The 72,089-nt window shown below is 36.2% G+C and overlaps 2 protein-coding genes across 4 annotated transcripts in view; both read right to left on the minus strand.

The window, feature by feature from the left end:
• Window positions 1-16,907: 16,907 nt before the first annotated feature.
• Window positions 16,908-46,230, minus strand: SULT1B1 (sulfotransferase family 1B member 1). Of its 2 annotated transcripts, XM_059396652.1 has the most exons (8): window positions 45,932-46,230; window positions 39,074-39,260; window positions 38,670-38,798; window positions 28,370-28,467; window positions 26,146-26,272; window positions 25,226-25,320; window positions 21,500-21,680; window positions 16,908-17,140 (listed from the first exon to the last, which is right to left on the minus strand). In XM_059396652.1, exons 2-8 carry the CDS (start codon window positions 39,219-39,221, stop codon window positions 17,028-17,030), a joined length of 891 nt encoding a protein of 296 aa, XP_059252635.1. In that variant the 5' UTR covers window positions 39,222-39,260; window positions 45,932-46,230; the 3' UTR covers window positions 16,908-17,027. The 2 variants fall into 2 exon arrangements, with proteins under 2 accessions (XP_059252635.1, XP_059252641.1); XM_059396658.1 differs by lacking the exon at window positions 45,932-46,230 and having other exon boundaries at window positions 39,074-39,356.
• Window positions 46,231-66,621: 20,391 nt separating this feature from the next.
• LOC132006862 (sulfotransferase 1 family member D1) overlaps window positions 66,622-72,089 on the minus strand; it is a 34,661-nt gene continuing 29,193 nt past the window's right edge. For both annotated transcript variants that reach the window (XM_059384942.1, XM_059384935.1), the window contains 2 exons: window positions 68,755-68,935; window positions 66,622-66,993 (listed from right to left, as the gene is read on the minus strand). In XM_059384942.1, coding sequence (XP_059240925.1) covers window positions 66,881-66,993; window positions 68,755-68,935 — 294 coding nt within the window. In that variant the 3' untranslated portion in view covers window positions 66,622-66,880. The remainder of the gene's footprint in view (window positions 66,994-68,754; window positions 68,936-72,089) is intronic.

Here is a 72,089-nt window from a genome sequence, read left to right on the forward strand (position 1 = left end):
CCCCATCTTAAGGCTTTGCTAAGGGCAAAGGACAATCCTAGCCTGACCAAACCCCTACCTCCATCCAGGATCCTGTAAGTCTACTTTAACAATTCTTTTGGAAACTTTATCTCTAAAACTCCGAGATGGTATCGACAATCATTCCCAAGCATATGGCCCACTGATACACATATAAAGGGTCTCACAAGAAGGTTTTATTACTGGTAATGAATAACCTTTTCCCCAGACAATAGCTAGCCCCTCAAGGTTCTAGAAACCTTGCTTCCAAAATTCCTTAGAGGCTTACACCATCCCTAAACCCCTCCCCAACTTACCAGTATATAATAGACCACTCCTCACATCCCCAGGGCAGCAGCTCCTCCTGCCCATGGGTCCTGTCCCCCTGCTTTAATAAACCACCATTTTGCACCAAGGATGTCTCAAGAATTCTTTCTTGGTCATTGGCTCTGAACTTCATCCCACCAAACCTCACCTATGTTCTAGAACTTCATCAAAGCTACAATGAGGCTGCCATGCTGTGAGGAAGCCCAAGCTACAAGGGATGAACATGTAGCTCCCTGGTTTCCCTTACAAGTTGAGTTTAGTCTTCAACACAACCTAGGCTCCCAACCTGAGATTAAAAATGCCCTATGGAAATTTCAGCACCCAGTTACTTGAGATCTGAGTCTTCCCAGTTGAATGCCCTAACATCACAGAGCAGAAAGAAGCCATACTCTCTTTATTTTTGTCTGCATCCCTGATCGACAGCAACTTTGAAGATAATATAGTTCTGTTTTCCACCAGTACATTTTTAATAGTTTGTTACATAAGAATAGGTAATAAATAACAATTGCCTCAGTGTATGTATGTGTTCTGAATATGTATGAATATGTCAACTATTGCAATAAATAATTCAGCTATTTATAACTAGATTATAGAGGCAAATATATATTTAGTGAGATGGAAAGGACAGGAAGGCACTAGCACTAATATTGTGGGACAAAAATATTTGAAAAGGAAAGAAAAAAGAAGAAACTTTCTTCCATTTAGAATTTTTACAAACAGCCCTTATTCATCTGTATCATGACTTTGTTAATCATTTCACATGACATTTGATTATCAAGTCAGAAGGAGACAATATGCATTAATTCAGTTTGAAAATCATTAAACCTCTGTAGTGTTTCATTATATTTTCACTTCAGAAACTCATCATATCGGCATTCAGAATCCCAGGTTCTTTTGTCTCTAAAAGTAAGTCACAAAACATAAAATTTGACATGTGTTTATTTTAGAGGTTTCACTTACTCTTCAGAGGAAGGGGGAGTATTAAAAGTTGGCTGCTATACCATTGTTTTTTGGCAATAACATCACAAAATATCTCATTACTACTTATGTCAGGACGTTCTCACTATCAGGAAAATTTCTTGGGAGAAATGCTTTCAACCAAACACACCTTGGTAGTTGAATGGGGCAGTTTCAACCCAGCTACAAAACAAGATTTTTGCCTAAGACAATTCAGAGATGCCTCCCAGTTCCAAGCATGCCTGTGTTTGTCATCTTTCTTTACTTTTTCTTTTTTGTTTTTTATTTTTTCTTTCTTTTTCTTCTTCTAATTTTTTTTTGAATGTGTTCTTAGGTACATTTATACCAAATTAATCATATTTAATTTTGTTTTCTTAGAGAAAAATCTAGATGAGACATTTCTAGACAAGCAAAAAGCCAAAATGATTTTTGGGGATTAGTCAAGTCACATAAATGTGTAAAGCAACGAGAGGGAGTATTGGGGCTTGTGCTGAACTGGAGACTATATGCTCCAACTACAGATATTAAAATTCCTCAAAAAGTAAAGATCAAAGAAACAAAACCCCAGCACTAATAACAACACCAAGAATGCTGCTGGCTGAACAAAATACTTCGAAAGTAAAATTCCAGACATGAAATTTAAGTTTTCCACTTCATTGCAGACAATAATTAGTCCCATTTTAAAAAGTGAATTATTATATTAAGGATGCAAAATGAGACAAAAAGTTTTTTTATACCTAAAAATTAAACATTTTATATATAATTCTTCAATGTAATTAGAGGAACACCAATTTGTTTAAGTAATTACATATCTCCTATAAACTAGGTGTGCTGCTTCCCATTATATTAAAAGTTGATAACCATTTTGATTCAAGTGAAAATCACACAATGAAACATAAATATAGATTATGCTTATAAATATAGATTATGCTATGCCACAATAACATAGGGGTAAAGAAAGTGTTAAACACACATTATGAGAACACTATTTCTTCTCTATTCATTTCATCTGCTTTGCAAGAACTATAGTTGCCCTTACATTCCTCCAGGATTTTTCTGGTCCCAGGCTCCTGTTGTAGTTTCTGATTTCCTCTCTTTCTTCCCCACTCATGGAGGCATATCTCCTCTGATTGTCATTGTAATCATTGACAGTGCCTATCTAAAGACCATGATTCCTGACATGATCAGTATTTGGGTAAAACGTTTTTTAGTTGTATCTGACTTTGTAGTGTAAAACTCTGAATGACAGGGATACGGGGAAATCCAAAGGATAGTTCCCAGGCAGCACAAAGAATTACTCCACCCCTCGTACTCTGGCCCACCATCTATGAGCCAAAGCTTGGGCTTAGACTTTCTTTTGCTATTGAGTAAGCATATTTAAATCTTTAATACCACTACAAACCTAACTATGCAACTTGCAGGTAAGTCTAAACTCACAATCTGCATAACCATATATTAGGGGTTCATTATAGCAGAAAGACTTTTGGGGGGTATTTGCCAATGTCATCTTTTCTCAAAACCTCTACCAATAAAACCCAGAAGACAAAGCTCCCAACTTAGAAGTTATAAGCCAACCCATTTATGACTCTTATCGACAAAAATTTGGAAATATATTCATCTCAAAGTTTAACAAAACAACAAGACAATTGTCTTATATTCTAGAATCAACAAAACATATGAATAGTACCATAATCACTTTTCCAATTTATATTTGTAAAAATCTTTGAAGTTTAAATAAATATATTCCTCAATCCTTTAGTGAATGCTTAGGTTGTGACTTTACTGTGCTAGGAACTGGGGGGAAAAATAGAAATAGATAAGAGATAGTCATTTATAGACAATTAAAACAAAGTACTTATGTATCAATGCATAATCCAGAGTGGTAAGAAATACAAGAGGTTAAAAAATGTGCTCTGTGTTTCAACAAGAAAGGACAACATAATAAATACATGATACATACATGTATATAGAAACTTTCATACTTTAGACTGTGATTTTCCTTTACATTTCCTTCTATCTATCCAGAAATGTGTATGTGTAAAATATGTGACATGAAAAAGATGAGGTTGTTAAATCAATGAGGGAAGGGTGATCTGATCAATTAAGTGGTATTGAGAAAACTATTTAGCTAGCTCATTTGCTCTGAAAAGCCACATGGATTTGAAATGTGGCTAAAAGTTCCACATAGGGAAAAAAGCAGTAAAGAATGAGAGGATCAATTGTTTAATAGTTGTACCTGGCATAATTGTACCATGACATACCTGGAGGAGCAGAACAGAATATCTTGGTGGCCAAAATAGCTGTCAGAAGGTAGAAGAGTACACCTGAACAGAACCTGCCCAGTTATTTCCCCCCAATTTACTATAGATATATGCTTAACCCCAGTTTTAGAATTAGTAAGGTAGCAAAGAGAGACTTTGAGTTAACTATTAGAATTCCTTCCGGGGGGGGGGGGGGGGGAAGAAAAAAAACACAAAGAAGGGGAATCACTCCCTACTAAAACTCTTTCAGTATTTGTTCTCTTTTTTCCTTTGGCTTAATCATTCTTTGAATATTTGTTCTCTTTTTTTCTTTGCTTAATCATTAAACTATGATCTACTAGGGTTAAGGGCATTCCTCTTAAATGAGATTAGCAATTTAAATCACGATTATCCCTGGTGCCTCCTGTGCAAAGTCACTCTTCCAATACCAGTCTATCCTTTGGAACTGCTGATGGGAAGTTAGATTTTACCTTTAGAAACCTATGAAATTACCCAAACAGCACATTTAGTAAGTCAACTGAAAATCCTTTCTGTAATTTACCCTATATTCTATTTCTCAACTGAATCAGTCTAGCCCAGTCTAGTCCAACCAATTACCATCAGGTGATCAGAGATTCTGCAATAAAATTAAATAATACAATTAGGGTAAAATGCAAAAAAAAAAAAATGCTAATAGTATAAAGGTAACCCTAATTTGACTATGTTCTCATTCTTTTGTCAAATTTCTAAGGGAAGTTGAAGGCTAAACATTAAATCTCATTGCAACTCCAAGCCCAAAGAAACTAACTAATTTTTTTTTTTTTGCCTTTTGAAAGAAGTCCATAATCCAAAGTCCAAATTTCTCTCAATTTGTAATTCTCAAGAGTCACAGCGAGATGGATTCTTAGTAATTTTGTAGATCCTGGGGTTCTTTCAGTAGTTGTAACCTAAATTTTGTTGTTAGAATGACCTAGTTTCTTCAAGATCTCAGAAAATCTAAGGAAAGTTTCTGATGTGGACTTCATTTAGAAGTTCAAAGAGTTAGTAGCACACAAAATAATATCCGCACCCCATCACTGCCTATACTACATTTAGAAAAAAAATGATTCTCTAAAGCAACTATTCCAGGCAAATGTAGGCTTCTGAACACTAATATTTAGTATTCACCAAGACCATAAAAGAAACTCGTTGGTGGGGCGCCTGGGTGGCTCAGTGGGTTAAGCCGCTGCCTTCGGCTCAGGTCATGATCTCAGAGTCCTGGGATCGAGTCCCACATCGGGCTCTCTGCTCAGCGCAGAGCCTGCTTCCCTCTCTCTCTCTCTGCCTGCCTCTCCATCTACTTGTGATTTCTCTCTGTCAAATAAATAAATAAAATCTTAAAAAAAAAAAAAAAAAGAAACTCGTTGGTATTCAAGGAAAAGAGAAATTATTCCTTGTTTTAACCTTTCCAGGGTGTCAATTACTTTGACAGTTACCCGGATACCATGTGAATTTTTCAGGATTCTCCAGAGAAACAAGAAACAATATACGTATGTATGTATGTGTTTATATTCATACATATACACATTGTTGGGTCCCCCAATAATGGGACCATGGTCAAAGGAGGGAGACTGATACGAAGCAAAGGTCAAGCAAAGCTTTATTTCATGCCAAGCATCAAGAATCAAACAACCATCAAACAGACCAGTCGGGGCCACTCCTTACAGAGATGGTGACCCCTCCCTGCCTCACAGACTAACTTTTATAGAGCAAAGACCATGTGGTTGAGCCTGACCACACACAGGTGGCCAATGAGATTGTAACACACAGAGAAAGCTGCACAGTCATGCTAGGTCACACATAAGTGGCCAACTGAATTACAATTTACCCTATAGTAGACATTTGAACTAGCCTATCACCTTGGTCAGAATTGGCACCCAAAAGGCAGGGCCGACACTCTTTGGTAGCTAGGAAGACAGTATGCTTGCTCTACTGATTAGATGTCTCCACCTGACCCAACTCATCCCTGCATTCAGGCTGTTATCTCCACCTGACCTGACCCATCCTTTATTTGGGATTTGTTACCTGGGACTGGTTTCCCAGACTTGTTTTTAAGTAAGTTCCGCTGGGACGGGGAGGGGGGGGCAGGGTCAATTTAAGTTTTACAGCATAAACAACAAAATGGCTATTCAACCAAGGTGGGGCTGCTCTGGCTAAATGGGCCCCTACAACATATACACACATATATCCCTATATATCCATATATGTGGATAAGAGTATGGGTGACTGGATATGTGGGATGTAAAGAGATTTATTTTAAGCTTATATATTTATTTTCTAGTAATCTCTGTACCTAATGTGCAGCTTGAACCCATGACCCTGATATCAAAAGTCACATGACCTTCTGACTGAGCCATCCAGGCACCCCTAAAGAAATTTATTTTAAGAAATTTATTCACATGATTTTGGGGAATGGCTAGTCCAAAATCCAAAGGTTGGCAGACGAGGCAAGAGTTCATGTTACAGCCTGAGTCTGAAATCTGTAGGTGGCAGGTCTAATCCTAGGGCAAGGTATCTGTGTAGTTTTGAGGCTGATTTTTTTTTTTTTTTTTTTTTTTTTTTTAGAGAGTTCCCTGGATGGCTCAGTAGGTTAAACTTCTGACTCTTGATTTTGGCTCAGGTCATGAACTCAGGGTAGTAAGATGGAGCCCTGCATAGGGCTCCATGGTGAGCATGGAACCTGCTTAAGATTCTCTCTCTCCCTCTGACCCTCCCATTCTCCCCTCTCTCGCTCTCAAAAGAAAAAAAAAAAATCATTTGAGGGAAACCTAGCTTTTGTTCTTAATGTTTTTAACTGATTGGAAAGGCCCACCCACATTGTAAAGATAATCTCCATTATGAAGTCAACTGATTAGAAACATTAATCACATCACAAAATACCTTCACAGCACCATTTATACTAGTGTTTGACCAAACTTCTGGCCAAGTTGACACATAAGATTAACCATCACACCATGCCCTGCAAATCTAAATTAAGCTGTGAACAAATTCCCAGAAAGATGTTGATTTTTCACACAAGATTAGAGAGTGATGAGTACATCAGAGAATCCCGCTAAGCCTCTCCTTGTTAAATAAGTCAATAGCCAACTTGAAATCATGTCATGGGAGAAGAGTAGACTTTTGAGTTTGTGTTCAGCACCAGATGGGTCCAAAGTTAGCTTTTCTACTGCTCCTCTGTGGCTCTAGCACAGAATAAATTTGAGTTAGTGGTTCTACCATTGTCTAGATCCTGCTAAAACCTTATTTTTAGAATATCTTCTTTCTAGAACCTGATTTCTAGAACAAGTAATTCAATTCCTTTGCAGTTAAGAAGCAGCCAATACCGTTCTGCCAGCCAATGATTAAAAAGCCTCAAGGGATCTTTTCTCTATGTGACATGCTTATCTCAGCTGTTCCCGTCGTCGGTCGAGGAAAAGCAGGGCCTGCTGACGGACCTCAGGGCCATGCTTTGTTAAGGCCCTATCTTTGATGCTTTTGTGTACCTGTGCCTATAACTGAGTCTTTGACTTTACTAAGACAAAGCAAAAAGTTCTGCTGGCAACTGCAAACTCTGTCTCGCAGACCTCCATGCCACTCATTTGCTGCCTTTGGCTTGGGTCCTCTTCCGGCTCTTACCAAGACTGTTCTCACTGACTATACCACGATTGCCCAAGACCTGTTTAAAAAGAACCACTCACTTAAGGTTAAACCATATGTAAGCTGAAATTATCCCTAAGGCCACTGTACAGATCTTTAAGGCCATTTGTACTGATTGATAAAAAGCTTCTAACCAAAGATGCAGGGGTCAAAACTGGCCCAATACAACCCTTACTAAAGCACCAAGTCACAAATCTCTCCCTTTATATCAGAGATTAAGGAAAAGAAGCAAATGTCCTTTTCATTCCAAAAGCCTCTCCTCGTGTATGCTTTATCTAAAAATTTTTTATCTCATTTCTCAATGTTCTCAGTCCAAACTCAAGTGGGTTCTTTACAGACCAGCTAAGACTACTCTTCTTGGCCCAGCTTCTGTACAATATTAAGAAATAAAACAAATGATTAAATACAAAGCTAAACTATTGTCATTATTATTGACAGAGGCCAAGCTGGAAAATATGATGTTAGGTCTTAGTCAAAGAGAATTACTAAACCACAGAGTTAGAATTTATCTCTTAAGAAAGAGTACAGGCTCACTCCCAGGAGAAGAGAGTAGCAATGAGAAAACATGCCAGTCATTCTCTCAAACCTCCCAGTTAGATAAGATATTTCACCTCTCCAGGAACAGAGTGAATAAAGGAGAAAATAGCAACTCAAAATTAAAACAATCAAGCTCCCTTCACTTTGAGGAAATCTCAGAAGTGTCCTCACTATCGCTGGGCAATGCTCATCTGTTCACTCACCTGCCCCAGCAACTAATTTTTTTATCATTTTGAGATTTTGGCCATCCCTAAGGATGGCATGGCCCAGACTGAGATGGTGTTCCCTGGTGCTTAGCTGGAAACCATGAGAAGCACTATTGTCCTGGGAATCACACAGTTGGGAGGAGTTTGGCAGTTCAACTATTTCTTGGTTCCTAGTACTGTTAAATCCTTGGAAGGATACTTTTTGAACCTAAAATCTAATTCTGACTACATAGTTAGAGAAAAGTATCTAAAGAAAAGGCTACGGTTAATGCACTCTATTGAAATAAAATAAAGGGTCAAATAGGTCTTTAGAGACCATCTAGCAAAAGAGTTCCCATAGACCTGAGACATAAAGTGTAAGTACTATATGACATTCCTCAAATTATTTTTTTGTTGTTATTCTTGTGAGTCCATTAGATTAATTATCAATTAAAAGGCACATAGACAAAATGAGTCTAAGATTTGAGAGACTGAAAGTAATAGTAACAAAAATAATAAAGTGAGAGAATGTTGAACACAGTCTGTGGCCAGTTATTGGAGACAGATGACAAGGTATAAAATAGATGGTGACAATTTTAAAAATCTTTTTTTAGATTTCTTTGAAGAATTATTTACTTTAAAAATTATATTTCTACATCTTCAGACTTTCCTCTAATTCTGAGCCCTGAGACTAATTATGAAGTATTATTATAAAAGAAAGAAATAGTAAGTAAGAAAAGAGAATCATTAATTTATTGTAGGTGAGGTAGATAGAGGTTTGTTCAGTACATAAGTTGTTTTCCTCTTCTGTATGCATTCTCCAAGTTTTCTTTTAATTAAGAAAATAATTCAGGCCTCAGATGCTCTCAATATATTCTCTGTTAGATCAGCTAAGGAAATAATTATTTCCACATATCTTTGGCAGATGAAAACATATTCATAAATTGTCATGTGCATGATCATGTGAATCAGTGTTTACATATTTTAGTTATTTTCTTACATAGTATTTCAGAGCTGAAAATTTATGCACCTGAACTTCTATAGACCTTAATTTTTAGCCATGGTTGGCTTACATTCTGTCTGAATAAAATTATTTTTATAAATAACAAAATAGATAAGCCCAGGAATTGGTAGGTATACTTAGAACTCTTTTTGTAGTATGTCTTAAAGCTATACATATAATATCTAGTAACTGAAACCTTAGGTTGAGCTCAAGGAAAATGCACCAAAAGTATGTATACAAGAACGTTCATAGCAGTAGCATGCATAAAGAACAAACTGGAAATTCTTTCAATGCTCTTCAAGAGCAAATAAATATTTGTATATTCCCACCAAAAATTATGTATAGTAATGAAAACATAACAAAACTAATAGTATAAGCAACATCGATAAATCACACAATTTTAAGCGTTGAGGGGAAAAGTTAGAAAACAAAAAATTCATCTGTATAATTCTAATAACATAAATTTCAAAAAAAGCAAACCTAACTTATGGTATTGGAAGTCAAGGTTGTGGTTTTCATTGTGGGGAATATTGACCACAAAGAGGCACAATGGAGGGGAAGGCTCTGGTGTGCTGATACTGTTCTGTTTCTTGAGATAAGGATCTGGTTACCCAGATGTGTTTATTTGGTCATATTTCTTGGAATACGTGAGTTTTGCACACTCTTCTGAGTGTATATTATGCTTCACAAAATGTAATACTGTGTTGACAATAAAAAATTCTCATATTGCCATAGAATATCTGTAGCACTGAACATTATGCCTTCACCAATAGGTTGCATTTTACTTTATTGACTTTGTTATGCATTCCTGCCTTTTACTGGTTTACTTTCCTTGTGTTTCGGTTTTGTTGTAGAAACCCAGTGTGCTTCAAGCACATATACCGATCTATTTAGAAATTTAGCTTTTATCCAATGGAAGGAATAATACACAGGAAATAAACAAAAATGTTAATGAAATGGAATTTGCACCAGTTTTTTAAACTAGTGTATAGGTCACACATTGTGCAAACTGTGCTGGAAAAATTACTAATTTCTTTTATTTTAAAATTAGTATGTATTTGGCTAAAGGCCTGTGTTAGAGCTGTATAATTCACTAAACTTCAAAAAAAATTCACTAAACTTGTTCCTTTCAAATTATATTAAATCACCAGTTTTAAGTTTTATTTACTTAATTTTTTTACATTTCCAAATATAAATCCAGTCAGTACCAGAGTGTCTTGATAGCTGTTACATCCATCTCTCTATCTTCTATCTTTCTATCATCTGTCATCTATCTATATCGATGTATTTCTATGTATCATCCATCTATCATTATCGATCTCTACCCTCTCTCTGTATGTATGACCCATCTATTGTCTATCTATCCCTCTATCACCTAATCTACTATCTATCTGTATCATCTATTATCTGTTTATCTATCTATCATTTATCTTCCTGTCTGCTTATCTATCATCTATCCATCTGGTAGCTACTTGGAAAACAATAGCTTGTCTTCATCACTTGGAAAATGCAATAGGTAATATAGCCACTGAATTACCTTTGGTATTTAAATAAAATGCATAGTCTGAGCTCACTGTCTAGGTTATCTAAGAACCTCTAAGGAGAACCACAAGAATTTTTACTTTCTTTATAAATGTTTTCAATATACTCAAGAACTTTGATACTCCTGTTCATAGGACTAGAGAAAGAGAGGAGATATAAGGGATACCAGTTACAAGGAAATATTTTGTCCTTTTCCTCCCCTATTCAAATTTGCATTACAAGTTTCTCAACAAGATTTATGACAGCATGTTCTCTTCCTCCCTGAATAGGAGAGAACAGGACAGAGTACAGTCAGTCCTCATCTTGTGAATAGGCTGCATTACAAAAACTATGTTCTTAGTCATGTATTTGGACACTATGCATTGTACCAGAAACATTCCTTTCTAATTAGTCAGTTTTTACATCAACACTCAAAACATACATTAATTTAGATGAGCTTGAACTGTGCCATCTTTTTAAAAATGATAAAGAAATACCAATTATACCATAGCTTATAAGGGGAAGACATTCTTACAAATCTAATCTTTCACAGGTTTGCAGGCAGTGTCTCTGCAATAGTAGGTCTCTGAAAGGGGATAGAGCTTGGAATGCTTACATTGTCAGCTTGGGCATCTTTACATGAATATGTTTATGATAGTATTTTGAGAGTCAATCTACATCTAATGTCCAAAAGAGCTTATTTATATATAATGCTATGTATTTTCAGAATTTCTTAAGATGACATTTTGGAGTAAAACAGACTTAGATTGAATCCTAAATTTAAGTTTCAGTTTTCTCACTTTATCTTCTTCCAGTTTTATTAAGCAATAATTGATATATATCCCTGCATAAATTTAAGGCATACAGCATGCTAGTTTGATTTACATATCATGTAAATGAGTCCAGTGGGTCCAGCTAAGATCCATATTCTCATATATATATATATACATTAGAAAGAAAAGAAGAAAGGAAAATAAAAAGAAGAAAGGGAAAAAAATTCTCCTCGGATGAAAATTCTTAGGATATACTTTCCTAACAATTTTCCTGTTTATAATAAGCAGTGTTAGCTGTAGTTATCATGGTGCACATTACATCTCTAGTACTTAGTCATCTTATAACTATAAGTTTGTACCTATAAGCACCTTCCTATAATTCCCTCTCCCACCATTCTCTGCCTAAGGTAACCTCGAATTTCATTTCTTTTGCTATGAGTTTGTTTGTTTGTTTCCCTTGGATTCCTCATATAAGTGAGATCATAGAGTATTTGCCTTCCTCTGTCTGACTTATTTCACTGAGCATAACGCCTTCAAATTCTATCCATGTTTTTGCAAAAGGTAAAATTTCCTTATATTTTATGGCTATACAGTGTGTGTGTGTGTGTGTGTGTGTGTGTATAATAATCACATTTTCGTTATTCAGTCATCTGTTGATGGACACCTAGGTTTTTCCATATCTTTCCTATTATAAATATTGTAAAAAAAATGTTTACTTTATATACATAAGCAATGGACCCTTAGGTTGTCCCATATTTGGGGTATTGTAAATAATGTTGCTTAGAATGTGGGGTACAGGTATCTTATCAAGTAAGTGTTTTTGTTACCTTTGGATATATTACCAGAAGTGGAATTGTTGGATCATATATAATACTTCTATTTTTAATTTTTTGAGGATTTCCTTTACTGTTTTCCATAGTGGCTGTACCAATTTACAGTCGCATGAAGAGTGCACAGAGTTTCTCTTTTCTCCACATCTACAACAGCATTTGTTATCTCTTATCTTTTTGATGATGGCTATGCTAACAGACATGAAGTGATATCTCATTCTTATATTAATTTTCATTAAATTAAGTTCCATTTCTTTAAGGACTAATGATGTTGAGTAAATTTGCTTGGCCTTTTGTATATCTTCTTTGGAGAAATGTCTATTCATGTGCTTTGCCCTTCTGTTATTTGGATTATTTTTTCGTTTCTTTGTTGTTGTTGTTTTTATTCTGCTGTTGAGTTGTATGAGTTTTTTTATGTATTTTGGATATTAATCCTTTACCAGACATATGGTTAACAAATATTTTTTCTTATTCTGTAGGTTGTCTGTTCACTTTATTGATGGTTTCTTTTGTTGTGCAGAAGCTTTTTGGTTTTATGTATTCCCACTTATTTATTTTTATTTTATTGCTTGTGTCTTGGGTGTCATCTCCAAAAATTCATTACCAAAACCCATGGCAAGGAGAATTGTTTCTATGTTCTCTTCTAGGAGTTTCATGATCTCAGGTCTTACATTTAAGATTTAATTCCCTTCAAGTTAATTTCATGAGTGTTGTAAAATATAGGTCTGGTTTCATTCTTTTACATATGAATATCTATCCCAGCACCACTTGTTGAAAAGACATCTTTTCTCCAGTGAACGTACTTGGCTCCTTTGTCAAGTATCAGTTGACTATATATTCTTGGGTTTATTTCTGGGCTTGCAATTCTGTTCCTTTGGTCTATTTGTCTGTTTCTATGCCAGTATCATACTGTTTTGATGACTATAGCTTTATAGTATAGCCTGAAATTTAAAAGAGTGATATCCCCTGCTTTATTCTTCTTTCTCAGGGTTGCTTTGGCTGTTTGGGATTTTTTTGTCATTCCATGTAAATCTTTGAGTATTTTTTTTCTACTTCTGTAAAAAATACCATTGGAATCATGACAGAGATAGAGATTGCATTGAATCTATAGATGACTTTTGGTAGTATTTACATTTTAACAATATTAATTCTTAAAATCTAGGAACATGGGATGCTTTTCATTTATTTGTGTTCTCTTTGATTTTTTTATCAGTATATTATGGTTTTCAGCATAGAGATCTTTCATACTTCTTAGAAATTAAGACAAAGTATTGTAGTTCTTTGGAAGAAAATTCTTTCAACATCAGATGGACTTCAGTCCTTTGCTTGGAACAAATAACAAGGAAGGAAGATCTAAAGAGTTGCCATATAATAGTTAACATTTTTGATTCTTTTAATGATTTTTGATGTTTCATTTTTGTCACATAAATCAGACCAATTGGGATATATATACACACACAGAGAGAACATACATACATTACATATGTGTGTTATACACACGTGTGTGTATATACATACATGCACATACACATATATGTATATATTAAGAGATTTATTGCAAAGAGTTGGTTTGTATGATTGTAGGACCTAGTTAAGCAAGTCTTCAATCTGTAAGGCAGACTTTCAGACCTTAAGACAGGAGCTGATACTGTATTCCTTAAATGGAATTTCTGAATTTCTTCTTCCTCAGGATATCTCAGTTCCTACTGATTGGATCGAGCCCACACTGATTATCAATGATAAGTTCCTATATAAAGTCAACTAATCATAGATATTAACCATGTCTACAAAATGGCTGTACAACACCTATACCCAAGTTTAGTGAAATAGCTGGTAGCATAGCCTAGACAACTTGACATATAAAACTGATGATCACATATACCAACCTCAGTGAATTAATATATCAATATAGTGTTGTGTTAAGAAGGAGTCTGAGGCTATAATTTAATCTAGCATGGAAAAGTGCCTTGATCTTTAAGGCAATATGTATATGCTATGTTTATTTAATTCACGTCATTTGATGTGTATTGAAATAGCTTATGAATTTGCAAAAAAGAGGTTTACAAATGAACTTTATTAGATGAATTCAAATGACTCTAAATGTCATCATTCAGAACATGGAGTCAAGCATTGTGGAAGCACCATAGGTAAAAGCCTGTCCTTTTCTTCAATGAACAAAGCTAAATTTGTTGATAGGTAGGTCGCTCCAAAGAAATAATGGTGCTTTAGGATAATACCACTTTAGTTAGTAACTTTCGGATAAACTATCCAGGGGACAAATACCAAAGATTGGGATGGAAGAAGTTTCTTTGTGAAAGGTGGTAAGAGAACTCTTGGCTGAAGTGAAATCGGATTTGGGCTTTTACTCTAAAGTAGTGGAAATATGGAATTCTGGGTGTTTGTGGGAATGAGTTGGAAGGAAAAAGTCCTGATGTGAACAGAAGCGCTGGTACAGGAAACACAAAGAGCATTCAGGTGCTGATTAAAACAGTTTGGTTATGGAAGCAGGAGGCAAGTATAGCCATAGAGTTTTAGAATATGGAGGAAACATGAACCAATTACATTGTTTTACAGATGAGAAACTAGAATCTGATTTGCTTGGTTTTACAAAGTTTAAGCATTTCATGAAAGGAAAATCCACGTTTAAAATGCCTTTCCCTTGGGAGTTTTGTGGCTCTTTTCCTTTTATCAATAATGGCACCTACTCTGAACAAGTGCTAGTACTTGTTTCGAATGCCCTGATGTGAAACAACTTTTAAAGACACATTTTGATTTCTTGGAAAATAGTTTTTGAATTAGTGAGGTGCCATGGATATGGGAGTAATTTCATCATAGACCTTTGCTATTACTATCTTTACAGTATTGCTTTGGCAAGAGAAAAATAGAATGAGATTATTGTAATTTGTTTGTTTGAAAATTATATAGATGATTGTTGAATAGGAAAAATAATGATAAAAACATTATTTTAGGAAAATTAACTTGATGGCAGTTTTTAAAAATGATTTTAAAGGGTATCACGTACTTTTAAAACTGGAATTCTAGTAGGAGTGCTACTATGTGGTGTGAAACATGAGTTGATGAGAGCAAACAGTACGTTGGCATTTGGATCAGATGCAACAACCTATAAGAAACATAAAGGAAAATCTAAATTCTACTTGTTTCTCTACTCTATGTACAATGCCTAGAAAAATACCTGGGGCATAGTTAAAACTTACTCAATTTTTTTGAATAAAGTCCAGTTACAGAAACTGTTTCCACAATGGAAAATTAGGAAAAATAAGAATTATCCTATCATACTAGGGAAGGCAGTTAGTGCGGCCAGTCTATCACCCAGATTAAAGAGTAGTTCAGACAGACACTTTTTTATTTTTCAAAAGTAAACCATATAATCAGAAGTTTGTGTCACATTAACTTAATAATCAAAATAAATAAGGCAAATATATCCATGATTGGCTTTACTTCCTTGTTGTCAAGAGTATTCTAGAAAACTGAAACTAGTTCACAATACTCTTAGGTATTCAAGATTAACTATCACTAAACATATTTCTGAGGAACTTAAAAATAAATTTCATACTCTGAAATAATTTATAATACATATTATAATAAACCTATCAAAAAACTCTCTCCAAAATCATATATATATATACATTTTCTTTATGTATATTTCTGTATCTCACTCCCAGAGGTTTGCAGTTGGCATTAGATGAATCTCCTGCTGGAGCTAGGGAAGAGAGAAGATACATGCTTGAGGCACTATTCCATCTGCAAATTCACCTGTGAAGGCAAAATACCGTCACCTGATTTTATCCTACCTCTCTCGGTAATGGCTCAGGCAGTCTATCATGTGTCAGAACTCTTCTCCAGAACAAGTTAGGCCCAGGGGGCTCAAGCCAAGCTTGGATCTGGGAGCTTGGGCGTGGCATACAAGTTGGCACATGTTGATAGTACCTGCAGGCAAAAGACCTTGCTGCACATGGAGGTATCGACAACTGCATCTAAAGCAGAGCTGGAGCTGGGAAACAAATGTTCCCTGGAAGAATTTATCAAAGAGCCTGAGTTGATAGCCATATGTGTGGGATGGTACACAGAAGGGATATAGGGTCTAAAGGGCAAAGTGGAGAGTCAGCCCAGACACTCCCCCTGAGATACCAGTTTGGGAAACTCCACCAAAAAAATTCACAAAATGAGGTAACTGAAGTTCCCAGATGGGGACAATCCCAGGGCAATAGTCAATTCTCAGCATTTTGGAAAAGGCTGTTGAGATTAGGGAGGATACTTCAAAGGAAGCAAGTTGCAGCCTCAGTCCAGGCTCTCAGAGCAGAGCGGCAGCTCCCATGGGAGAAACTTAGGGAGACCAATGTACATAGACCTTTCATCTGTGGAGACCCAGAAGTTAGATGCTCAGCAATTGAGATTTTGGATGCTAAGAAATTAGGTACAGGAACAACATTTCCAAAACCTGAACCCCAGTATCAAGGACACGAGCTGTGTTATCCAAATAGTGCCACTGTGATAAGACAAGTGATGACTCAGGGAACAACTTGAGACCCGGAAGACAACAGTGGAACAGAGAGTCCTGGGTCAAGTTTTCACCAAAGGGAATTGGTGCAGAGCTAGACAATGTAGTGTCAGTGTGCAAATAACATTCCTTGGACCATGTTATAGGGAGGGGAACTTCATTTTAAGCCATAACTCACAAAGGCTGAGTAGGATAAGTCCCCTCACTGTTGTCCATGATAGTCTAGGAAAAGGCAGGAATATCCTACAAAAACATAACAACTGGCCCTAAATTTCGGGACTTTGGAAACTCAGAGTCAGGAGCAAAACTGAGCCCTGATTGATCACACACACACACACACAAATCCGTTTTAAAAGCACATTTTCTCCTTTATAAATTGATTTGATTGCCCAAGTCACATCATAACTGCCCCCTTTAAACAAATTACAGCTCCATTCTTATCCAGATTGGTCACGTAGGCTCTTTAAATCTCTGTGCGGAACTGAAGCTCAGTTCCAGACATTTCCTTCTTGTAAATGACATCAAATTTCTCATTTTGGGCCACTGTGAAGTAATTCTTCCAGTCACCTGTAGTCCCTAAAAATAAATAAGAAAACATGTGAAGGAATAATGTATTTCCATTATGAAGGAAACAGCATGCATACCAAAAGAAAGGGTACAAAGAGTTAAAGAAAGACTTTCCTTGTATTTGAATAATTTAAAATGCCATTTCTCCTTCACCGGTCATTCCTGCCATCTAGAAACGTGATTTAGAGCTAAATAGAGCTAAATAGAATCTGACTTTTTTTAGAAATGTAATTGACATACAGTATTATATTTGCTTTTATGATACAGCATAGTAGTTTGACACTTATATCCATTAAGAAATGATCACCATAAGTGGAGATGTCATCTGTTATTATAATATTATTGACTATATTCCTTATGTTGTGCTCTATACCCTTGTGACTTATCTATTTTATAACTAGGAGTTTGTTCCTCTTAATCCCCTTCACTTATTTCACCTATTCCTCCATCCCTCTCCCTTCTGGCAATCATCAGTTTGTTCTTTGTATTTAAGAGTCTGTTTCTGTTTCGTGTTATTTTTTTAGATTCCACATATAAGCGAAATGTATGATATTTGTCTTTCTCTGTCTGACTTCTTTCACTTAGCATAATAACCTCCAAGTCCATCCATATTGCTGCAAATGGCAAGATTTTGTTTTACTTATATATTTTTTATGGCAAGTAGTATGCCCTTGTATGAATATACCACATTCATCTATTGATGGTCACTTGGGTTGCTTCCATATTGTGCCCATTGTAAATAATGTTACAGTGAACACAGCGGGGCATGTATCTTTTTGAATTAGAGTTTACACTTCATTACCTAGTAGTGGATTGCTGGATTATACACTACTTCATTTTTAATTTTCGGGGGAACGTCCATGTTTTCCACAGTGACTGTACCAATTTACACGGCACCAGCAGCACACAACTGTTTCCTTTTCTCCGCATCCTTGCCAACATTTGTTATTTCCTATCCTTTTGATACTAGCCATTCTGACAGCTGTGAAATGTCTCATTATGTATCATTATGATTTTGACCGACTTAAAGATACATTCTGAAAAGGGTTAATTATCCTGTCTAAATTTATGGACCATACAATAGTTTCCTGAAAGAGGTTGTTTTAGTGTTTCTGCTTGTCATGGGTCATAGGGTTACTACTGAACATTCAATCAAAGGTCAGGGCAGATTTCATTTCATGAATTAGTTTGGGAAACTATACAAAGAACTGGTCATCAACACAAACAATCCATGAACTAGAAAGTTGATAAGTACCATTTCCTATGAATTTATTAACAAAGATGGTATGACACTTAAAGGATACCATTTTCCCTGAGTTCACTAGTCTTATACTGTATTAGCATTTTGGATGAGAAGAATAGCATTTAAAGTTAAATGTTTGATCTTTCTGAGCCATCTTTACAACAGCAAAAGTTTTGGGAACAAATTTGCATTTTGTTTCTTATCCTTGGATGGTTACAAATATTTATCTGAAAAATAAATTCTTATACCATAAATGTGCTTGGGGATAAACATTGGCTTTGTTATTTTATGAAATATTAAATATATCCTGTTAAATTAAAGCTACATTAACCCATGGTGGCTGGGTGAAGATTTCAAATCCTTTCAATGAAAAACATTCCTATAAACAATGTTTGTTATGGTTACTATACTTTGTTCTCTGTTCACTGGATGGTAAGAGCTCTATGAAATGTGAAAGTAGTGTATATTTGGAATAGCCCATCTGTAAAAATGTCATTAAAAACAAAAAGCCAAAAATAAAAAATAAGGAGTCATATATCAAGTATTCTGATTATTTTCTATTTTGAGTATTAATTATGTAATACAAACAAACACATTTGCTTCACTAAGAGGGAAGGATAAAAAAATTTTGATGAAGTAAATGCTGGCAAAAGTCAAGATTTTTATGTTTTGTTGCAATTTGGGACATAAGTGTAACCACTGGACATCATCTGATCTCTCCCTACTTTTACTATTGTTTGATTAAATTGTGACATTGATTTAACCAACATGGCATCCCCCAAGACTGAGTATACCCAGTACTTTGTTCATAGTCACCCTGGACCCTGTTTAGAATCCATTTACATGCATGCCTCTTGCATTACATTATGAGCTTCTTAAAGCAAATGCATGTGTCATTCATCTTTGCATGTTCTAGAGAATATGTGCTACATACAGGTGTTCATGAAGAGTGTTTCCTAAACATGAATGAATGAATAAATGGGCATTTTTTAAATGTTTGTTGAGGGCATGAATGAATAAATGAGTAAACATATCTTGAACTATTTAGACTAAAAAGATGTGGTACTTTTTTTTAACTTTTTTTTTCTTTTCTTTAGATTATTTATTTATTTATTTGGCAGACAGATCACAAGTAGGCAGAGAGGCAGGCAGAGAGAGAAGAAAGGAAACAGGCTCCCTGCTGAGCAGAGGGCCCGACGTGGGGCTCAATCCCAGGACCCTGGGATCTTGACCTGAGCTGAAGGCAGAGGCTTTAACCCACTGAGCCACCCAGGCACCCCAGATGTGGTACTTTTTAATGTGTAATTTACAGTCAGAAAAAAATATATATTTTGAATGCTTATACATCATTTATCATAATCCTCCCCTAAAACCTATGTCACAGATCTTATTACTTTCTCCATATTTCCCATAATGTAACTAGACCTTTGGCAGATTGATTAAATGTATTCAAAGTCATAGATTCAGGGAATGGCAAAGCCTGCTTAAACCCCAGATCAATCTGACCACAAAGGGTTTTTTTTTGTCTTTTTTTTTTTTTTTAATCACTTCCAGAGAGGATGTAAAGACCATCTCTATTATGAGACTAGCATGCAGTCTTTTCTACTTGAAGTTAGAGAAACTACAGAATTGAGATACTAAACTTACTTAATCTACCTTTAACCCTAATAAGGTATCACGGGGTGGTATCAGTTTTTATGTGACTGGAAATAAAACGCTCCTGGAAGTTACGTTCAGATAATCTGACAAAGTGAGAAATTTGCCTTGTATAGTTATGAGGTTTGGGTTTTTTCCCTGATTTTTCTCCATCAACAAAATGTGTTTATGTGAGCATCAGACTTTGTTTAGACACCATTTACAATGAAAAATTTACTTTGCCTTCTTATACCAGAGGTTAGTTTTGAAAAGTTAAATGTAATGTTTTTGAAAAAAAAAAAATTTGAAAACACCAGGACTATTTGCTATTTTGATAAGTAATTCAGAAAAATGTTTTAGAAAAAATTTAACCATATAACTCTTTGAAAATCAAGGGTTTTCAGCCATATATTCATATGTACAGTACATTTCTAGAGTTATGTTTATTTCCTAGCATGCCAGTTGAAATTCTACCCCTTCATTTCTACTTCAGTAAAGAATTTTGACAACAGAAGATGACATTATTAGGTGGATAGCATCTCAAATTTAAGTTAATAATTTGTTAAATGTATTATTTCTATCATTAATAAAATATTTTTGACACAAATAATATACAATTAGCCATAATACGCAGGATTCGCTTCAGTGGAATCAATAGCAAATGCCATATTCCTCTACTGTAGTCTTTTTATGTTTAATTTGGATTCCATATTTCTTATAATTCAGACAGTAATTTTAGGGAGCAAAATCTTCCGAGAGGGTAAAGAAAAGTCCTTTCTCTTTGTGAATCCTTAACAAAGTATCCACTGTTTTCTTTTCTTTTTCTTTTTTTTTTTTTTTTTAAGATTTTATTTATTTATTTGACAGAAAGAGAGGCCACAAGTAGGCAGAGAGGCAGGCAGAGACAGAGAGGGGAAGCAGGCTCCCTGCTGAGCAGAGAGCCTGATTCAGGCTTCGATCCCAGGACCCTGGCATCATGACCTGAGCTGAAGACAGAGGCTTAACCCACTGAGCCACCCAGGTGCCCATAACCACGTTTTCTAAGTGATATGGAGACTTTAAAGTAGATGGAGCTGTATTAAGTGACATTAATTTATTACTAAGAAGAGGGAGGCCTATGCCTATTTAGGCAAAGATTTAAGATACAGAAATAACAATTTTGGAATGACTCATCAGAATTGACAAAACTACTCCCATTTAGTAGCAGAGTAAATAGAAGAAGAAATATACATCAAATACCCAAGGTATTCTGGTATTTATAGATACCAGGTTTATAGTGGTATAAACATGGGTTTAGAGTTTATTATTTCCTTTAGTAATTTCTAATCTAGTTCAGTAACATTTATGGTAGGTCTTTTAGTGTCCTTACATTACAGATGAAGAAATTGGTGACAAAACTGGCTAAGTAACTTGTTCGAGATCATTACACCTCCTTTCAGAGTAATTCACAAGAAAGTGAAAAGGGTAATTAAACTCAGCAAAATATTTACCTTTACGCATAAAAGAGGACTTGCTATGATCCATCACTGTACTTGGTAGATGTGTATAATTCACCAGCGGGTTATCCTTCATCATTTCAAATGAGGTATGATGGACGATCTTATCTAAGATCTCATCATTCAAATTCTTCTCCAGAAATCTAGCAATCTTCTTAACTTCCCGCTTCGGATTCTATTAGTGGTTAAAGAGACATACCCAAGAAAATGGCAAGCAAAAACATCATTAACATAATGTGAAAACTATAATATTTATAATCTGTTTTCTTAAATGTTGGTACTGAATAGTCAATCCGTATTTTGTTGGATTATTTTTTTAATTAATCATAAAAATGAAAAAATCAATAATTTATCTTTGGCAAAAAGAGATGAAATATTTTATTTCTCCTAAATTTCATATTTTTAACTTATATTAAAAGTACAATACAAATAAAGCTTGGACTAAATATTAATATTTGGAGGAAAAAATAACACCTATTTTAAGCTCAGGTTGTAATCAGATTTGAACAGTAAATATTTAGGGACCAAGTATGTCTTTATTCATCCTGTCTTTATTAATTTTTTTCTAATCAAAATTCTTTTCTTGTTTTTAATAACATTTCAAAACAAAAATAATAAATTTCTGAACAACTTCAAGTATGTTTGCCATAGATTACTTATCTTAGACCTTGCCAGAACATAAATTATTAAAAATAAGCTCCAGGAGAACCTGGGCCGTGCAGTCACTTGAACATCCAACTCTTGGTTTCAACTCAGTCATGACCTCAGGATCGTGAGATTGAGCTCCAAGTCAGGCTCCACACTCAGTGAGGAGTCTGCTTCTGGCTCTCTCCCTCTCTCTCTCCCTGTCCCCTGACCATACTCATTCTCTCTCTCTCCCAAATAAATAAATAAATAAATAAATAAATAAGATCTTAAAACAAAACAAAACTCCAATGAAGATACATTAAGTTATTCATTAATTATTGGGGATAGAAAGAGCAAATTCCAAGAATCAATCATTTTCCAGATTCTAATGATATAAACTTAATATTTGCAACTTTTAGGAAGCTAAACTAAATTTTATATGGAAAATATAGAAATATTTTGAGAAGGTGAAATCTACACTAAGGTGAAAAACATGAGTCAGAATTTACCATGATGTGTAGTCTGCTGAGATATTGGAGAGTGAATTTCCAGTAGGAAAAATAGTCAAAATACTTGGCAGTATAGGTCTCATAGTATTTTGAAGGGAGGGAATAAAAAGCAAAGTGGTTGAAGTTAGGTTTGAGTTATTCATAGGAATAAGAGAGACTATAAAGTTGGAAAGATAAATTGAGGTAAAAATGAGAAAATCCTTGTATGTCCCACTTAAGGACTTGGACTTTATATCTTATACAAGGAAGCCACAACATTTAGTGATATGTCACTAACTTGCAGATGTGTGCTCACGTATACACATGTGTATGTTTTGGCAGGGAGTTCCTTACAAGGGAAATTCTGGCCATACTGTGGTAAATACTCAAGGGATATTCCCACTTTTTAGGTGTTTTTCATAAAACCACCTCAGTTTCACAGCTGCATATTGCCTGAAAATTGGAAATTAACTGCCTTGCGCCCAGTATAAATGGGCAATAGTAAAGTTTTGAGGGTAGATTCTTTATGGGTTGCAACCAAGTGTGATGGAAGGTGGGAGCCTAGGCAGAGCAGAAAAATTCAGAGGACTCTTTTTGTTAAGATGTGAGAATACCCTGGGGTTTTCTTAGAGATACTTGGATCAAAGGAAATTTTACATGGGGTGTGGTTTTTGATATGCGAAGGAAGACTGATGTCTCTAAGATGTTATTATTGTTTATTCATTTATCTATTTATTGAAGCAATCAGTTATTCATACAAGTGATTCTAAGAGCCCCTATGTGTGTGTAAGGTGTTAATTCTGTGCTGTGAATGTAGTTACAAGAATGATACATATTGTACCTTTCATCATGAATCTAAAAGTTTAAAATGTATCCTCATTTGTAACTCCAAGCTTTTTAAAATAGAGGAACTTGGTTTCCACATAAAATATGTGTGTGTGTGTGTGTGTGTGTGTGTGTGTGTGTGTGTTTGCCTAATTTGGGTAAAATTGCCTCAGACTAGGCCTGGAGCCTTGCAGCAGTATTTGAACTGATTCTAGCTCACACAGTAGACTAAACGAATGCTTATGAGTTCCCACACTATAAGGGAGATAGTAAAGGGTAAAGGAGAGGGATTTGAGTTATAATAGGTCGGGCATGTGAAACAATGGGATGTACACAATATGGTGAAACCATATACACTATATGGAAGTCAATGAGAACAATGTATTTTCAAACTTTGAAAATTAATGGACATGTATGTAAGTGATGAGTCACTAAATTCTACACCTGAAACCAGTATAACACTGCATGCCAACTAACTGGAATTTAAATAAAAATTTACAGAAAAAAAAGAAAATTAATAGGCAAATGACATCATTAACCAAAGAGAGAATAAAAAAAGAAAAGGATTAAATGTTGGAGAGAGAGACATGATGAGTTTAGTTTTAAATGTGTTCAATTTAAGAGTCATTTTAATAAAAGCATGGGTCTCAATTAGGGTAGAAGTTAAAATGGAGTTTAGGGGAGTCATTAGCACATGTAGAGTTTTGGCAATAGTAGGCATGGCTACCATCACCAAAATATAGCAAACAGCTTACAAAGAAAGCTGACTAAGTGACAGATGGAGATCTACAGGAAAGCTAGAAGAATGTGATAACCTACCAAATAAATGTAGGAAAGAGTTTCAGCAAGGGAAGGTGCTCACAATAAACACAATGGTTAAAAAGTATAAGAAGGTAAAAATGTCATGGATTTCACCATTAGAAATCACTAACCAGTCTGGAAAACAGCATGGAGGTTCCTCAAAAAGAGGAAAATAGAACTACCCTATGACCCAGTAATTACCCTACTGGGTATTTACCCTAAAGATACAAACGTAGTGATCCGGAGGGGCACGTGCACCCGAATGTTTATAGCAGCAGTGTCTACAATAGCCAAACTATTGAAAGAACCTAGATGTCTATCAAAAGATGAATGGATAAAGAAGATGTGGTATATATACACACACACACACACACACACACACACACACACACACACACACAATGGAATACTATGCAGCCATCAAAAGAAATGAAATCTTGCCATTTGCGACGATGTGGATGGAACTAGAGGGTATCATGCTTAGTGAAATAAGTCAATATGATCTCCCTGATATGAGGAAGTGGAGATGCAACATGGGGGCTTAAGTGGGTAGGAGAAGAATAAATGAAACAAGATGGGATTGGGAGGGAGACAAACCATAAGTGACTCTTAATCTCACAAAACAAACTGAGAGTTGCTGGGGGGAGGGGGATTGGGAGAGGGGGCTGGGGTTATGGACATTGGGGAGGGTATGTGCTTTGGTGAGTGCTGTGAAGTGTGTAAACCTGGCGATTCACAGACCTGTACTCCTGAGGATAAAAATACACTATATGTTTATAAAAAATTAAAAAAAAATAAAGATTAAAAAAAAGAAGTAACTCATAATATTAGCAAGATTTGGGTAAGCAGGCATGGAGAAGAGGACAATAATCACATCATTTTTTTTCTTTATTCCATAGATTAAGCTGAAAATATATATTAACGCTTTAACCTAGATGTAATGGGGGAAATTATCCAGAATGAATTTCTACCATTTTACCTCTTTCATATCTTCATAGTACAAGAAAAGTATTGGGTGTTCTTCCTTTTTCTTCCACCAGCTCTTAACATGATTAAACCAGGAACCATAAGCCACTAAAACCAGAGAAAGTCTATTACTGTTAAGCATTCATCAAATTGAAGGTTTGTTTCTAAACAATAAGTCAATTATACAAACATTTTGTGGAATTTTAATCAAGGGAACAGAATATATAAGGCCAAATAAAAATATATAATTAGCCATTTATGGATATACAGTCAGATTAAAAAACATAAAGTAAAAAGGAAGCATTTGAAATGAAAATACATTGGCCTCCATATGGGTTTTACTTAGCCTCCATAGTAGGAAACCATTCTACTAAATACTCATATTAACAATCTAAATACTATAAACAGGTATATAAAAGATCTAACTAAAGATTTGGGTAAATTAAAGAATTTCCATTGTAACTGGAATTGAGAATGGATTTCTAGCAACTGAAAAAACATTTAAGAATATTTTCACCAGGGGCACCTGGGTGGCTCAGTGGGTTAAGCTGCTGCCTTCGGCTCAGGTCATGATCTCAGGGTCTCTGGATCGAGTCCCGCATCGGGCTCTCTGCTCAGCAGGGAGCCTGCTTCCCTCTCTCTCTCTCTGCCTGCCTCTCCATCTACTTGTGATTTATCTCTGTCAAATAAATAAATAAAATCTTAAAAAAAAAAAGAATATTTTCATCAATCCAATGTTAAATACTGAATTTATATGTTGATGTCATATTAAAATATTAGATACAGTTGATCTAACTTTTTAATGCTATTTAAATGTACTTTTTACTGGCCTCGAAGAGCAAATGTTTTGATAAGAAAAGTCATACCAGAAATAGTTATTAGTGGTATTAAAAAGGAAAAGTGCTTATTAATTTCAAGCCCAGGCCTACCCACCATTTCCAGTCATGAATCTCTCTAGATACTCTTCCCAGGGACCAGGGACAGGTTCCAAATTATTCATTAAGTCGAAATGGTAATATGAGACTGCAACATCCTTGGCATTTCGAGCCAGATAAATCATCTGCAGGGAAAAAAGAAGAAAATCACATGGATTTGAAATCCATGAACTTAAAAACAGGAAAAATCAGGGAAAAATAACAAAACAACAAGCTGTTTCTTTTTTAAAAAATGAACATACTCCATAAACATCTAGAAAAACTAAAAAAAAAGAAGACACATAACCAATATAAAAACAAACAAACAAAAAACAGGAGGTTTCACAACAAATCTTATAGCCGTTAAAATTATGAGTATGGGGGCACCTGGGTGGCTCAGTGGATTAAAGCCTCTACCTTCGCCTCAGGTCATGATCCCAGGGTCCTGAGATTGAGCCCCACATAGGGCTCTCTGCTCGGCAGGGAACCTGCTTCCTCCTCTCTCTCCGCCTGCCTCTCTGCCTACTTGTGATCTCTGTCTATCAAATAAATAAATAAAATCTTCAAAAAAATTATAATGAGTATGAAAAGATGCTCGATATCACATGTCATCAGGGAAGTGAAAATTAAAGCAACAATGAGACACCACTCTGTACTTATCAGAATGACCAATATCCAGAAAACTGATGCCAAATCCTGGTGAGGTGTTGAGCAGCAGGAGCTCTCATTCAGTGCTGATGGGATTGTAAAAATGGTACTGATATTTTGGAAGACTCTTTGGCAATTCTTACACCACTATAGATCGTTTTACCTACAATCCAGCAATCACACTGCTTGGTGTTTATCCAAAGTTAAAAAATAAGGTCCACACAAAAAACTGCTAGTGAATATATAGAGCAGCTTTATTCATAATTTCCAAAGTGTGGAAGGAAACAAGATGTGCTTCAGTAGGTGAATGAATAAACTGGGATACATCCAGACAATGGAATATAAAATGATGAGCTATCAAGCCATGAAAAGACATAGAAGAACCTCAAATGCATACTATTATGTGAAAGAATGCAATTTGAAAAACTTACATACCATATGATTATGCCATCTGCCTTTTGGAAAAGGTCATACAGTTAGATTTCTATTCATAAGAATGTGTATGTATTTTCATTGCCTCCATGAAAACTATGGAGTCAATAAAAGAGATCAGCGGTTGCCAAACTGGGAGGAGAGGAGATTGAATAGGTGGAGAACAGAAGATTTTTAGGGCAGCAAAAGTATGCTGTAGGATACTGTAATGATATATATATGTTATTATACATTTGTCCAAATCCATTGAATGTACAACACCAAGAGGGAACCCTAATGTAAGCTATAAAGTTTAGGTGATTATGATGTGTCAATGCGGGTTGATTGGTTGTAACAATGTACCACTCTGGTGGGGGATAGTGATAATAGGTATGCATGTGTAGGGGCAGGGGACATTTGGGAAATCTCTTTGTCTTCCACTCAATTTTGCTGTGAACCTAAAATTGCTCTAAAAATAAAATTGCTATAAAAAATACAGTCTGTTCAAAGAAAGAATAAGAAGAGAATTATGGGGGTGCCTGGAAGGCTCAGTCAGTTAAGCATCTGCCTTCATCTCAGGTCATGATCCCAGGGTCCTGGGATAGAGCCCTGTATCAGATCCCCTGTTCAGCAGGGATTTTGCTTCTTCCTCCCACTTTGGTGCCTCTCACTCAAATAAATAAATAAAATCTTTTTAAAAAGGAAGAGAATTATGAAACACTTTTCATTGCAAAATTCCACAACTTAGAATTCCTCACCCATCACAAACTAGCAAAATTCAGTTAAGTTGAAATAGAAAATTAGACTAGCCCCACAAATACTGAAGAACTTGAATTTCAAATTCAAAAGTTCCTAGAAGCAAATATCCAGACACAAAGGTTTCACTGGAGAGTTTTGTCAAATAACGGGACATGAACTGACATTCTTAGGTTGAGTTTTCAGAGGCGGCCAGCGTATCTGGGGAAGCTGGGGAATGATAGCAGCAATGCTGTGCTGAGATGGGGATCCTGTTGCCACATACCTTTGACAAACTTGATTATGAAGATTTAGACTGAAATACATCAATTTTTAATGGAAATACTTTCTCATGTAATTCAAACAAAATATTTGAGCAATTGCTTATTATGTGCATGACTAAAGGGATAGGGTCACATTAAAGAAATGACTTGCAGTGTGGAATGTACCTTGCAGTTGTTCTCCCAGAAAGACTTAGGAAGGAGATCAATTGGTAGATGCGTCTTCACAAGCCGCGGTGATGGAGTCTTTCCTAATTGTTCTACTCCTGGGAAAATTTTAGTTTAATATATAGATACATTAGAGTCTTCAAGGAGCCAGCATTTCGTGCTCTTTTCTGACATTTTAAAATATTTTTGAGAAGTATACAATGCTGCTAAATTTTAAATCAATCACAGGTATTATCAGGCAAAATTGCATAATGGTTAAGAGTATAGTGGTGAGGTTAGCCTCCTTGGGTTCAAATCCTAAGTCTGTTGCTTACTCATTGTGACATTGGAAAGTATCCTAGTCTCTGTGTTTCACTTTTTCCATCTCCAAAATGAGAAGTAATAATATCAGTGTTAGCAATTTGGAGTTTTATCATTGCTTGCATTATTATAAATAATTATGAAAATAGCTTCTGTTTCTCAAAGAGATATGGATAGCTACCAATTCTCATATCAGCTATTGTTTTGCACTTGCTCTTATGGTAGAGACGGTGTCATGTCTGCAGAGCATTGCTGTTACACCTGCCTTTTTTCATTATTTCCTCTATGAGTCATATGTACATACATGCAAAATGAAAATATTCTGTATCATTTAGGTGTTAGCTGAACTCACCAAAGGCAAACAACTAATATGTGGCAGAATTTGGTTTCAAATCAAGTCATTGGATAAGGGGTATGTCAACTTCCCTGAGATGGAAAATATCCACTTATTTTGTCTAGTCAGATGCAGGATGTTCCCAGGGGCCTGGATCTCAGAAATAAGTCCCTTGGTCAGTCTAGAGGCATTTTCGGGATGGAGGTACATTCAGAATTCCTGACATAGACTAGGAATAGTGGAAGTAACTTGGTCAGTCTGGAGGCACTTTCGGGATGGAGGTACATTCAGAATTCCTGACATAGACTAGGAATAGTGGAGCCAACCTTTATTTTTTTTTAATTATTTTTATTAACATATAGTGTATTATTTGCCTCAAGGGTATAGGTCTGCAAATCATCAGACTTACACACTCCACAGCACTCACCATATCATGTACCATCCCCAACTGTCATAACCCAACCACCCTCTCCATACTTCCCCTGCCCCCAGCAACATTCAGTTTGTTTTGTAAGATTAAGAGTCTTCCTCCAGATCCCATCTGTTTCATTTTTTCCTTCCCTACCCCCAATCCCTCCACTCTCCTTCTCAACTTCCTCATACCAGAGAGATCATATGATAATTGTCTTTCTCTAATTGACTTATTTTGCTCAGCATAGTACCCTCTAGTTCCAACCACATTATTGTAAATGGAGCAAACCCTTTTAATTTAACTATTCTTTTAAGGTACTCAGTGGCCTTTATCACATCCCAGATATATCTTTTAATGATGTCATATTCTATATGACATCATACATCACAACACATTAAGTGTTGACATACATCAACACTTAATATCTCTTTCAGATTTCATATCCAATAAATCTTAGAATCCTATGCATTATCTCCTCAATATGACTTATATCCAGTCTCAGCTCTAGATTACCTGTTAACCTTACATATCTTCCCACCTTTTGCATACAAAGGCACACCTGCTCAAAATTGCATCTGACTCACTCATTCGAAATAATCTTATACTCCATTTGTTTACAGAAAGTTATTACATATGCTAAAAAGCCACTCAATCTCTATTAAAATACCCTTTCAAAATGTTCTAGGGGCCTCTAGGTGGCTCAGTTGTTGAGTCTGCCTTCAGCTCAGGTCATGATCTTAGTGTCCTGGGATAGAGCCCCGCTTCGAGCTCCCTGCTCAGTGGGAGGCCTGCTTCTCTCTCTCCCACTACCCCTGATGTGTTCCCTCTCGTTGTGTTTCTCTCTAAATAAATAAAATCTTTTTAAAATAAATATTTTTAAAATAAATAAATAAAATAAAATGTTCTATATAATGTTTACTTTTGTTACAGTCTATTTACTTGTTTATTTATTTGTTGTCAGTTCCCATGCTTCTTCCCCACCCCACCGCCAGCCCCAAACATACACACTTAGAATGGAGATTCCACAAGAGCCAGGATGTAGCTCATTTTGGATGTTCTGTAGAGAACAATGCATAGCACATAGTTGTATTAGTATGCAGTTATATTAGAAAGAATCTCTTAATTTTAATGTGGATAGAGTTGACTAATTTAGGAAATAAAGGTCAAGGATGCTAGTTAAATTTGAATTTCGGGTAACAGATACCTTTTAGTGTGAATATCTTCCATGCAATATTTGGGATGTACTTGGGTTAAATAAAATAGTCATTTATCTGAAATTCAAATTTAATTGAGTATCTTGGGTTCTATCTGGAAACATTAATTACATACCTATAAAATTCCACCAAATATTTTATTATGCAGCTACTAATCTGGCAACTAGAACCACTTCATCTAGCATATAGAAATGAGCAATCATCATCTTCCACAACCCACAATTACTCAATGCCCAGGACATGAACTTTTACATTTTTTTAAATGAATTTTTCCCCTTATCTTTTGTTCCCCTTCACTCCCTCAACTTCATTGAAAGCTTCCTCAGACTCTAGGTTGTAATTGTTTTGCCATGTAAGGTCTTTAATGAACACTTTACTGCACAAATATGGATGTTAGGGATATGAAATGATATTATACACATTCATATTTAATTTCCAGAGTGAATCTGAGTGACAATTTACCCTCTTTTACCTGCTGAAACTCACTTACTCTCTCGTGATGCTACTTTGATTCTATCAAATTTTCATTTCCTTACATTTTTATGACTCTGGAGTCTTATTCTTGCACTCACTTTGTTTGCTTGTCCCAGAATAATTATTTTAGCTCCAAGATTCATCATTTTCACTGACTTCAGGCAACTACATAGAAGGAATGACACCCTCTCAGTTGGTTCTTCTCTGCCTATGGAAGTAATGAGCTCTTGTAGGGTAGGGAATTTGGATTCTGCTCCTTAAACTGATAAAAACATTCATCACCATACTTCCATCTCCCTACCCAAGTTTCCAGCAGGATTTGAAGGCCAGGACTCACTTCTTGAATTCTTCTCAAGATTGAGAAGGACACCATACACTTAATTTTCTCTTAGATCACTGAGTAGTTCTTAAAAACTATAAGCCCTACATGATCTGTCCCTGTCTAGTCTCCAGTTTGTTTGGTATTTGTTGTTGCTGTTGTTTTTTGGTTTTTTGTTTGTTTTTAAATCTCACTTTTCCCCTTTCGTTGTTGTTTGGTTCCTAGACTACACCAAGGTCTTTTCTGCTTCTAGGCCTATATACCTAATGCTCACCTTCATGAAATATGTTTTCTCCAACTATGTGCATGAATCTACATCTCAATTCCGAGTAGATATCCCTACACATCCAATCTAAAGTAAACAATTTGTTGCTCCCTATTCTTTGGATACATGAGCCCAATAATCACATATTATTGGTTTATTTACTTATTTAGTGGCACAATATTACTATAAACTCCTTGGGGGTAAGGCGTTGAATTTACTAATCATTTTATATCTAACCTATACCACAGTGCAAAATTTAGAAGCACTCAATAAATATTTGTGGAATGAAATATAAATTGTATTAATAATAAATTTATGTTTGAGAGTTGTTGGTACTTCCTTACTTATTTAACTACAGTGATGTTTCAAATTAGAAATTTATTAATCTAATCTACCACATTCTATACAACAAAAGTCAGTAAAAGATAGGAACTTTTCTTAAGTTATTAACCAAATTTTTAGTTATTTTCTACAACAAAACTCTTTCATCTTAGGTCATCATACCTGGATATACAATGAATTAAACTACAGTTTCTCTATACATCTCGGTGATTGTACTGCTTACAAACTTCCACTTTATATTACCAAATTGACTCTACTATCTTTGAATGTAAATAATAAGTACAATAATTAATATGCTACATAAATAATATTATAGGGAAGAGACAAGATAGCAGAAGAGTAGGAGACCTTGTTCCATCTGGTCCCTTGAATTTAGTTGGATACCTGTCAAATCTTTCTGAACACCCATGAATTCAGCCTGAGATGTAAGAAAATATATCTCAAACTCTATAAGCAGAAAAGCAACTGCTTTTTGCATGGTGTGAGGTGTGGAGTGATGAAATCTGTGGGGAGATATTGGAAGATAAATGGAGGGGAGGAGGAGTCTCTGTAAGTTGGCCATAGGAAAGTGATGATAACACTGGAGGGTAAAATCAGAACTCCTAGAAATCTACTCCAGTGAGACATCCTTTCTGAAAGGGGCTCAGGGGATGAGAAGGGCAGAATTCTAGGTAGGTCACTGTGGTCTCAGGATTTCAGGAGACAGAACAAACAGGGGTGCCTGAACCAGCAGGTACCCAAGCATTGGAGGGGAAACTGGTTACAGTCAGCAAGCCCAAGAAGGGATTTTCAGCTCAGGTCACCATACGCCCCGTGGGGGGACAATCAGGTGACCACTTTCTGCCTGAGCACCCTGAAAAAGATTGGAACCCATAAGCCATTTACCATTCCCTGGGAGGGGTGAAATGGCTGTGCCCACTACTGGGCAACAGCTCTCAGGGTTGTGGAGGCCGCAGAAAGGACAGTAGGGTGACACCCCGCCATGTCCTGGAAGCGGCAGAGCAGGGTACATGCATGATCCCACAACAGCTGACAGTTCCAAAGGACAGTAGCTCCAAAAGGAGTCCCTGGGACTCCCCCAGGGACGATTACAGTAGGATCCTACCACAAGAGTCTGTGGAGTTTGGCACAAGCAAAAGTGAAAACTATTTGTCCCAGAGGGTTTATTGAAGAAGTGGGAATGCGATCTTTCAGCTCTGAGTCAGAGATCTGGGTATGGCCATTTTTACTCTGATCTTCCATAGAGGTGCAGAGAGCCTCCAGGAGAACAAAAGTGACACAAAGGACCAGCTTACACTGAGCCCAGACCCCTGACAAGGGGTGGGGCAACTCTGCCTGGGCAACCTGACACCTGAAAAACAGCATAGCAGGGCCCTCCCCCAGAAGACAAACTGGAAGAATAGGTGGACAAGTTTGTGGATCCCACAAGACTGTAAAATTCCAGTGCCAGGGGAAAATAGTATATTAAGCTCTTGGTGTTTTCTCACTATTTGTTTATCTTTCAGTCTAAATTTTTCCATTTCTTTTTTTTTTTAATCATTTTCCCATTTAACTGGATTCTTATTTTACCAACTTATGTTTCTAAGTCGCTTTTTGACTTTTATTTTTAACACCTACATTTTATAGATATATGCTTCATTTTAGTCTTTTTTCACTCTATTCAATTTTACACACACACACACACACACACACACACACACACACACACAAGTTCTGCTGTCTTTTTAACTTTAAGATGTAGTGTCCTCTAACACACCAAACAAAATTCAATCAGGAAAATGTAGATCACTTGGCTTTGACCACCCTATGAGATTATAGTCTCTCCCCATGTTCTTTTTGTTTGTTTGTTTTGGTTTTGGTTTTATTTGGTTTTCTGTTGTGGTTTCCAACCATTTCAGATTTGTCTAGGATGTATGTTCTGATCAAAAGACAGGGTAACAGGTTGGATTAAAAAAAAAATCCATCCATACACTGTGTACAAGAGACTCATTTTAGACCTAAATACACTTCCAGACTGAAATTGAGGGGATGGAGAAAAATTTACCACACTCATGGATCTTAAAAGAAAGTTGGGGTAGCAATCCTCATATCAGACAAATTAGATTTTAAACCAAAGACTGTAGTAAGAGAGGTAGAGGGACACTATATCACATTTAAAGGGTTTGTCCAACACAAAGATCTAAAACTAACAATTGTAAATATTTATGTCCCTTACATGGGAGGAACCGATTATATAAGCCAATTAATAACCAAAGTAAAGATACACGTTGATAATAATACATTAATAGTAAGGGACTTCAACACCTCACTCACAGCAATAGATAGATCATCTAAACAGAAGATCAATAAAGAAACAAGGTCTTTGAATTACACACTGGACCAGACGGACTTCACAGAGATATATAGAACATTCCATCCTAAAACAACAGAATACTCATTCTTCTCTGGTGCACATGGAACTTTCTCAAGAATAGATCACATAATGGGTCACAAATCAGGTCCAAACTGATACCAAAAGACTGAGATTATTCCCTGCATATTTTCAGAACACGATGCTTTGAAATTTGAACTCAATCACAAGAGGAAATTTGGAATTTCCTCTTGAAGCTTAAAGAGAATCCTGCTAAAGAATGAATAGGTCACCCAGAAAATTAAATGAGAAGTTAAAAAATTCATGGAAACTAATAGGAATGAAAATACATCAGTTCAAAAGTAAATGGCAATACAAGTCTCTCTCAAAAAATTAGAAAAACCCCAAATACACAAGCTAACCTTACACCTAAAGGACCTGGAGAAAGAGCAGCAAATAAAACCTAAACTCAGCATAAGAGAAATAATAAAGATTAGAGCAGAAATCCAACAAAATAGAAACCAGAAGAATAGTAGAACAGATCAAAGAAACTAGAAGGTGGTTTTTTTTGAAAGAATTAATAAGATCAATAAACCTCTGGCCAGACTTACCCAAAAGAAAAGAGAAATGACCCAAATTAATAAAATCATGAATGAAAGGGGAGAGATCAAGACCAACACCAAGAAAATACAGACAATTTTAAGAGCATATTATGAGTAAAACAGAGCAATAAACAGCAAGGATATTAGAGCAATAATAAAAAACCTTCCCAAAAAACAAGAGTCCAGAGCCAGATGGCTTCTTGGGGGAATTATACCAAACATTTAAAGTAGAAATAATACCTACTTCTCCTGAGGATATCTCAAAAATAAAAATGGAAGGAAAAGTTCCAAACTTGTTTTATGAGGCTAGTATTGCCTTGATTCCCAAACCAGGCAAAGAGCCCATCAAAAAAGAGAATTACAGAACAATACCTCTGATGAACATGGATGCCAAAATTCTCACCAAGATACTAGCCAGTAGGATCCAACAGTACATTAAAAAGAATACTCATCATAACCAGTGGGATTTATTACTGGATTTCAAGGGTGGTTCAACATTGACTAATCAATTAACATGCTAGATCACATTAATTGTTAATAAAAGAAAAGTTAAGAACCATATGATCCTTTCAAATAATGCAGAAAAGGCATCCTTTTTTGATTAAAACTCTTCAGAATATAGGAATAAAGGGAATATATCTCAGTGTCATAATAGCCATCTGTGAAAAGCCCACAATGAATAGGATTCTCAATGAGGGAAAACTGAGAGTTTTTCCCTTAAGGTCAGGAACATGACAGGGATGCCCACTCTCATCACTTTTGTTCAACATAGTACTAGAAGAGCTAGCCTCAGCGATCAGACAATAAAAAGAAATAAAAGACATTCAAATTTGCAAAGAAGTCAAACATCACTCTTCATAGATTTCATAATACTCTATATGGAAACCCCAAAAGACTCCAGCCCAAAATTTCTAGAACCCATATGGAATTCAGCAGCATGGCAGGGTACAAAATCAATGCACAGAAATCAGTTCCATTTCTATACACTAACAATGTGACTGAAGAAAGAAAAATTAAGGAATCAATCCCATTTATAATTGCACCAAAAATCATAAGATACCTAGGAATAAAACTAACTAAAGAGGTAAAGGATCTTTACTCTAGAAACTAGAGAACACTTATGAAAGAAGTTGAGGAAGACAAAAGAAATTGAAAAACATTCCACGCTTGTGGATTGGAAGAATAAATATTGTGAAAATATTTATACTGCCCAGAACAATATTCAATCCTTATCAAAATACCATTGACATTTTTCACAGAGCTCAAACAAACCTAAAATTTATATAGAACCAGAAAAGATCATAGGAATAAAAATAGCCAAAGGAATGTTGAAAAAGAAAACCAAATCTGGTGGCATCACAATGCCTGACTTCAAGCTAAATTACAAAGCTGTGATCATTAAGACAGCTTGGTATTGGCACAAAAACAGACACATTGTTCAAAGGAACAGAACAGGGAACACAGAAATGGTCCCTCAACTCTATATTCAACTAATCTTCGACAGAATAGGAAAGAATATCCAATGGAAAAACGGTGCTGTGAAAATTGGACAGTGACATGCAGAATAAAACTGGACCATTCTCTTACACCATACACAAAGATAAACTCAAAATAGATGAAAGACCTAAATATGAGACAGGAATCCATAAAAATCCTAGAGGAGAACATAGGCAGCAACCTCTGTGGCCTCAGCCAAGCAACTTTTTACTAGACATGTGTCTAAAAGCAAGGGAAACAAAAGCAAAAATGAACTATTGGGACTCCATCAAAATAAAACACTTCTGAATGACAAAAGAAATAGACAACAAAACTAAAAGGCAACCTATGGAATGGGAGAAGATATTTGCAAATGATACCACAGACAAAGATCTGGAATCCAAGATCTATAAAGAACTTCTCAAACTCAACACCTGAAAAACAAATTATCCAGTCAAGAAACAGGCAGAAGATATGAACAGATACTTCTCCAAAGAAGACATCTAAATGGCCAATAGACACTTGAAAAAATGCTCCTCATCACTTGTCATCAGGGAAATACAAATCAAAGCCACATTGTGATACCACTTTACACCAGTGAGAATTCCAAGACATGGAAAACAAATGTTGGATAGGATGTGGAGAAAGGGGAACCCTCTTATGCTGTTGGTGGGAATTCAAGCTGGAACAGCCACTGTGGAGGTTCCTCAAGAAGTTAAAAATAGAACTACTCGGGGTGCCTGGGTGGCTTAGTGGGTTAAGCCTCTGCCTTCAGCTCAGGTCATGATTCCAGGGTCTTGGGATCGAGCCCCACATCGGGTTCTCTGCTCAGCAGGAGCCTGCTTCCCCCTCTCTCTGCCTGCCTCTCTGCCTACTTGTGATCTCTCTCTCTCTCTCGCTCTGTTAAATAAATAAATAAAATATTAAAAAAAAAAAATAGAACTACTCTACCACCCAGCAATTACACTACTGGGTATTTACCCCAAAGATACAGATGTAGTGAAAAAAGGGCACCCCTATGTTCATAGCAGCAATGTCCACAATAGCCAAACTGTGGAAGGAGCTGAGATGTCTTTGAACAGATGAATGGATAAAGATGTAGTTAATATATACAAAGGAATATTACTCAGTCATAGAGAAGATGAATACTTACCATTCACATTGACATGGACAGAACTGGAGGGTATTATGCTATTATGCTAAGTGAAATAAGTCAGTCAGGAGCTCCAGGGGTGCAATCAGTTATCACTTGGTACTTATGATGAGGGAGCAGGAGGCTGGCTGAGGACAAAGCAAAAGCTGGCACCTTGCACCCCCTCTCCACCAGCTCCCCTCAGTAATATGTGTAACATTCCTCAGGCACCCCTGACCACCATAAATGAGAAACAAATAGTTAGCTTGCAGAGATCACAATCTTGCAAGACAGGAATCTCCCAACTATCTTGATGTTAATGGCTTGCCAAAAGACAACATTGATCAAGCCTAGAGACTTCCCTATCTGGCACCTTGTAGGCCCTCTTTAGCATATGAAAGCTCCGTGGAAACCTCCCTTTCCCTCACCTTCCCCCCATCGCAGGGGACATAGCTTGCCATCCCTCACAACCCGGGGCAGCTGCAGCTCTTCCTGCCCACGGGTCCTGTCCCTGTGCTTCAATAAACCACCATTTTGCACCAAAGATGTCTCAAGAATTCTGCACCAAAGATGTCTCAAGACTTCTTTCTTGGTCATCGGTTCCAGACCTCACCCCACTGAACCTCACCTGTGTTCTAGAACTTCATCACTTATACAAAATAAGGCAATCAGAGAAAGACAATTATGCTATGGTTTCATTCATATGTAGAATATAAGATACAGCACAAAGGATGATAGGGGAAGGGAGAGAAAACTGAATGGGAAGAAATCAGAGAGGGAGACAAACCATGAGAGGCTCTTGACTCAGGGAAACAAACAGTGTTTCTGGAGGTGGGGTATGTGGGGGGATGGGGTAATTGGATGATGAGCATTAAGGAGGACACCTGATATGATGAGCACTGGGTGTTATAAGCAACTAATGAAACACTGAACACTAAAACGAGAAATAATGATGTAGTATATGTTGGCTAACTAAATTTAAATTAAAAAGAAAATTTGGTTTTGAATTTTTAAAAAATAATAAAAAATTTAAAAATAATAATATTATAAAATTATAATTCCCTAGTAGTTTAAAATTACCTGAAGTTCTTAGTCCAGGAACGGCCATTTCCAACATTGGCACTTTAACTGTTATAAAATCCCTCTTACATTTCTCAACATCTCCATTATTTAGAACCATGTCCACAATTTCACTAGCCCAAGTGGTACCTGCGGTGAAAGGCAACAATTTTTAGAAAGCATCACTTGAATGAGGGGGGAGAGGGGAGTCCCTACAGGTAGTCTACCATCTTAATACATTCTATTAGAAACTTAATTCTGCAATTTCCCTTTCTGTGTCCCAAATGCTCATTTTAAATATACTCAAAAAACATATGACTAGACTGGCTGATAGGAATATTGATTTTATTTAGGATGAAGATGATTTTGTAGAAAGGAAACAAAGACTGAAGCCAGATATGCCTCTGTCAGTCCACAAAACTCACCTGATTTGGGGTAAGTGGCTATCACGATGTCTTCTGGCCTGCTGTGGAACTGCTCAATCCTTTCCCAGTTGTTTGCAAAAGCATAGGTCATGGGATAGCCATGAATCACCTTCAGATTTTTTCTGAGGACATCTTTTGGGGAAATCATTTTGGTACCAGGTTGTACAAATACTTAATAGAATATTTTCTGACAGTCCAATCATGGGAAAATAAAGAAGATCAAAATCAGAAACGGAATAACCACAGCTGTTCTTAAGACACTGTTACTCAATGCGAGTGAAATTGGCCTTTAACACTCAGCATGGGGAGATCTAAATACAAAGGGCATTTTTGTGGGTATAAAGTTGTAGATTACAAGAGCAGCAACTGGCTCAGTGACAAGGAGCACAAAGGTCTTTACTGGAAGTTTTTTTACAGAAATGAAACTGCACATCTTAGAATTGAAAATCAGATTTTACAGAAATATGCTAAGAATTATCTGGACTCAAGGCAAAATAAACTACCATTCATCATTCCACTTCCATTGTACGTCATTTTTCCTTTTTGGAAATCCACTGTCTTTTTTGTTCTTCTATACAGAATGATGAGGGAACAGAAGGCTGGCTGAGGACAAAGCAAAAGGCTGACACTTCAACCTCCTGGGTGGGACATATGTGACATTCTTTAGGAATCTCCCTCCCATTGTAATGTTAATACCTTGCTAGAGGGCAAAATGACCTTCCTAATGTCAAAGCCTCTGGTATCCAGTATCTGTAGCTCCTCCTTAGCCTGTGGAAGTTCTACTGAAACCTCCGTTTTCCTTACTTCCTCTAGGGTATATAACCAACCACCCCTCATAACCCCAGGGCAGCAACTCTTTCTAACCACAGGTCCTGTCCCCGTGCTTTAATAAACCAACATTTTGCACCAAAGATGTCTCAAGAATTCTTTCTTGGTCATCGGCTCCGGACCTCAGCCCACCAAACCTCATCTATATTCTAGAACTTCATCATATAACACATTTGTTTTCCCTGCTTCTAAGATTTTCTTTTTCTTTTTCTTTTATATTTGAGTGTAGTTGACACACAATGTTACATTATTTCAACATAGGTGTACAACATAGTGATTCAACTTCTCTACACTTAGCTCTGCTCCCCACAGGTGCTGCTATCTGTTAGTGTACAACATTATTATAATATGTTGTACATTATTATATTATTATAATACCACTGACTACATTCCCTATGCTGGCCTTATATTCCCATGACTAAGATCACTGGTTTTGCCAAAAGAATTATCATCTGCATTAGTGTGGTCATTTTCACAAGGGGTGTGTGTGTGTGTGTGTGCATGTTTCAGATTTACTGAGCTTCTTGGAATTGTGGCTTTAAAGTCATGTCTTCAAAAAATCCTTTTCTCTCTTTGTGTTTCATTTTGAATAACATCTATCATTGTGTCTTCATGTTCACTACTAACCTATTCTTCTGCAATGTGTAATGTGATGTTAACCCCACCTACTGCGTGTTTACCTTAGACCTTGTTTCCCCTCAGGATTATCATTTTGGAAATGATTATATTTTTGTTCTCAACTTTTCATGCATATTGAATACAGTTATAATTGCTCTCTTAAGGCCTTTACTTGCTAATTCCACCATGGTGTTAGTTCTAGGTTGCTTTCTCAATTGAATACATTTTTTCCCCCTGCTCTTTGCATGCCTGATTATTTTTTATTGGATGTCTTGTCTTGTCTCCTTGAAGTGTGGCCTGGGAATTCGTTCAAGGCAGTAATCTGGGGAAATCATATGGCTCAATTTTTGTTTGTTTGTTTGTTTCCTATCCACTATCTTTCATTTGGTTGCTTCATGCAAAAGGTGAATCTAGTTCCTGTTATTCGATCTTGCTTAGAAACTATGATGGTAAATTTTATGGATCAATTTCACTGCACCATGAGATGCCCAGATACATTTGCTTAGGTATTATTCTGAGTATTTCTGTGAGGGTGTTTTTGGAAGACATTAATATTCAAATTGGTATATTGAGTAAATCAGATTGCCCTCCTTAAAGTTGAAGGCCTGAATAGAAAAAGCTGACTCTCCCCCAAATAAAAGAGAATGCTTCTTTCCTGATGACCTTTGAATTGTGACATCAGCCTATTTCCTGTCTTCACAATGGAACTAAAGCACTGACTTTTCCTAAGTCTTGTACCTGACAGCTTTCAAACTAAAACATCAGATCTCTTGGTTCTTAGGCCTTCAGTCTCAGACTGGAACTAAATCATCAGCCATGCAGGATCCCCAACTTGCCAATCTATCCTGTTGGATCTTCAACCACATAAACCAGGTATAATAAAGGTATAATAAATTCCTTTATACACACATACACACATATAATGTACATACATATATATAATAATATATATTATATAATGTACACATATATATATAACAAAAATTGCTTTGCAAACTCTTTAACAATTATTCTAATCATAATCATACTAATAATACTGACTCTGAATTAGAATCTCATTGCTAAGCCTTCCAAAATTTTTGAGTCATGGGAGGAAGCTATATTATTATTCTCTATTCTCTAGAGAAACAGAAACAATATTACATATTATGTATATACATGCATATCTGTATACATATGTATGTATATGGAGAGAGAGAGAAAGAGAGAAAATTTATTATAAAGAATTGGCTCATGTAATTATGAAGGCTGAAAATTCCCCAGATGTGTAGATGGCAAACTGGAAACCCAGGATTGCCAATGGTTTAGTTCTAATCTGAAAGCCAGCAAGTTTAAGATCCAAGAACAACCAATGCTTCAGTTTGAGTGTGAAAGCAGAAAAAAGCTGATGTCTCAGCTCAAAGTCAGACAAGATGAATTCTCCCCCATTCCCAGGAAGGTCAGCCTTTTTATTCTATTCAGGCTTTCAACTGATTGCCTAAAGCCCATTCGCATTAGAAAGGGCAATTTGCTTTATTCAGTCTGCCAATTTAAATGTTACTCTCTTCCAGAAATACCCTCACAGACCTAGAATAATGTTTGGCCAAATACCTGGGCTCCCTGTGGTCCAATAAAGTTGACACATAAAATTGACCATCAAGGAGAATGACTCATTGTTTATTTTTTCCACTTCATCTCTACTGAACTTTGTAATTGAAACTTTGCTTTTACTATTATTTCTCATTTTACAACCCTCCTCTCAACACACATAGATTGTGAACATCCTAGAAACAGAAGAAATGTAAAATGTAGAAGTTAAAGCATTCTTCATAATCTACTGTTCCATTTATTTCTGAGAATCTGTCAGTAAAAAATAATACATAATATATACTACATATGAATAAAGTTTGAGTTAATAACAATTAGAATTATATAATGTCTTAGATGAACTCTTATTACTGCTAGTAAAATAAGTATAACTGGACTTCAAAGATTGCCACCCAGAAGTTTTATCACATAAATATTTTCTTTTCTTTTTTTTTTTTTTTTTTAAGATTTTATTTATTTGTCAGAGAAAGCGAGCGAGAGCGAGCACAGGCAGACAGAGTGGAAGGCAGAGTCAGAGGGAGAAGCAGGCTCCCTGCAGAGCAAGGAGCCCGATGTGGGACTCGATCCCAGGACGCTGGGATCATGACCTGAGCCGAAGGCTGAGGCTTAACCCACTGAGCCACCCAGATGCCCCAAACCATGGGTTTCCTTAAACATAATGCATCTCATGCTAGAAAAACAGGAAAAATAGTTCAAATTTTGCATCTTTTTACTCCTCATAAAGTAAAGGAGCTGGGTCCTTCAGAGGCTTGAAGAAGAACCCACTGATGGAATAACAAAGCCTCTGCGCAGGACGATACACATAAATTTAGAGCAGGCAAATTTCTGAAGTGAGATGCTGATGAAAACAGAGTGGCCAGGGCATTAAATATTCCATATTAAGTGTTTGCCTTCTGTATGCTTCTTAATTATCTTCTGTTTTGCGGTGAACGTCTCGTTGCCTTAGCAGTCCCTTGCTAGCACAAGGGCAGAGTCTAGTAAAAGAAATTCTCCAGCATGAGTTACTATGGAATATTTCAGCAGGCTCAGGAAGGAAACAAATAATGTGGTTGGTCAGGAACCCAGCAGAAGCAGGAGGTGGAAAGAAGTGAAATGGAGTCTGTAAGCTCTGTACTTCAAATAAAGTAGATGTTGAATGAACTGAATGAGTGAACGACTGAACATGCATATCCCACTGATCTTGGGGACAGTGTTACCTCCCAGCCTGGAGAGATAGATAGATAGATAGATAGATAGATAGATAGATAGATGATAGAAGGATGGATGAGGGACAGCAGAAGTCAGCATAGTATATTTGGATATTAGATTGAGTTACACACAATAAGTGAAACAGTTCTCCTTGAAACATTTTGTTCTACTAACTTTTTAACTGTTTCTTCTCAGATTATATAAACATAAATAGTGATCCCAAATATCATTTGAATGCTTTTATATTTTGAATTAATTGAGGAAAATGCATGAGGCTCTCTTTCTCTTCTTTGGCTCCAAAATAGAAAATTCAGTAGTGATATAATTGCACTAAACAGCTCTTACTCTACATACAGATTATTAGGGGAAAGCAAATAAATACAGAGCGCACAGTTCCCATTTTTATATTGTCTGCTACAAATCATGTTAACAGATTTGTTCCCTACTTAGTGGGTGGTTAATGTTATTTTATACATTTATAATATCATTCCTGGGTTCATTCGTGTCTTCACTCATCCTTTTTCATTTCTTTATTAATTTTGATTTATTTATACTATTGCTTTATATTTATATAATCAGTTCACAATTGCTATTCAAATACAGTTCATGTACAAGCACCATGTACTATTGGAATTACTTGAGAGCTTGTTAGCAACATCTCAGGCCCCAATCTAGAATCAGAATTTATATTTTAACAAAGTCCCCAAGTAATTGCCATGCTCAAGAAAAGTGGAAAGCATGACTTAATAAACCAGTTTTCATCTACTCTTTAACAATGTAGGGTATATATAAATGATTTATCAAAATGAATTAATGTCTTCTAGAAAATAAATTGTATTGACTGGGCTACCCACTCTGATGATAAGTCTTACTTTCATCTTGTGGATAAGATTAAGGAACAAGTTCAGAGTCTGCTCAAAGGCACACAAGTGTGTGGCAACAAGAAATAGATGAGTTTCCCAGCTCTGAGCCACTTGGTCATAGGGCAAATCTACCATGGGTGGGATTGCGCCAGAGTCAAAGTGTCTGTGATTTTCTCTTAACAAATTAGGGTGTTCACAGTTTGTAAGGAAATTTTACTTTGACACCAAGCAAACTTCCTTGAACAAAAACCTCAAGCTTTTCATGCTGCAAAAATGTTGTCAGAGAAGCATGGATATGAGTAACAAGATGAAAATAAGGCAGCTGATTCTGAATACATCCTAGTCACATCTGAGAAGTGGGTGTAACGGATTCAGGAATCTAGGAGCAGTAGTCCTGATGTGCACTTGTCCTGATCCATGGATGAGGAGTTCAGAATTACATGGGGAGACAGATGCAGATGGGTAAGCCTGGAAAACATAACTTAACTAATGTCACTGAGCCAGAAACCTTGCAAGATGGTTTATGAGGGACACTTAAAATTATAAATATTAGTTTATATATACCTTTTGAATCCTACCCCAAACTGACAGTTTTATGTGATTATATATGATATTATACATGACACCACAGGTCTTCCTAGTTGAGTGATAGTCTGAAAATTATAATGTCTAGAATTGGCTTCTAAAAAGATCAATGGCTAAAAAAAAAAAGAAGAAGAAAGAAAGAAAGAAAGAAAGAGAGAGAAATGAAAACACCTCTCAGGAAAAACTAAAGGAGATACCTGGCATTAAAACCAAATGGTTGGGATACCTGGGTGGCTCAGGCAGTTAAGTGTCTGCCTTCGGCTCAGGTCATGAACCCAGAGTCCTGAAATCTAGGCCCCTGTCTAGCTCCCTGGTCAGTGGGGAGTCTGTCTCTCCCTCTGCCCCAGCCCTGCTTATGCACGCCTTCTATCTCTCTCTTTCCCTTTCTCTCCCTGTCTCTCAAATAAATAAACAAAATCTTTAAAAATTTTTAAAAATAAAAATAAGTAAAAAAATAAAACTGAATGGTACTTTTAATGAGAAAAGAATATCTTTTTTTTTTTTTTAAAGATTTTATTTATTTATTTGACAGAGAGAAATCACAAGTAGATGGAGAGGCAGGCAGAGAGAGAGAGAGAAGGAAGCAGGCTCCCTGCCAAGCAGAGAGCCCGATGTGAGACTCGATCCCAGGACCCTGAGATCATGACCTGAGCCGAAGGCAGCGGCTTAACCCACTGAGCCACCCAGGCGCCCCAGAGAAAAGAATATCTTTTAAAAGATTTTATTTGTTTATTTGACCGAGAGAGACAATCAAGAGAGGGAACATAAGCAGGAGAGGGAGAAGCACGCTCCCCCCAGAGCATGGAGCCCCATGATGTGAGGCTCTATCCCAAGACTCTGAGATCTTGACCTGAGCGGAAGGCAGACCCTCAACGACTGAGCCACCCAGGCACCCCGAGAAAAGAATATTTCTTCCATTTTTCTTCACTCTAATGAAGTCCAGACCCCCAGTCCTGACATGCTTCAGAAAAGTCCAGCTGAACCTAGGAAAATGAAAGTGATCACGGAAAGCCTGATAGATTGTGCACAGCATAAACAATACTGAGTTTCCTGTGGGAAAATTGGAATTAGGCAAAAGCATTTCAATCGAAAGCTTGTGTTCAAAACTGAAATCACTCGAGAAGCCCAAATGTTCTGCAGATGCCAGACAAAAACTTCAATAAAAGAGATTTTAAAAAGCAAAATCTACCTCACACTCCAGTCTCCTTTTTCAGTTTTCGTTTTCAGCCAGTGGTGCTGGTGCTGGTGCTGGCAAGAACCCTGGGAGCTGGTGGGAGTCCCTGGAAAGCAGGGCCAGGGGAGACTGGGGAGGCTCACTTCTGTCACCAGGAGAAAAGTAAGTCCAGGATTTGATCTGAGAGTAGTAATCAGTGACTTTTCACACAGTTAAGATATAAAAAGGTTGAGCTATACACACATGCACACGCATAGAGGCACGTAGTGCTATTTCAACAGCTGGCGGAGCCAGGAAGCCCTGAGAAGGAAATGGATCAGGGTGGTGGTCCGATGTAAGCACACTCAGAGCGCCTGGATTTGACGGTTTCCGCAGGGTTGCAGAGAGTCTGAGAGAAATGCACAGGGGAAGTATCTGAAGCATCCGTGTATGGGAGCCGGCTGCTTCTCTGCAGTTTATAAGGATGTCTTCTAGCAATTTTGACTGTGATGAAAAGTCACTGGGTGTGTGAGCGTGTTTGTGTGTGTTCACGTGGAAGAAACCTGAGTTTCCAATGTCCTGGAAAGGGGAAATATATATAAACATTTACTAAAGATAATACTAAACAATTTCAGCAAGCAGAAACAGGGTAGAACTGATGGTTTCTGACACTTTAATCATTTCTACAACCTCTCAGTAATTTTTTTTTTTTTTTTTGTATGCTGAGTCACATATACACAAAGAAGGATTAAACAAGAAGCTTGTGTATGGAGGGGAAGAAACTTTGCCCGAGAAATATGCTCCTGTTCTCTAACCCCTGTTATCTGAGCCACCCTGTGAGATTCTCTCATGGTCTAGTTGCTGTAATCAACCCTTTAGGTAAGGGCCCTTAACAAGACAGATAGAGCTAAAACCACCAAGGCCTTGCTATGGAGATTATACCTATGCAGAGCTGGGAAATACAAAAAAGCCCAGAAGGAAACTAGCGCGTCCTTTAAGACCTTCCATTTTACTTACAGATGTTTAAGGAGATTTAAAAAATGTGTTTATGTCTTTAAAATATGTTGCCAGCAGATTCCCACTTTTCTTTGAGAGCTGGTGTTGTTTCATTTTTGGTTTGTGTGGAGGGTAGGAGTCTGTGAGAGAACAGGGAGAAAACGTTTATGTGCGTGGGGTGTCGGTACACAAATCTGGACAACATCAAGATTGAGCATAGTAATGCTAGGCTGGCTCTCTTTGGGGATTCAGAATTGCTAATTTTTCCGAGATATTCTCTGAGCTAATTCGTCCATTTTATGATTCTGCAAACTAAGGTTGGATTTTTTTTTTTTTCCTTTTGATGACACATAAAGCCCATAAATCCAATGACTCCCTCAGATCACCTGCCCTTCCTGCCATGCTTCATGTAATCAAATGACACGTTCCAAAAACACAGGATCAACACAGTTCTTCCATTTGCAGCAGTGGGCCACCAAAACCAAATCTCATGTTATTGTATTTTCAATTAGGTATATAGATCCATGATTGAAAATGAATTATTGCTGTTAAAAAACAATTACATAGGCAAGATAATAATGGACATCAAGACTGCCTGGAATCAGGCAAAATTTAGAGAACTGTGGAATCATACCTCAGGAGTTATAGGAATTATACTTTCATTTCTTAAATAAACTTCTCAGTGAAAGAGATGATTACGGTATCCTCGCTGCTATTAGTGAAGCTATGGAAAACAACATCAGGTACATTGAAAGCAGTAGGACAACCAAGAGGGTGGTCTACGGAACTAGACTCCCTGAGCTTTAAATCTCCAGCTCGGTAATCCACAGCTTTATGAATAAGGCCACAATTTTCAACCACTCTCTGTGTTTCCATTGTTCCATTGGGATGGAGAATGCCATCTTATTTAGCTTTAATTATGGAAAAATACATATCACATAAAGTTTACTCTCTTAACTGTATTTATTTATTTATTATTTCTGAGAGAGAGAATGAGAAAGAGAGGAGGGGCAGAGGGGGAGCAAGAGAGAGTCTCAAGCAGGCTTCATGCCCGGGGCTTGATTTCATGACCCTGAAATCAGGATTTGAGCCAAATCCAAGATTCTGACACCGAACCGACTGAGCCACTGAGACGCCCCTTAACCATTTTTAAAGGTGCAGTTCAGTAGTACGAAGTATATTCACATTCCAATGTAGCCAATGTCTAGAACTTTTTTTATCTTACAATACTGAAACTATACCCATAAAAATATAGTTCTCCAGTTTCCTTTCCCCAAACCTCTGGACAACTCTTCATTCTGTTTCTATGAATTTGACTACTCTAGGTATTTCATGTGAGTGGAATCAAACAATACTTGTTTTCTTGTGATTGACTTAATTTACTTTGTACAATGTGCTCAAAGTTCATTTATGTTGTAGCGTGTGTCAGAATTCTCTTCCTTATTAAAGCTGAATAATATTCCATTATATGTACAAATCCCACTTTGTTTATTGAGTTATCCATCGACGAATACTTGGTCTGCTTTTGTCTTTTGCTTGTTATGAATAATGTTACAATAAATATGGGGTGCAAATTTTTCTTTGAAATTCTGTTTTCAGTTCTTTCAGATATATGCTTCAGATATTCAATTCTTTCAGATATATGTAGAATTACTGGATCATATGGTAATAAATATTTAAAAGTTTTTGAGGAACCACCAGACTATTAGCAGTAATATCTGTACCATTTTACATTTCCACTAGCAATGCACAAGGGTTCTAATTTCTCTATGTAGTTCTTCTGATTATTAAATGAGTTAGTATAAACAACATGCTTAGAATCAATCCTGGCAATGGCATCTTTCCAAAAAACTTTATTATTATTAACATGTTTGTTAAAAATTCAGCATTTATTATTACAGAGATACAAATGAGTTATAACCTTGGCATCTGTCCTGTCAGAAGTTTCTAAATAATACCTAATATAATCATACTACTGGCAACATATAAAATCCAATCATATGAAGCTTAAAGGGAAAAAATCACCTGAATTTTTGTAATTTTAAGATAATTCAGGCTTAGCATCAATACAAGAAAAAACAAATTCTAAAAGAAGAAATTAATAGTTGCTTAAGTATTACTTGAAGTCCACATTAGAATTATCTTGTGAGTTTACACATCCTAGGTTTATAAGGGAATGGCGACGTTATGTGCTGTAGACATGGGCCATGCTGTCGGCACAGCAAAGAGAAAAAGGTGTGTCAATTACCTTAGTCTGTTGTGTCAAATACATGAGAAGAAAAGAGTACTGGTAAAGAAACTTTCCATATAATAATTAGGCTTTTGTTATTCTTGTTTGTATGTTTGTTTTCATTAAAAGTGTACAAACTAATAAGCGTGTATACATTCGCCCTGATGTAATCAGGTTTTGTAGAGAAACCAGACTCTGAGTGGGAGCTTTCATCAAAACCACATGCACAGGGTGCTTGGGTGGCTCAGTGGGTTGAGTCTCTGCCTTCGGCTCAGGTCTTGATCTCAGGGTCCTGGTATCGAGCCCCGCATCGGGCTGTCTGCTCAGCAGGGAGCCTGCTCCCCCCTCTCTCTTTGCCTGCCTCTCTGCCTACTTGTGATCTCTCTCTGTCAAACAAGATAAATAAATAAATCTTTTAAAAAAAAAACCAAACACATGTACACGGCAACAATATCCACTACATGCCCTACTTCTCATGGTTGCTCTATAATGACAAAACCATCGACACTGTATGGCACTGATGTTCATCTGGTAAGGTTTCTGTATTTGGGCTGAATTCTCAGTCATTTGGTTTTGTTTCTACACACAAAAATAATGTTCCAACAAAGAACAGTACATTAATTTGTCTTTACAAAGCGTGTTTATTGAACTTTTATTTATTATTTATTTTTTAAAGAATAAAATCACCTGCTACAATGCAAATCTAAATTTTTTTGTTTGGTTATTTTGTATGGGAAAAAGTACCGCAAAAGAAATCAAATTACTCATTTGGAAGAAAACTGTGGAAGCTAGGAGAAGTTTCAGATTAAATATAGAATAAAATAAATCATTTGCCTAGGGTGCTACAAATACTGGGTAACAAATCGACTTCAGAAAACAACTTAATGACATCCAAGTCATGTGGGCTTAAGTACTAGAGATGGTAGAGAGATTAAGAAAGGTTTGTGAAAAGATTCACAATGAATGTATTCCTTTTTCCTTGAAATTAGTCCTGTGTGCACATCAACCATTCTAAACAGAAGTGTTTGATTTTAGATTCTTTCAGTTCCACTGCCCAATAAAATAAGTAAATAAGTAAATTCTATGAGGTGTTATAAATATTAGGAAATTCGTTTAAGGCAGGTGGAAAGAAAAAAATTTGAGAGGCACTTAACATTGTATAATATTTGCTTTTTTCTATTAATGGAAATAATCCTTGCATATTGCAAAAGAATTCTAGAAGATACAGAAAATATGGTCTTAACTTTGTTCTAAATTTCACCTACAGAAACAATCACTATTAATACTGGGGTATATAAAGACTATTCTAAAAACCTAAGGATTTTAGAATAGTCTTTAAATTGCCCCCCAGAAATGAAATTATTTTATACATAACACGTTAAGCTGAATTTAATTTTTTTTTTTTTTTAAAGAGAGACACAGGTCTCCATCTCAGGACCCTGAGATCATGACCTGAGCTGAAATCAAGAGTGAGTTTCTTAACTGACTGAGCCATCTAGGCACCCCGAGTTTTACTATTAAGAAAAATTATTTCCTCAGAAACATTTTTGGAAACAGAATTTTTTTGCTTGTTTGTTTTGTTTTTTTCTTAAGATTTTATTTATTTATTTGGCAGAGAGAGAGAAAGATCACAAGTAGGCAGAGAGGCAGGCAGAGGATGGAAGGGGAAGCAAGGCTCCCTGCTGAGCAGAGATTCCCAGTACCCTGAGATCCCCGTGTGGGATCCCAGTACCCTGAGATCATGACCTGAAGGCAGAGGCTTCTGGAAGAAGCTTCAGAGGCTTCAGAAGAAGGCAAAAGGTGCCCACTGAGCCACCCAGGCATCCCTAGAGGCAGAATTGTTAATCAAAGGTATGTACTTTGTAAAATTCATACTAATTTAAATACTCATTGGCAGAATACCAATGCACCTTTTATCCATCTTAGTGACCAACATTTAAAGTGGCAAACCTTATAGGATTATATAATCTTTTAGGCAAAAATCGTCAGTCATCTCATTGTTTTAGTTGGCATTTCGTTACTGATATCAGAGTTGACTTTTTTTTAGGCTATCCTGATTTAATGTTGTTTTTAAGGGGGTAGGCAAACTTATTAATTTTTTCCTATTTTTCTACTAAAATATATATGTTCTAATCATTTTAAGATCTCTTTACATTTTAAGGACAGTAATCATTTTTCTTCCATAAATAGAACAAATATTTCCCAAACTTGTCACTTTAATTCTATTTCCTTTCTTGACAGGAATTGTGGCATGCAATTTACCTTTGCATAATACCTTAGTGTTTATTAATATATTGCAGTTTTTATTACATATATTATAAGAAGGTAAGTTCCATGAAGACAAAGAATACGTCATGCTTTTAAAAATTGCATATGCAAAGCGATTACAAAGAAATGGTGAATTCATGCTTGCTTTTTGTATCACCATTGGTAAGGAAAAAAACCTTTTTCAAAAAATTATTTATTTGTTTGTTTGTTTATGGAAAAGAGTCTCTAAGTTGTAGCCACACATGCTTATAGTGACTGCAGTGGATGGTGTTCTTTACTGCATATTTTAAAAAATAATATTCTCAAATCGTGAACCTATTAATACTGAATAAATGTCATAAATTTTTAATTTTTAAATTTTTTTGAAGATTTTATTATCCCTGCTAAGCAGGAAGCCCCCCAGGTGTCACAGGTTTAGATTCAGGACCCTGAGGTTATAACTTGGGCCCAAAGCAGATGCTAAACTGACTGAGCCACCTAGGTGTCCTAAATTTTTGAAGGAGCAACCCTCAAAAATGGGAAGGGAGAGACAATGTTCCAGCAACTGGAAATGCTGGGGTGCCTGGGTGGCTCAGTGGGTTAAGCCTCTGCCTTCAGCTCAGGTCATAATCTCGGAGTCCTGGAATCAAGCCCCGCATTGGGCTCTCTGCTCAGCCCGGAGCCTGCTTCCCCCTCTCTCTCTGCCTGCCTACTTGTGATCTCTCTCTCTCTGTGAAATAAATAAAATCTGAAAAAAAAAAAAAAACTAGAAATGCTATTTTTGTAATCCTTAGCTCAGGTTATTTTTCCTAGTTTCCTTTTAAATTTTGACCACTTTTGTTTTTATTTTCCTGATATGAGTACCAGTTTAATACTCTAATATCTATCTATGTTCTTCAATTTCCTTGTTTTTATACCAGTGGTTTCTACATACATATTTTTCTCAATTACCCCTCTTACAAATGCGTGAATCGAAAGGAGAAGCCAATGTTTTGGGCAATTTTTGCTTCCCTGTAAATTCTTGGGCATAGAGCCATTGTTTTCCTTCCATGATAGAAATAATTATAAGAGTCACTTCCTTGAAATTCCTTGTGTCATCATAGTCATCCACCTGAGAAGGCAGGTATTAGGATGGAGGTGAATCTACTTCCCTCTCTGAAGGCAGGTTACACTGACATGTGTCACCAAAATGCTTTCTCCTCACTTCCCTCTTCAGAACTGGAGAAGTCCCTCATCTGAATATTGACATCCCTGTATACCTTAGTCATCTTTAATGAGCAAGAAGAATGATAGCAGTGAACGGTCATTATTGGATAAGAAATATCTACAAGAAATAAAAATTATTGACATTGCGAACTAAGTGGAAATATCCAAAAGTATGTTGACAGAATCTGAATCTTCTTTCTTTAGATGTCTTCAAAAGCAAGGGCATCCACTTGTCTAATACCGTTCAAAGTTCTTTGATGATAGCAAAACCTGGAGTTATTCCTCTTCATAAACTAATTGTCTTTCAAGTTGTACTTAGGGACACCAGGTTGAGAAATGCAATATGAATGACCTGGAATTGTAGAGTGTACAACATACACAACTGTACTTGCTGGTGCTATACACTAGCACTAATCCCGACCTTTAGAATGGACTTGTTATGTGTGAAAGGAATCCATCAAAATCCTTGAGGAGAACACGGGCAGCAACCTCTTCGACCTCTGCCACAGCAACATCTTCCTAGGAACAACGCAAAAGGCAAGGGAAGCAAGGGAAAAAATGAACTATTGGGATTTCATCAAGATCAAAAGCTTTTGCACAGCAAAGGAAACAGTTAACAAAATCAAAAGACAACTGACAGAATGGGAGAAGATATTTGCAAACGACATATCAGATAAAGGACTAGTGTCCAGAATCTATAAAGAACTTAGCAAACTCAACACCCAAAGAACAAATAATCCAATCAAGAAATGGGCAGAGGACATGAACAGACATTTCTGCAAAGAAGACATCCAGATGGCCAACAGACACATGAAAAAGTGCTCCATATCACTCGGCATCAGGGAAATACAAATCCAAACCACAAGGAGATATCACCTCACACCAATCAGAATGGCTAAAATCAACAAGTCAGGAAATGACAGATGCTGGCGAGGATGCGGAGAAAGGGGAACCCTCCTACACTGTTGGTGGGAATGCAAGCTGGTGCAGCCACTCTGGAAAACAGCATGGAGGTTCCTCAAAATGTTGAAAATAGAACTGCCCTATGACCCAGCAATTGCACTATTGGGTATTTACCCTAAAGATACAAATGTAGTGATCCAAAGGGACACATGCACCCGAATGTTTATAGCAGCAATGTCCACAATAGCCAAACTATGGAAAGAACCTAGATGTCCATCAACAGATGAATGGATCAAGAAGATGTGGTATATATACACAATGGAATACTATGCAGCCATCAAAAGAAATGAAATCTTGCCATTTGCGACAACATGGATGGAACTAGAGCGTATCATGCTTAGCGAAATAAGTCAAGCAGAGAAAGACAACTATCATATGATCTCCCTGATATGAGGAAGTGGTGATGCAACATGGGGGCTTAAGTGGGTAGGAGAAGAATCAATGAAACAAGATGGGATTGGGAGGGAGACAAACCATAAGTGACTCTTAATCTCACAAAACAAACTGAGGGTTGCTGGGGGGAGGGGGTTTGGGAGAACGGGGTGGGATTATGGACATTGGGGAGGGTATGTGCTTTGGTGAGTGCTGTGAAGTGTGTAAACCTGGTAAGTCACAGACCTGTACCCCTGGGGATAAAAATATATGTTTATAAAAAATAAAAAATTAAAAAAAAAAAAAAGAATGGACTTGTTAAATGTCTTGATGAATGAAAGGCTTTTAGATTTATGTTAATAACCATAGTTAGATGATATATTAATAGAAATTTTTTGTCCTAAATACAGGAAGTAGATTAATTTTACTTAGACAATTGTGTTTAATAAATACTAGCATGTAATTAATCTCATAATTATTTTTATCTCTAATTGCTAATTTGGCCCAAAGTCCAAGTAAACAGCCTTCAATGAGAACATAGTACAGTGATGAGATCATGAACTTCTGTATCTGAAAGGTAAACAAGTTCAAATTCTTCCACTTACTTGTCGCTTATTGGCTAAACTCTACTGAAACCAAAATGAGCACAGAAGTAAATTCTCATATATAACTGCTACCAATCAAATATATATTATATTCTTCCTCAAGAAGGGATGTTTTCTGGTTAGGCAAGACAAGGTTCTTGGGGCTGTGTGTGTGGGTATATATCCTTTCTTTTTTCTTTCTCATTGTTAGTAAAAGTGATTTTACAGAACAATAGAGTGTGAATGTCTCAGTACCAAAAGTTGCAATCTTGGGTGTTACAGCAGTGTTGACTTTTTTAGGTGCCAAAGAGAAAATCCCAGTTTGACAGCTGTGGTTTTGTATATCACTCTGGCCTTCTCTTGCCCCCAGAGAAGGAAATAAGAAAACTTCCTAAGTGATGTCTGGTCTTCTTCCAATTTAACCACAACCCCCACACTCCTCCCCCACCCCAACACACACACTCCCTTTCTGGGCAGAGAGGGAGGATACAACAGATGCTTTCCTAGGAACGAGGCCAACACACACACAGTCTGACTCACAAACACGCAAGGAGCGTAATCCTGCTCTTGTTCATCATAAGGTTAAAGGGCTTGATTCAAAGACCTTCCCTCCTCTTATCCCAAATAAATGAAGAAGCAAGTAAAAACACAGGTTGACTCTTTCTTTCCTTTAGCAGAAAGGTGAGCAGCTGCCTCCACTGTCCATACTTCTGCCTGTGGTTTCCATTTCCTGGAAAAGAAACAAAAAAAGCTCCCTGAAGGAAGTGAGTTTTTGGCCTGAGACTTCCCTCACAGCTATCTCAGCAAAACATGGAAATGATATGTCCTGTTAACATTGAACTTGCACTTTAATATCTCAACCTTTGCCCCATGACTTCTCCCTCTCTGATCTCTAAAACTTTGTAGACACCTGCCCCATATCACAATTCTGTCTACCCAAGGCCTTAGAAAATCTGTGGTTGGGCAAGATTTCCTACTGAAGACGTTGCTTGGTATAAGCTCTTTAAAAAATGGATACTTAATAACTTGTGTATCTGATTAAGTGGTTTTTTGAACATACATCAACAACCGAGTCAAAAATACTATAAAACCAATTTTTAAAGATATTTTCAGAAATTCTAATCTCATAGCTGAACAAGTTCTTAGAATAGTTTTCTGCTGTCTCTTAATCACCTACATTCTAGATTTTTTACTCAAATTGCTTTTGCAAATAATTACCATCATTTACTGCTTTAGAAAAAGTTGTATTATTAATGCTTTTAGGAATTTTAACTCTTATAACTCAATGAGGTAAACATATCAAAGAGTAACTAGTCTAAGATGTTTTCTTTATGACTATTTGAAATATAAAACAAATGGTTGTTTTAGTTTTACCTTCATGAAATAAAATGTGTTTTTTCTTTAAAAAAGTGTAATAATAAAATTTTCATTTTGTTTTTGGTAAACTCAAGGTGTTACTATATCTTATAGTTATTGGCCTTTCCAAAGTTCAGATTCATTTGTTAACTGTGAGGAGTTTTATGGTTTTGTATATTTCTAAATAAATAAAGAACTTAATGTCATGTCACTTGACTATAGTATATTAATTGATGTAGCGATTTGAATATACACCTTATAAATATCTCACTGTTAGAAAATAATAAAGAAATTTAACCAGGAAGTAAACAAAATAGTGATTCAAACTTCTGTAAATATATATGACTCATGTATTTGCTATTCCTGGTATTATTTTTTAACTTTTCCTAAAGAACTGTAACTCTCTGAGACAGCCTGAAAATCTGTAAGGGGTAAAGGTGAAGAAAGTATAGAATGTGTATTATAACTCACACCCTCACCTCATTCACATTGTGTGTCTTTTGTCTAGGATATAATCTGTTTTGTTGTGTCATGACTGCATTTTTTTTTAAAGATTTTTTTTAAAGATTTTATTTTTATTTATTCTCTGCTGAGCAGAGAGCCCGATGTGGGGCTCGATCCCAGGACCCTGGGCTCATGACCTGAGCCGAAGGCAGAGGCTTTAACCCACTGAGCCACCCAGGTGCCCCCCCTGCCTGCATTTTTAAATCCACTTCACCACTGCACCTGGGTGGCACAGTTGGTTAAGCTTTAGACTCTTGATTTCAGGTCAGGTCATGATCTCAGGGTTGTGGGCTTGGGCCCCATGTCAGGCTCCATGCTCAGTGGAGAGTCTGCTTGAGATTTCTCCCCCTCTGCCTCTTCCCCTGCTCTCTGTCACAAATAAATAAAATAAATCTTAAAAAAATTAAAAAAAAAATTCCATTCACTATCTGGTCTGCACCATTTTCAGCCAGTTAAGATAGATATTCAGAGCTGAGGTCAGAACTAAAGGTTTAACCTGGTCTCTGTCACTTTGTTATCAGGATGGCCTGAGAAATATTCCTTAATTTGTCTAGTGCCAATTTTTTAAGTTATAAAGCACTAACTTTGGTCAGAATGACGTAGGATTGTGTAGCAAAACAGAATTGCCTAGGTTCAAATACCATTTCTGCTATTGGGCATTAGGGAAGCTACATACCATTGCTATATTTCAGTCCTGTTTTATATAAAAAGGGGACAATACTGTACTAAATTCATAAAGACAATGTGCAAATTTCAAAAAGTGTTTGTAAAGTGCTTCATACCGTGCTCCGATGGTAGGCGCCACTAAGCGAGTATGAACTTGTATCATCATTCTTCCTGCATTCACTTTTTAATTCAATAGCAGGATGGGCCGGAGCATTGGATATGACTTGCGAGCAGCGACTAGAGCGAAATGAGCAATTTCACTGGATTTTTAATAAGCCAGAGGCAGTTCTGCTCAGAGTTTTATCCACCGCGGGGATAATTTCATTCCCATGGAATTGCCACCCACAGTCAGCTTCCCTCTCAACTCTGCTAGATCTACTTGGCTTTAGAGGGCAGCCCCTAGAAATTATGTTTGGGGTTTTCCACTTCATTGTTTCAGGAGGCTCCGTCGGGATACTCCGCATTGCTACTATGAACCGATATGTGCCATTACAGGGTCCCTGCGTGTCTGCATTCTTTCCCCTCTCTAGCCAGGCTTCTTTGAATAGCCCCACCCCCCAAAACTCAGACCCTTGATGCATCCACTCCTCTAGACACTGTTCACATTTGCTCTCAGGAATTTCAAAGCCCACGTAGTGCTTTTTTTTTTTTTTTTTAAGATTTTATTTATTTGACAGACAGAGATCACAAGTTAGCAGAGAAGCAGGCAGAGAGAGAGAAGGAAACAGGCCCCCCGCTGAGCAGAGAGCCCGAGGCGGGCGGGATCCCAGAACCCCGGGACCACGACTCACTGAGCCACCCAGGCGCCCCCCACATAGTGCTTTGGACGTAGAAACTCGTACTACAGACTCAGGGACAAGAATTGTAACTTCTGTTTCATTCAGAACTTGCTTTCCAAAGCAAAGCACACCATGGATTGCTCAGTTAAAATAAGGTTTTGATTTCTCAGGTCTCATATTCAAATCTTTAGCAGATTTCTACGAAGGTACTGTAAGTGGAGCACGCATATTCGTGCAAATTATTTGACTGTCAGAACCATATTGGCACAGATGTTACTCTTTTTTGACGTTGCCAGAGTGTTTACAGTCAGAGTGAAACAGAACATATGGCTTCATATTTTTCAGCAAGAATTCATAATAAAGTTTGCTGAATACAAAACAGTTTCTTTTGTTTTCCCAATTTCGCTCCAGCTAAATACTAATGGTGTCTGGTTTCATGGGCACATTTCAAATAAATTTATTTATTTATTTATTTATTTGAGGGCAAGCGAGCACAGGAATGGAGGGGAGGAGCTAAAAGGGGAGGAGAAGGAGACTTCCTACGGGGCAGGGCGCCCCACTTGGGGCTGGATCCAATCCCAGGGCCTCAGGGCTCATGACCTGAGCCAAAGGTACATGTTTAACCAACTGAGCCATCCAGATGCCCCTCATGGGCACATTTTTGGGAGTGCTACTTGCAATAAAAACCGCCACACTCTATCACTAAACCCAAAGCCAATGTTGCTTCAAATTGCATTTTTAAATTTTTATGTGGTCCTTTAAAAAAAAAAAAAAAAAAGGTTTTTTTTTGGCAAAGAATGCATAAAATCTTTTATTTTGTACCATGATGTAGTCATCTAAGCTCTGGTCACCAGGAGCTGTTAGAAATCAGAAGGAAAGAATGAAAACACAAAACAGAATTTTTAGCAGTAGCAAACAAATATTCAAAAAAAGATCTCTCCAGGATAAAATAGAATTTATCACAGCAAATATTGCAGAACTAATGAAATCAGGGCAACCCCACAGTGAAAGATGCCTCTTTCTGGTAAGACTGTGAATTGATAATATTATAATACTGCATTAGAATTTGTTACCATAAGCCTGCCTTCGTGTGAGTCTGTGATCAAATGTGCATTATGTCCATAGACCTGCAAGTTAAAGCCTGGCTATTAAAGCTGCAGTAAAATGAATCCAGGTTAGTAGTAGCCACTCATGCCTAATTCAAATATTAATGCAAATACAAATATTCTCTAAAGAATACTATCTTAAATATGGGTCTCTCATATTGGACAGGAGTCTAATATGTAAAGCTCACCCAATTATTACCTCACAATAAAACTGCATAGTATAGGAGAAAATAATCCACTACAAAAAAAGAGATTGTAGAAACAAAGATGATGGATTTAAGTTTTTTAACATGTGAAGTATTGGTTTTATCAGTTTAAATTAGTTATGATAAAATATTTTAAGAAATAAGACATCAATAAAAATTAAACGATTAAAATGACTATACAGCTGCAAGAACACACTGAAAGACAATTTTAAAAATTAAAATCATAGAAATAAAAAATTCAGTAGATGGTCATACAACAAAACAGTACAACTGAACAACACTAAAAAACTGAATAGTCCTTAAAAAGAAAGACAGCAAGAGAGAATATGAAAAGAGTAAAAGGAGAGAGATGTAGAAAATAAGATAAGATAGGAAATTCTAACATATGTGTAATTAAAGTTCCAGCAGGAGAGAACAGAAAGAACAGGGAAGATAAGTTATTTAAAGAAATGATGGATGAGGGGCATCTGGGTGGCTCAGTTGGTTAACCGGCTGCCTTAAGCTCAGTTTATGATCCCAGATTCCTGGGATCAAGCCCCACATCAGGCTTTCTGCTCAGCAGGGAGCCTGCTTCCCTTCCTCTCTCTCTCTCTCTCTCTGCCTCTCTGCCTACTTGTGATCTCTGCCTGTCAAATAAATAAAAAATAAAATCTTAAAAAAAAATGATGGATGAGAATTTCCAGAACGTATGAAATATGTGGTGGCATCCTGGGCTCAAGATACACAACATGTTGCAAACATGATACATATTTTTTTAAAAATCCAGTTATGAAGCTGCAAAATCAAAATGAAAGAACTATCTTAAAAACAAGAAAAACATGAACCATAAAGGAATAACAATTGGGCTGCCCATCAGATTCACAAGCAATGATCCAGGGTCAATAAAATAACATACTGACATATTGTGAAAAAATATCTGTGCAATTTGAGTTGTGTGTAGCAATATATATATATATATATATTTTTTTTTTTTAACAGCAAGGCTAAATTAAAGACATTTTATGCCTTTAAGGAAAGGCTAAGAGTTTACCACCAGTGGAACTTCACTACAAGAAAAGTTAAAGAATAAAATTCAAGAAGAAAGCAAGCAATCCTGGTAGGAAGATCTGAGGATCAAGATGGAATGGTGAGGGATGCCTGGGCGGTTGAGTTAGTTAAGTGTCTGGCTTCTGCTTGGTCATGATCCCAGGTTTCTTGGATCGAGCTCCCGGTGGGGCTCACTGGTCAACAGAGAGTGTGCTTTCCCCTCTGCCTGCTGCTCCCCCTGCTTGTGCTCTCTCTCTCTCTGACAAATAAATAAATAAAAATCTTTAAAAAAAAACAAAAAAAAAAGAATGCTGAGAAAGCATGATGGTAATTATGAACAAATTATAATTGTATAAAACTAAAACCACCTGGGAATTATAGGATTAATAATATATGGCAAAACTTACATACATATAAGAGAGATGCCTGGGTGGCTCAGTGGGTTAAAGCCTCTGCCTTCAGCTCAGGTCCTGATCCCAGGGTCCTGGGATAAAGCCCCACAACAGGCTCTCTGCTCATCGAGGTACCTGCTTTCCACCACCTCCCCCGCCTGCCTCTCTGCCAACTTGTGATCTCTATCTGTCAAATAAATAAACAAAATCTTAAAAAAAAAAAATCAAATATACAACAAAATAAGTATATTAGTTGAAGAGATGCATGGATTGTTACATAGGATTCTAAGTTCCTTTTATTAATTAGAAGGAAAATGTCAAGATTTTGATTATTTTTAAATCTTGTTAATTACCCATGAAAAATTTTGAGAGGAGTTACTAAACTAATAATAATGATAATAAAGCATATAACTTCCAAAAAGTAGAAGTGGAAGCATGAATAGGTAAAAATCAATCCAAAAGAAACAAGAAGTAAGAAAAAAGGTGAAAGTAGACAGAAGGAAAATGAGAAAGAGAATAAATTTAGGTATAAAATAAAATGGCAGAAATAAATCCAAATGTATCTGCAATTGTAATTTAAAAAAAGGTTAAATTTACCATCAAGATACAGATGACTAGATCAGGAAAAAAATTGCAGCAAAAGTATTTTTTTTAACAAGAAAATATATAAAGCATAAAGAAGAGTAAGACTAAAAATAAAAGGATATTAAAGGTAGACCTGCAAAATACTAATCAGAAAAAAAATTATTAGGCATATTAAGATCAATTACAACAGACTTGAAGCCACAAACCAAGCAAGTCATTGAAAAGTGATATAAATTTTGTTCTAAAACTGCAAGCTACTGGACACAGACCTTATATCTTTTACAAAAATTAACTCAAAATGGATCACAGACCTAAATGTAAAATGAAAAACTATAACTTCCTAGAACATAACATAGGAAGAAAATCTAGATGACCTTAGGTATGGTGACAATTATTAAGGTATGACACCAAAGGCACAGTCCGCACAAGAAAGAATTGATAAACTGGAATTCATTAGATCTAAAAGATTTTTTGGTCTTTGAAACAAGAAAGAATGAAGAGACAAGCCACAAAGTGGAAGAAGATATTTGCAAAAGACATATCTGATTAAGGACTAATTTCCAAAATGAACCAAAAAAAACCTCTTAAAAATAAGTAAACAAACAACCCAATTAAAAGGGTCCAAAGACCTTAGCATGCACATCAGCAAAGAAATTACACAGACGGCAAATAAACATATGAGAAGATTCTCCCACATCATATGTCATCAGGGAAACGCAAATTAAAATATCAGTGAGATACCACTTAAAAAAACCTAGCAGAATGACCAAAATCTGGAATCCTGACATCAAACCCTGGCAAAAGGAACTCTTAGTCATTGCCGGTGAGAATGCAAAATGGCACATCATCTGCAGAAGACAATTCGGCAGTTCCTTTTTTTTTTTTTTAAGAGATTTTATTTATTTATTTGACAGAGCGAGATCACAAGTAAACAAAGAGGCAGGCGGAGAGAGAGAGAAGAGGAAGCAGGTTTCCTGCTGAGCAGAGAGCCCGATGTGGGACTCAATTCCAGGACCCTGAGATCATGTCCTGAGCTGAAGGCAGAGGCTTTAACCCACTGAGCCACCCAGGTGCCCCATTGGCAGTTACTTCTAAAACTAAACACACTCTTATCATCTGATCCAACAATCACACTCTGTGGCATTTTCCAAAAAAAAAGCTGAATATTTATATCCATATGAAAATGTGTGCAAGGATGTTTATCGCAGCTTTATTCATAATGGCCCAAAGTTGGAAACAGCTAAAATATCTTATGGTAGGTGAATGGATAATTAAAGTCCAGACAATGAAGTATTATTCAGCACTCAAAAGAAATGGACTAGCAAGCCGTAACAAGACATGGAGGAAAACTAATTGCTCACTGCTAAGTGAAGGAAGGTAATGGGAAAAGGCTATCTATTCTATGATTCTGATTTTATGACATTCTGAAGATGGCAAAATTATTGAGACTGTAAAAAGATTGGTTTTTGGCAGAGATTAGTAGGGAAGAGGGGATGAATAGGCAAAATGGGATTTTTAGGACAGGAAAACTATTCTGCGTGAGGATGGTAGATAATTAACATGTGTTTATGTATAATTATAGACACAAATTATATACATGTTTCATATATTTTATATGTAAATATTATGCCAAGAGTATATATAAAATATCCATTTTTTAAGTTAAAAAATAAATCTGGCTGTGACAATATTGGTTAAAATTTTTCAGGGATTCCTCCATACATTTTGGTTAAAGTTATAAACTCTTATATTTTCACAAGGACTTTCTTAAAGTCCTTGCTTGAGATTAAAAAAAAAAATTAATGTTTGGGGCACCTGGGTGCTCAGTGGATTAAAGCCTCTGCCTTCCACTCAGGTCATGATCTCAGGGTCCTGGGATTGAGCCCCGCATCAGGCTCTCTGCTCAGCAGGGAGCCTGCTTCCTCCTCTATCTCTGCCTGCCTCTCTGCCTACTTGTGATCTCTGTCAAATAAATAAATGAAATCTTAAAAAAAAATTTAATGTTTTTCCACTTTCTTTAGCATAGTATTTATGTTTCTTTTCCCACTTTGAAAAATAAAAATACTAATGGACAGGATTCATTAGTCTAGTTGATTTAGGTTTAAAATGTTTAAGGAATCATATATAATTTTCTTGCTAAAAAGATTTAGAGAGAAATACTAATTTTTCATATTAAAAATGTTTATCTCCCTAAAGAATTGGAAGCAACGGAAGGTTAAGTTTCTTTGCCTCTTTGGATGCAGTAGACTTGCAGTAGAGAGACCACACGTATAAAATAGAATTCTCTCTCTCTCTCATTCCTCTTTTCCTCCTCCTTCTCTCCCTGTCTTACTAATCTTTAAAAGTATTTTAATGACTTCTTCCTTTGTTTTCATTAACATTTAATATGAAAGTTCTGGTCCATATATATTATTGTTTTGATTCTAATAATTCTCTCCACATCTTCCTGGTCCCTATCTTTTGGCATATAGACCAGTGATAGTTAGTTGTTTAGAAAGTTCTAATTTATAAAATTCTAAAGAAAAATGCCCCCTCTTTCTCCCTAGAGACAAAAACAATGTTGGCAGGCAATGTATACTCTGTCTCTCACAGCTGAAAAAAATATCATACCAGAATTTTTGAGATATTTCATGTCTGAACAAGATAATTAAAGTCTCATATCTCTCTTTGACCTATTCATTTGTAAGCTCCACAAAGAAAGAAGCCATGTGCTCTGCATTTGTTTTTTTGTTTGTTTCTAACATTGATTAGTGTGGTGATAGAAACATAGATACATATGTTCATTACTTGGTTGATGGAAACCAGTAAAAAGGAAGTATAAGAAAGTGTGGATTAGAGAAACAGTCCCTTTTAATGATCCCTTAAGAATTCTCTTTATTTTTTTGAAGAGTTTATTTATTTGACAGACAGAGATCACAAGTAGGCAGAGAATCAGGCAGAGAGAGAGGAAGGGAAGCAGGTTCCCTGCTGAGCAGAGAGCCCCATGAGGGGCTTGATCCCAGAACTCCAGGATCATGACCCAAGCCGAAGGCAGAGACTTTAACCCACTAAGCCACCCAGGCACCTCAAAAATTCTCTTTATTTTTATAGTTTTAATTTTTCTAAATGTTGATGTTCTTTTTTTTTTTTAAAGATTTTTAAAAAATATTTTGTTTATTTATTTGACAGAGAGATCACAAGTAGGCAGAGAGGTGGCAGAAAAACAAGGAAGCAGGGTCCCCGCTGAAAAGAGAACCTAATGCGGGCTCGATCACAGGACCCAGAGACCATGACCTGAGCTGAAGGCAGAGGCTTAACCCTCTGAGCCACGTAGGTGCCCCTAAATGTTGATGTTCTGAATAGAATATGCATGAATTCGAATCATACATATTTTTATTCATATTCTTCTTCCCTAGGAGAACTCCAATTTCTTCCGTTCTTTCTTCAGGCTTTCTATAAGCAATAAAGCTTCTAAGATATTACCTAGGTTGGTATATACACACACACACACACATACACACACACATTATTCTGACATTATATAAAATGATAATATGGTATCATAATGTTATAATCAATATAATTAGCATTATATTATAGCATAATCTTAAAATATTATATAGTTTATTATAATATAGTGAATTTATGAAATACTTTTCATACTTTTTAAAATTATGTAATCAGCCAGTATAGGTCTATTTATAATGATGTATCAGTAGGTTATTAGATTGCTAAATTAATATCATAAGAAAAGTGATTATACATCATTCACTGCAACATAAAAGCAACAACCTACAATTTTAATCTTAAATATATGCTCTTTTTTATTTTATTTTTAAAAGTTGTCACATAGCTCTGTCTAGAGTAGTATCACAGCAACTGTCTTAATTGTTTTAGGTGAATATAGGGTTCTCAAGGTGTAAGTATCATATTTCCTGATAGAGCTTATGAATATTCCAAGTTCAATCATTCAACTACTAATCTCAGTAAATTGAGATCTCCTCTCTTCAAATTAGAGGTATTGATGGTTATTATAAAACTAGAATAGTTGAAGGTTGTAAAAGACCTGGTTGATAAAAACATAAGAGATTATAATAGTTATGAATAAAAAGGTGTCCCAGTCATAATTATTAAGAATATCTATAAGGTAAAGAAAAGTGAAGATACTTCAAGATCTAAGGTAAGTCAAAATAGGAAATAAATATGGATAAAAAGAAGTTTGAAAACTCGGTTTGTAGCATTTAATACAGATTCTTTTATTATTAAATCTCTACTGTGTGTATATATCATAGTCAAGAAAAAAATCCAAGAATATTTATTATTTATTCTAACTTAAGGTTTTTGAAGCAAAATAGTTTCTCTTATTGTCTCAAAATTCATGAAACTTGAGAGCATCTGTTATTTTCTCCACCAGAGAAGATTTTCAGTAATTGTTATAAATTTAACCACATCTGGATTAGCTGGAAGTCATGAGGTGTGATTAAGATGCCATGGCAAGGATTTGAGAACATGAAAGAGGGAGCCCAGAGGATAAGTTAGTGAGGAAAGTGGAGAGAAGAGTGAATGTTAAAAAGCAATCCGAAAGCAAAGTGTCCTTTCTTTATGCTTTTACTCAATATTTGACATGTGTGGTTAGGTGCACTAAAACTGGGAAAAATTAGAATACCTTGAAGAATTGAATGAAGATCACTTGAAGTAAAGCCATGTGTCTAGCATAGCACAGCGTTCGGTCCATAGTAACCTCTCCATAAATGTCAGCTCTTGGTTTTGTGGCTAATTTTTCAGTTCTTCTTACAATTATTTCTCTGTATATTCTTTTTATTACTAACCTGGTTTAAAGTTCTTTGAATTCAGGATCCATGTTTTGTACTTTGTTATCTCCAAGGCACATGATTCATACACAATTTATCAGTTTTGTTTTTTTTTTAAGATTTTATTTATTTGACAGACAGAGATCACAAGTAGGCAGAGAGGCAGGCAGAGAGAGAAACAGGGGGGAAGCGGGCTCCCTGCCGAGCAGAGAGCCTGATCCGGGCGGGGCTCGATCTCAAGACCCTGAGACCATGACCTGAGCCGAAGGCAGAGGCTTAACCCACTGAGCCACCCAGGCACCCCACAATTTATTAGTTTGATATTATGGTAACTAATGATTTTTTTTCTCTGACAGTAACTGCTGCATTATTATACAAGCAATATTTGGTAACATGTTTGTTGATTATTTTCTTGTTGCTTAAGATCATTAACATATAAACAATACAGGAGACAAAGATTGATTGATAAACTATCCAAAATGTAATCTATAGTAAAACATTCTAGGGCAATACTTTTTAGTGAAATCCTGGCACAAAGATGTCATCAACCTTATATTACACTGGTATCATTCTAAACATATAACAAAGAGAAAGTAAAGACTATTTAAAAGAATACTTTGGTTCTAATCCACCCATTTTGAAGAACCACCTAAATATCTTCTTTGCAAGTCCAATGACCCAGAACTTGAATTTAAAAAATAAAGCAGATATACATATATCGATTTTAAACTTCAGTTTATTATTTTGTCTTTCAGAATAGTAAGAACATTGTGGAAGGTGATTAAAATTGTACAGACAGTGTTGGTTTTTCATATGCAGCTTTTGAAATTCTTTGAATATTCTATTACAAAGCACGAATATTAGTAAATACAGAAATATTAACATACAGAATTTTTGTCATTAAATGTTCAAAGAAATTTTTTCTTTTTTTGTAATTTAAGTGCCTGCTAAAGGAGTCGGAGGAAGAACAGGATTTCTTAAATCTCCGAACGAAACCGTAGTGTAGACCTTTTCATTTTCTTTTCATAATCGTCTTCAAATCTTTCATACTGGGCTACAGTGAACTGATTTTTCCAATCACCTGAAATGCCTGAAAAAAAAGATAAAATGGTGTATTTGAGACTACTATAAAATTTCCTTCTTAGATCAGTTTTCATTTGAATTGCCACACGTGTATTTTTAATCCTTTAATTTTTTTTGTTTCTGCTCAATAACTCCGTTCCTCACTCCCAAACTCCTGGGCCTTCTTAGTTTTTTAAAAACAAAACAAAACAAAACAAACAAACAAACAAAAAAACAAAGTACAAACAAATAAGGATTTGTCCAGTATCTTATATAAATAAATAATCCTTTCCATATTTCAAGAAACGTCACTGGGAGAAAATCCAGTGTTCCAAAATCTTTATTCTTTGGCCTTAATAGCATTGTTAACAAAAAAATAGAGAATTTTTCAGTCCTTTTAAGACTGTATTTTTCCAAAATCAAGTGGTAATTTATGAAAAAAATTTCTATGATCAAGTAAGATTTAAAAATGACTGGGTTAAATGTAATTAAACATATGTATTATTACAGGATTGTTCAATTTTCTTAAGGATTTTTTAAATTTATTTGACAGAGGGATACATAGCAAGAGAGGGAACACAAGCAGGGGAAGTGGGAGAGGGAGAAGCAGGCTTCCATGCTTCCAGAAGAAGAGGGAACCTTACGTGGGACTTGATCCCAGGACCCTGGGATCATGACCTGAACCAAAGGCAGATGCTTAACAACTGAGCCTCTCAGGATTGCTCAATTTTCAAAAGACTAACTGTATCTTAAAACTTTGAAGGAAAGACAAAGAGCATAACATTTGCAAAGAATATCTGATCATTCACAGACCTATATCTCTGGGGCAAATAATACATTATATGTTAACAAAAATAATTTAAACAAATAAACAAACAAACAAAAAACAATGCCTTTTCTCACAGGTAATCCAGAAGTCATTTGCAAGCCAAGTTTTAGGAGGGGAAAAAGGGCAGGGAAGAACACGTGCCAAAATAGCTTTATTAATCCACCCCAGGATTTCTCAACTTTGGCATTCTATTTATTTATTTATTTATTTATTTATTTATCTATTTATTTATTTGAGTGAGAGAGAGAATGAGAGAGCATAAGTAGGGAGAGGGTTACAGGGAGAGGGAGAAGCAAGCTCCCCACCATGCAAAAAGCCCACAACTCCTGGGATCAGGACCTGAGTTGAAGGCAGTCTCTAAACTGAGCCACCCAGGTGCTCCTTGGAGTTGTTTGTTTACACAAACAACTAACAGAATCTCTCCTTTCTTTCTCTCTCTTACACACACACACAATTCAATTCAACACATCTTTATTAAGGAACTATTTTTTTCAAGATCCTAACTATACACTGAGATACAATGATTTACCATATGATTTATCAATGATTTATCATAACAAGAACCTCTAGGAATTGCCACTTTTCATTATTCATTTGATATGCTTAACATCATTTAATCTGGCTACCCATCACAGTAAAAATTTTAAAGAATATGAAGAATATCTAGAGAGTTCAGAAAAATGAACTCTTTGCCAAGAATGCCAAGACTCATGTTTATCAGTGCATAGGCTCTTGACTAAACATTTCTCATCAGAAGATTTGTCATACATGTTGCGCTTACAGAAATTGTAGTTTATTTGCCACAAATTATTTCACCTAAGATTTTTTTGTTCCTATTTTTTTTCTTGCCAGCATACTCAATCTTTTTCCATTTCTTATAATATTATTCTTTGTTTCCTACCTACACCCTCCATGACTGTAATTAGCAAGCAGTATAGAAACTGGTATACGATTTCTCACCCTTTCTCATGAAGGGAGACACAGAATGATCCATATCAAAATCTGGTACAGTGGTATAATTTGTACTTGGATTCTGCTTCATCACATCAAAAGAGCTATGATAGATGATTTTATCCACAGTTTCTTCTGAGAGTTCTTTGTCTAGAAACTTTAACAACTTCTGAATTTCATGCTTTGGATCCTAAAAAAATTACAAAGAAAAAGAATTATTTCAGGTAGATTTAGTCATAAAATATACACTGCATTTAATATGGTTCTATATATGTCAATGTGGTGAAATTATTTTATATTTCTTGTGCCCTTTTCATTTTGCTTTCCAAAGTACATGTCCTATTCTTGGCCAGGCCACCATCCGCTAAAAGGAAGAGTAAATTTTGATTGTTTGTCTGTTTTTCAATTTTTTATTTAAATTCTAGTTAGTTAACATATAATGTAATATTGGTTTCAGTAGAATTTAGCCATGCATCTCTTATATATATATACCCAGTGCTCATCATAGCAAGTGTCTTCTTTAATACCCATAACTTTGTTTCAAAAAGTACAAAAAAGAAAAACCAGATTAATATTCAATCTTTCACACTCAAAAAAGACTTAACCTTCAGAATAACAAATGGTAATAGTGCAAGCTAATATTATCATAAGGTATAATTTTTAAAATCCTTGATTTCCTCTTTAAAATCATATCTAATATAAAGAACAGGTTATTTACCAATTATTGTTTAACGATTTTATTTCTTTATTTGAGAGAGAGAGATAGAGAGAGAAAGATCATGGATGGGCTGGGGCAGGGAGAGGTACAAAGGGAGCAGGAGAAGCAGGCTCCACGCTGAGCAGGGAGTCAGATGCAGGCCTCAATCCCAGGACCCTGGGATCATGACCTGAGTGGAAGTCAGATGCTTAATTGACTGGGCCACCCAGGGAATCCCCACCTACCAAACACTGAAAGAAGAATTAATACTCATTCCTTTTCTTCTCAAACTCTTTTAAACAGTAGAAGAAGGAATAACAATTCCAAAAACATTTACAAGACCAGCATTACCAAAAACCAGATAAGAACAATACAAGAAAATTAAAGGCTAACATATCTGATGAACATCAATGTAAAAGTCCTCAACAAAATACTAGCAAACAAAATTTAACAGCACAGTGAAAGGTTTGTATGCCTTGATCAAATGGGATTAATTTTGGTGATACAAAAGGGGTTCAATATCAGCAAACCAATATAATATACCACATTAACAAAATGAAGGATGAAAATCATATGAGTATTTCAAAACGTGCAGAAAAAGCATTTGACAAAATAAAACAGTAAAGGCCATATATGACAAGGCCACCACTAATATACTCAATGATGAATTTGATGATGAAAAGCTGAAAGCTTTTCCTCTAAGATCAGGAACTGTAGTCAACAATAACTATAGTTAACAATACTGCATTGTATATTTGAAAGTTGCTAAAGAGTAGATCTTCTCATCACAAGAAAATCTCTTCTTCTCATCACAAGAAAAAAATAACTATGTCAGCTAGATTTACTGTGATCCTTTCATAACATATACATATATTGAATCGTTACATTGATAACATTATGTTACATGTTAATTATGTCACAAGAGAAGAAAAAAAGTCACCTATTCCCAAAAGTTATAATGGAAAAGAAGATACTCTTTCTACCTCACTCTTTTATAGATTTTTTGATAGTATGAATATAAGAGGAGGAAAGTAGATAAAATCCTATCCATTTCCAGCCAAAGAGTGGTGGAGAAGAGAAAGAGGCAATGATGAAGATGTGAGATATATTTGATGTATTTCTTTATTTTTTTTTAAATTTTTTATTTTTTATAAACATATATTTTTATCCCCAGGGGTACAGGTCTGTGAATCACCAGGTTTACACACTTCACAGCACTCACCAAAGCACATACCCTCCCCAATGTCCATAATCCCACCCCTTCTCCCAAACCCCCTCCCCCCAGCAACCCTCAGTTTGTTTTGTGAGATTAAGAGTCACTTATGGTTTGTCTCCCTCCCAATCCCATGTTGTTTCATTTCTTATTATTTCCCTCCTCAATGCTTCAGACTCAAGGATAGCATGTAAGAACAGGGTTAAGAGTAGCACTCAGGCCAAATAGTATGGGCCTTGTTACCCACTGGAGAGGTGATCTTCTTGGTGGTCAAACAAAGGTGAGACTGAGAGCCATAGTCTTAGTGACCTGGTGCAGTCAGGCAGAAAGGCAATCCATTTAGCTTTATTGAGGTGCCCATCTCAATTCATGGAAATAGAACCAGAGTTTCTATAGTGGCTCTAAAATAATCTATTTCTTGTAGAAACAGAAATGAACTTGGTGGAAATCAGACACACATCTTAATTATTCAAGGGGAAGAACCACAGAGAAGTCCCAGTTGTATCAGGTCTATCCTGTGAAAGTTAAATGGAAGAGTGATGGGGAAAAGGGTCACTGCTCAAGCTTGGAATGGGAATATTTGGGGTGGATTTGATGGCACTGCCACTCTGGAACCCTTCAGTAATTTTGAGCCTTTTCCACCAGCAGATGTAGATTCTCCTCCCATATTTGAGGAGACTAAACTTCTTTTGCTTAAAGACCTTATTATACTTAATGTGGGAAGTTTTCTTTCCAGATAATACCTATCCTCTTCAAAATCCCCAACAACACCTACTTGTTGTTTCTAGACACATAATTAGGGTAACATGTCACCCCTTAATCTAGAGTGACAGGAAAAAAAATGCTTTAAACAGGATGTAGAAGAAGCTAGGGATTTAAGTAATGAATCTCCCAGAGGGGATCACCTTAGCTGAGTAAGGTGGTTTCCCTAGAGGCTATAGAACAGATTTCTCAAATAAGAGATGAAGGGTAGTCATAGTTATCTAAAGGAATTTAGGTGTGGACAAGCTTCCTGAAACACATTCAATCTAGAAGATATGGAACACTTCTTAAATGGACTATTTAAATAACCAGATCAGAAGAAGTGTTTGATCAAAATGAAGAGCAAATTAATTTTCATGCTAATAACCAGATAGAAGATGAAAAAATAAAAACTAGATGTTTTATAAATTAAATTACATGTTTTCTCCACTGTGCTGGCCCTTTGGGGAAACAATCACAAATAAGATAATTTTAATCCCTACATTCAAGGAACTTACATTATACTAAAGGAGACCAAGACAATGTAAGAAACACATATGTAAAATAATTAGAAGTGGTGGTGGATGTTATGAAAAGAACATTAAGAAAAGGGATTTTAATAGATAATAGAAGGTGAATTATTTGACACTATGGATATGAAAGAACTCTGTGGAGAGTTAACATTTAAATTAA

This window comes from Mustela nigripes, chromosome 1, assembly GCF_022355385.1.
Source record: "Mustela nigripes isolate SB6536 chromosome 1, MUSNIG.SB6536, whole genome shotgun sequence".
In the NCBI taxonomy this organism is placed as follows: domain Eukaryota; kingdom Metazoa; phylum Chordata; class Mammalia; order Carnivora; family Mustelidae; genus Mustela; species Mustela nigripes.

What these genes read in the sequence shown, in the direction of transcription:
- SULT1B1 (XM_059396652.1), bottom strand. Translation starts at nt 39,221, where the DNA reads ATGATTTCCCCAAAAGATGTCCTCAGAAAAAATCTGAAGGTGATTCAT. An exon ending in TCCTGGACTAAGAACTTCAG is followed by an intron (nt 28,468 to 38,669) that starts GTAATTTTAAAC and finishes AAATTTTCCCAG; the next exon opens with GAGTAGAACAATTAGGAAAG. An exon ending in GTCCTCTTTTATGCGTAAAG is followed by an intron (nt 17,141 to 21,499) that starts GTAAATATTTTG and finishes ATTTATTTTTAG; the next exon opens with GGACTACAGGTGACTGGAAG.